This window comes from Megalobrama amblycephala, linkage group LG22 (genome assembly GCF_018812025.1).
Source record: "Megalobrama amblycephala isolate DHTTF-2021 linkage group LG22, ASM1881202v1, whole genome shotgun sequence".
Classification (NCBI taxonomy): domain Eukaryota; kingdom Metazoa; phylum Chordata; class Actinopteri; order Cypriniformes; family Xenocyprididae; genus Megalobrama; species Megalobrama amblycephala.
In genome coordinates, this window is record NC_063065.1 from 1,916,289 (window position 1) to 1,980,384 (window position 64,096).

General features: G+C 37.9%; 2 protein-coding genes across 8 annotated transcripts in view; both read right to left on the reverse strand.

The window, feature by feature from the left end:
• The window catches only part of LOC125258081, a 16,456-nt gene extending 10,413 nt beyond the window's left edge, over positions 1 to 6,043 (reverse strand). For 2 of the 3 annotated variants that reach the window (XM_048174916.1, XM_048174914.1), the window contains exons 1-6: positions 5,792 to 6,043; positions 5,113 to 5,175; positions 4,500 to 4,660; positions 3,857 to 4,011; positions 2,030 to 2,277; positions 1,709 to 1,917 (exon numbers count right to left, since the gene is read on the reverse strand). In XM_048174916.1, the coding sequence (XP_048030873.1) occupies positions 1,709 to 1,917; positions 2,030 to 2,277; positions 3,857 to 4,011; positions 4,500 to 4,660; positions 5,113 to 5,128 (789 nt within the window). In that variant the 5' untranslated portion in view covers positions 5,129 to 5,175; positions 5,792 to 6,043. Of the gene's footprint in view, positions 1 to 1,708; positions 1,918 to 2,029; positions 2,278 to 3,856; positions 4,012 to 4,499; positions 4,661 to 5,112; positions 5,176 to 5,661; positions 5,754 to 5,791 lie in introns of those variants that run through there. The other variant, XM_048174915.1, reaches the window with a different exon arrangement.
• Positions 6,044 to 12,807: 6,764 nt separating this feature from the next.
• LOC125258078 lies at positions 12,808 to 60,550 on the reverse strand. 5 transcript variants are annotated; one of them, XM_048174904.1, is made up of 7 exons: positions 60,483 to 60,550; positions 43,846 to 43,917; positions 39,885 to 40,078; positions 35,506 to 35,660; positions 30,302 to 30,708; positions 29,943 to 30,151; positions 12,808 to 12,924 (listed from the first exon to the last, which is right to left on the reverse strand). In XM_048174904.1, exons 2-7 carry the CDS (start codon positions 43,859 to 43,861, stop codon positions 12,823 to 12,825), a joined length of 1,083 nt encoding a protein of 360 aa, XP_048030861.1. In that variant the 5' UTR covers positions 43,862 to 43,917; positions 60,483 to 60,550; the 3' UTR covers positions 12,808 to 12,822. The 5 variants fall into 5 exon arrangements, with proteins under 5 accessions (XP_048030861.1, XP_048030857.1, XP_048030858.1 ...); XM_048174900.1 differs by lacking the exon at positions 12,808 to 12,924 and adding an exon at positions 16,186 to 16,693; XM_048174901.1 differs by lacking the exons at positions 12,808 to 12,924; positions 60,483 to 60,550 and adding exons at positions 16,186 to 16,693; positions 54,672 to 54,786.
• Between the last annotated feature and the right edge of the window lie 3,546 nt (positions 60,551 to 64,096).

Sequence of the window (64,096 nt, forward strand, 5' to 3'; positions counted from 1 at the left end):
ACCAGGTGGACAGAGAGGATAAGGCCTGCGACCCCCTGGAACCTCGTGAGTTGCAACTGCAGCAGGAGGCAGACCCTGCCTTAAAGAGACTACGTGAGTGGTTGGCAGCAGGGCAGCAGCCTGAGCGGCAGGAAATAATGGCTTTTGGACCGGAAGTGAAAACCTATTACTCGCAGTGGGCCACCCTTACTCTCCGTGATGGTCTGCTTTACCGTCAGTGGCAGACACCCGATGGTGAGGCTACCTTACTGCAGTTGCTAGTTCCCTGCTCCTTGCGACGCCAAGTCCTACAGCTCGTGCATGGTTCAGTGGGGACGGGGCATTTTGGAGTTGCGAAGACCCTACGGAGATTGAGAAGCCGGTTCTATTGGGCAGGATGCTGGCTGGACGTCGAACTCTACGTCCACTGCTGTGACGCATGCACGGCCAAGAAGGGACCCACACGGCGACCCCATGCCCCGCTGCAACAATACTTGGTCGGGGCTCCCATGGAGCGCGTGGGGGTTGACATCCTGGGCCCCTTCCCGGTCTCAGAGGCTGGGAACCGTTACATCCTAATCGCCATGGACTACTTCACCAAGTGGCCAGAGGCATATGCAATACCTGACCAGAGTACGGCCACCACGGCAGAGAAGCTGGTGGAGGACATGTTCTGCCGATTCGGAGCCCCAGACGAGATGCACAGTGATCAGGGACGTAATTTTGAAGCTGAAGTATTCCAAGAGGTGTGCCGACTTTTGGGGATACGCAAGACGCGCACAACTCCCCTTCATCCACAAAGCGATGGATTGGTGGAACACTTCAACCGTACCCTGACCACCCAGCTAGCTATCCTAACCAGTGAGCATCAACGCGACTGGGACCGGCACATACCCCTGGTTCTTTGGGCCTACCGAACAGCAGTTCAAGAATCTACGGGTTGCACACCAGCTACGCTCATGTTTGGCCGGGAACTACGAACACCGGTGGAACTGGTTTTGCCCCCCCCCCGAACCAGAAATCCCTGGGGGGCCGGGGTTGGAGTATTTGCAGAAGCTTCGGAACAGACTCCATGTAGTGCACGAGGGAGCCCGGGACCGGCAGGGAGCTGCATCAGCCAGGCAGAAGCGGGCTTACGATGTCCACAGTAATGACAGAGACTTCGCTTCTGGTGACAGAGTTTGGGTTTACTCCCCAAAAAGGAAAAAGGGCTACTCCGAAACTATACAGTCACTGGCATGGCCCATGTGAAGTGCTGGCCAAGATTTCTGATGTTGTGTACCGGGTCAAGATGGGAGGGCGACGACGGCGAATGGTAGTGCTCCATCGCGATCGACTTGCCCCGTATCAGCCCATGGTCAGGGAGCGTTCGGAAGGGAATCCAGAAGAGGAAACAACACAGGCTAGCGCAATGCCATACACAGCGTATTCCACAGCTAGCCCACCTGCTACGATGGGGGAAGGACGACCACAGCGACAACGGAGGAAGCCAAGATCCTTACAAGACTACATCTGTGACGCTGCTCATTTATAAGAACAGATGAAGGACTAAAGTTGTTGCAAATAGAAGTTGCTGTGCGCTACTGAGCTCTTTTATGGACACTGGGACAGTTGTCTCTTAAGGGGAGGGTAGTGTAGCACACAGAATCTTTGTAATTGTTTTTGAAATTGCGGTTTATTATTTTGCACCCGGAAGAGAGGCGGAGAGAGAGTTAGTTAGTCTGTTAACCTGTTTTGCTTCTTCAATGGACTCCAGAAACTCCTCCTTCAGGTCTTCCAGCTCTTCAATCAGTACCTCCCCAGCAAAGGTCTTCTCTTTCAGTGTGTACAGGAAAAGAGACACTTTCTCCCAGAACTCTTTAAGATCAACCAGAATTTGTTGGATTTGATAAAGACACTGTTGGACTTCCTTCAGGTGGTCAGGACTGGGAATCTCACCTGAACAAACAACATACAACAGATTCTGATTCATGAGAGATCATTGGGAGCCTTCAGGCTGTGATGAACATGTAAACAGCATGATAATTTAAAAGCACAGAGAGACTCTCACCCTGTTGTATTTTGCAATTGGCCAACTTCATCTGAAGATCAATCAGTCTGATTTTGATGTCCCACTCTTGGTTTCGAGGACCATTATTTTCAGAGACAATTTTCCTCAGCTCCAGTTCAAGCTTGACCAGAGCATCCTCCAGAGCCTTCATCTCATAAGTGTGTTTCTTTAGATTTTCTTCAGTCTCTTTCAGTTCTATAAACACATCACTCCGGCACTTCCCCACACTTTTGGCTTGTTGATCATACCTGAATAATATGAGGCATATTCAGTGATATAGTCTGGATTTCACAAACACAAGAACACACAGACTCTGTCAAACTGTTTTCATAATTTTTAAAGCCATTTTTACATGAATTCGCAGGATATGAATTCTTGATATAAACAACTCAATTTTCACTAGTTAAAATGCTAATTCTGTATATCTGTATTTCAACAAGTTACATTTGCATTTCTGATATCTAAAAATGTATTTCTAATATCAATATAATTTCAGAAATCAAAAATGGCATTCTTACAAACAATGACATTCATATTATCAGAATTAACACTGTCACTAGTGACACTCAAATTATTGATATCAAAAATGAACATTTCTACTAGTAGCAATTCAGTTGTTGATATTAAGAATAAATGTTTCAGAAACAGTGAAAAAGTTAAATATTTTTTTTCAAAAAAGCACGATAAAACTTTGTAAAAATTTGTTCAAGCATAAAACTTGCTACACATTTTGGCTTGTTTAAAGCACAAACTCCGATCATTTTAAAACATTTAAAAAAAAAAAAAAAAAAAAAAAAAACATTTAAGTCTTGATTATATTTCATTGTTCATTGTGTCTGTTTTCTCCAGCACTCTGTCTGAGTTTGCTCATTAATTTGTCCCCATAGTTGCCTAATTATTTCTCTTTGTTTCCTCCCAGTATATATCTGCCTGAGTTTCAGTCTTCTGTTGACAGTTCTTGTTAAAGGGGATGTCGGATGCAAAATTCCCTTTTACATGGTGTTTGGACATCAGTGTCTGTACACAACCTCCCTATAATGGTAAAATCCATTTTTTTTTAAAATCCCCATAAATCATAAGCACTTTGTCAGATCAAGCCATTCACAGATTCTTAGCAAAGTGACATCATTCTGCACAGGCCCCTCCCACGACTCTTGACAGACACTGTCATTTTGACACACCCTGAGTGAGCTGTAAACAGTCCTCTATTGTTTCGACCCGGAGCAGGCGTAGACAATAAAACCAACAATTCAGAAACTTTCTGTTCAAGCCTTAATTGCCGAAGTTGTTCCGGGTCTGACTCCGGCTCAAATAGGTTGTACTGATGTGTCTTTAGATCCTCCCGCTGCCATACTTTCCCCAAGGGATACGCTCAATGGTTGTCAAGGCAGCGCTCCACCTGTCTTGTGTCCACACCCCACAGAAAAGAGGGGCGGGGTGAACAGTAGCTCATTATCATTTAAAGTGCCACGCACCGAAACGGTTCGCTGTGAACAGAGCTGTTTTTTACAAGGTAAAAAGGGTGTTGTTTTACACAACCATTGAGAATATTTACCAAGGTATGTTACAGACATTTCAGGAATACCCTAAAGAATCATAAAAACATGTGGAAAATGTGCATCTGATGTCCCCTTTAATGCTAACACTAAGTTTGAGTCTTCTGGAAATAAAGTCATTTTATGCTAATCTTCTTCATTGTGCTTTTTCACACACCACGCTTAGCAAAGTGTGACAACAAGACAGTAAAAAATAAGAAAATCATTTGTTTGCCGTGATAATGAAAATGATTGTTTGTTGTGAAATGCTGAACTTCATCAGTGTTTTCACCTTTTCAAGATGTCATCCACAGCTCTGATGATGTCATTGATCCATGTTCTGGCATTCTCCAGGTATTTCACAGCCAGAACGGGTTTGTTATTCTCAGCAGCTTCTGTTACTAATGGGAACAGCGAAGTGACCAGGTTGGAACTCGTGTCGACACACTGCGAGAAAACAATTTACTAAGGGTTAAGTTTCATAGAACAACCATAAAAAACATTTTGGCACACTAGTATCTATGGAAGCTTAAAAAAAAATGTAGGTACAAAATTCTGACATTTTTTCCCCTCACAATTGTGTTTACATCTCACGTTTGTTTTTCTCTAAAATAGTTAAACCTGATTGTGTATGCGGATACACATGCAGAATCCTGAGGGGGAATAAAGTCAGATTTTTTTTAGAAAAAGATACAATTACCTTTTTTTAAATGTCTTATATCATGGTGGAATTAAGTTCTGTAAGTATTCGAAAGTCACAATTTCCGAAGATTCTAAACTGGATTTTGAGGGTTTTGTGTTGTTTATTCTTTTTTTCTTTCACTAATTGCATGTCAAAATTAACAGCACGGCTTTGAAACGACATGAGGGTGAGTAAATACTGACAGCATTTAGATTTTACGACGTAAAACAGAAAATGATAAATTAAGTCTCACCTTCATCAGAACAGCCTCAGAGGATCTAAACAGCAGATGTGTTTCACTAGCTTGTTTTCTGATCAGATACTCCAGCTTTGGGAATTTACCCAGACATACGAATGACAGATGATAGAGGAGAGCCGTTCGCTCCGAAGATAGAAGAAGCTCCTGGATGAAGTCTGGACATGACACCAAACCGAATATTAGTGATGTTCAACAACCTCTGGGGTTCAATCAAAATCTGTCAACATTTATTTACAGATGACATAACCTGATATTGCTGAGTTCAACATGTTCCTGGGTCAACATTTTTGTTGATCCTGGAACAACATTCAAATCAACCAATCGGATTTGAGGGACAAGTTTACAGATTATGTCAAGTTTAGGCTTAAAATCATGAATGGGTGCTTCTACATCAGTGTTATTCATCTATCATTTCCCTCTGATTTTTGGGATAACGGGTTAGGTTTAGGGGTAGGAATAGGGTTAAGACTAAATTTTCAGACTAGAATGTTGTTCCAGGATCAACAAAATATGTTGACCCAGGAACACATCTAACTCAGCAAAATCAGGACGTGTGACACAGACGTGCCTCTCAGAGTTTCTTGATCTGAAATGGAAAGTGTCTCACCTCTGCTATCGGCCATGTTTTTTAATTGAGCGTAAACTGGTAATGCGTCCAACTGTACGGCCTCTAAAAAAATATGACAGAAGATGTGATGAAAGTAGAATCAACAATTAAAAATGTTTACAATTTAAGGGTTCTTGAATATCAGGTGAATTTGCAGTTTTCAGCTGAGATTCAGTTTTGACTTTTTAACTTTAGTTAGTGTGTAATGTTGCTGTTTGATCATAAACAACATCTGCAAAGTTACGACGCTCAAAGTTCAATGCAAAGAGAGATATATTCTTTTACAGAAATCTACAACAAGCGGCTGGTAGGGACTACAACGAGCTTCTTCCTGGGTTAGTGACATCACAAACCCTAAAATTTACATAAACCCCGCCCCCACAAGATAATCATGACAGAATATGCTATATCAGATATCAGATAATGATATACAGAGATGTGATTTGTAAAATACACAGGCGCCCATAATGACTGATACGTCACTTTACAATTTACTTTTTAATTTACAAAAAATATATCAATAATAGTTATATATTCAATCATGCTTACATATTTTACAATGTCAGGTGTAGAATGCAGAGCAAGCTAGAGCAGGACTCAGATGCAGAAAAGTAGAAAAGAAAAAATGTGAATATTGAGAGTAAATTGTAAAAAAAAAAAAAAAAAAAGGTACACTTACAGAGTATTCGGTGTTCTCCTGAAAGCAGTCTTCAACTGAGTGTCACACTTCCAGACAGCAGTACTTATATCAGATCCATGGGTGGAGTATAAGCTCCAGCTCCGCCTCTCTCCACCTACTGTGGGCATGATGGGTGGAGCCACACCTTAACCCCTCCCATAACCCTTCTCTCATTTTGCTCTGCAGCGAGCACTACTTGGCTCAAATGATAAATCACGAGATTACAAAACATCAGAGGTGGAAAGTCCAGGGGTCAGAAAGTAAAAGTCCTGCCATATTTTTATTCCACCCACTGAAGCATTAATGAGATAAATAAGTGATTAATTGAGTGATGATTGAGCATTATTGAAGACACCTGATGATAACAAGCAGAATCACCAAAGGAGAAAATCACAATTTTTAAGTTACCATCATCGAGGTCAGGGTTTGTTTTAGTTGAGCTCTTGACCCTTGATATTTTAATATTGGATTTTGTTGGGGCAGTCTTAGCTGCATTAAAACCAACCAAACAAGCAAAGTTAAAAGATGATCAGGTGGTATTGGTTATGTTTTCACATAATCATTATTTGATCTGAATCACTCATTTAGAGCCCAATCTCTGAGTTAGATTTACATTATTGATTACAGCAGCACTGTGATTCTACAGCAGAAGATCAGCTTTATCAATACAATCTGAAAGATTTCTTAAAAGTTGTTCTGATCAAAAGAGAAAACTCACACACAGACATCAAGAATCAGCGTGTGAATCTCAACAATGGTGACAAGCAACATATTCTGATCAACAGATCAACTCTGAACATTAGAAAACAAGCTACTAAAAAGTCACAGAAAAACAGCAAAAAATAAAATAGTGAGAATAAAGAAAATTACTAAGACAATTCAGCTCATAATTTATTCATGCAGCAATGCATGATGGGAGCCGTGGATGAATTTTGATTGGTGGCTCCCAGAATGCATTGCAACATTCTTTTTGACGGTCACCACTGTTGAGATTCACAGACTGATTCTTGATGTCTGTGTGTCTAAGTGAAAGTCATTTTTACAACTTTTGATAAATCCTTTGAATTGTATTGATAAAGTTGATCTTCTGCTGTAGAATCACAGTGCTGCTGTAATCAATAATGTAAATCTAACTCAGAGATTGGGCTCTAAATGAGTTCAGTGATTCAGATCAAATAATGATTATGTGAAAACACAACCAACAACACCTGATCAGCTTTTCTCTTTGCTTGACTAACTGTTACAACAGCCCAAATAAAATCTAATATTAAAATATCAAGGGTCAAGAGCTCAACTAAAACAAACCCTGACCTCGATGATGGTAACTTAAAAATTGTGATTTTCTCCTTTGGTGATTCTGCTTGTTATCATCAGGTGTCTTCAATAATGCTCAATCATCACTCAATTAATCACTTATTTATCTCATTAATGCTTCAGTGGGTGGAATAAAAATATGGCAGGACTTTTACTTTCTGACCCCTGGACTTTCCACCTCTGCAAAACATTTACAAAAGGACAGGGAATAATTAGCCTACATAGGCTATAACTATACAAATCTGCATAAATCTATGACCACCCAAAATAAAAATAATGTACAAGAATACTTAAATACAAACAAGTACATTTGTAGTACATTCTTATATTTTTGTGGTAGTGCACTAAGATTCAATTTAAGCATTAGTGGTATTTAGTTTACATGTTCATATTAGAGTACAGTGTGCAAAGCTGAGACACTTTCCATTTCAAACTCACTAATTTACCCTGAAATAACAGCTCAACACATGTTTAATGACAGTATCAACTAGTCTAGATGGCTTCAGCAATGAACACTCAGTAAAAACAGACTGATGGCAAAGGTGAGAGAGTTTAAACTCCTTATAAAATGTTTTAATTCCGGATTTTGCTTGAAATAATTCTTATATAAAGTTTTAATTGCAAGAACAGTTCTAAGGGTCGTGTAACCCTATTTTAGTAAATGCTACACGATGTAAGCCCACATTTACATATTGTTGGTCTAAATGTCATACTAGTTTAGTGTTGCTAACCTAAAAAAAATTAACCAAAGCACAAACTATGCTTGTTTTGTATCTCAGTGCTGTTTCTCGCCATATTTCATTTCATATATTACTATTTTTAAATGTTAATTTTTTCTGCAGCTTTATTACTTTTGTGGTGTAGTGGACTAAACCACTCAACTGGTAAGCTCAAGGTTGCTGGTTCGATCTCCGCAGCCGTCACTAGTGTGTCCTTGAGCAAGACACTTCACTCCAGGACAGGTTACTCCACGGGGATCATCCCTGTAATAAGAACACTGTAAATCTCTTTGGATAAAAGCGTCTGCCAAACGCATAAATGCAAATCAATGCAAATGTGATTTTTGTAAATCCATTTGTGTCTCGGGCACAAATGCTCAATAAAGCTGCTTATTTCTTAAAGTTTACTTTTTCAAGGTACTACTATAATATAAATCCATACATACATTTCACACAATTTCTATTTGGGGGCATAAAGGGCTGATCTTGTTGAGTATGAATGCGATCTGCTGACTGAAATCATGTGACTTTGGTGTTCTGAATCTTTGATTCGATTCGTAAAGCTCCGAAGCTACATTGTTGAAAAGTTGTTATTTTGGGTTTTTTTGGCACACAAAAGTATTCTCATCACTTTATAATATTAAGGTAGAACCACTGAACTCATGTGAACTGTTGTAAATATGTTTTTAGAACATTAATGGATCTTGAGAGAGGAAATGTCATTGCTCAGGCCTCACTGAGCCAACGAATTTCATCAAAAATATCTTAATTTGTGTTCTGAAGATGAACGAAGGTCATACGGGTGTGGAACGGCATGAGGGTGAGTAATACATGACAGAATTTTCATTTTTGGGTGAACTAACCCTTTAACTGTTTTGAGAACGAGTTTGGAGAAATCGAATGATAAAAACTGTAAGTGTCTATTAGCTGATCTCTGATGAGTTTTATACATTTGTAGACGTTTAATGAGGTATTGTAAAATTAAAAGGAATATAGTTATTAATCTCTGTTTAACTGACCCATACAAACAAAACAAGCCCTGAAAACTGATAAAAGAATATATATTATACAGACTCTTAATATTTAGTGATATTAGATGATTAGATAATTGCATCTGATAGATTATAATTTCAATAAAACGTTTAAAATATGTTTGTAAAAGCTGTTTTTATGCATGTTTGGCAAGAGTTTTTGTTGCATTTACACTGTTTTGACCAGCAGGTGTCACCAGCATGTTGTGTTTCGAACGCTTCAAAACAGTGAATCATTTTGAGAATCAATTTGGTTCAATTGATTCGAAGCTTTAAAAAGCCTAATTTCTTCCATCACTAGTTTTTGCAGAAAACAAAGTTGTCTTTCCTTGCCATCTCCAAATAATTTTCACAACTAGAACATGTTTTTTTTTTTTTTTCAATGCTTTTAACTTTATGATTAATAGCCTATACTACATTTGCACATCTTAGCACTAGCCCGGTTTAGTTAAACAGTCAGAGACATATATTTTCTGCTGTGTAGAAGATATCAAACTGTTAAAATAACCACATGATCTGCAGCTTTTTTTTTTTTTTTTTTTTTTTTTTAAATTGTGGTGCTCTACGAGTTTAGCGGAAATGGCTTGAAAGAAGAACATTTGGTGCTTGATAAAATATTAAGAGCCCAGCCAACATAGCATGGTGGGGTCCAGATGGGTGTCACCTGGGCAGCCTAACTGGGGCCCAGACATTTTTGTCCACGGTTTCCATGTAGGCCCCACATGGGTTAGCCCAGATGAACTGAACACTGCTCAGTGTGCACACTACAGGCTGTTAAATGTAACACAGAAACATGCTGGAGTTAATGAGATAATTAGGTGATAACGAGCAGAATCGCTGAAGGACAGAGAAACAACAAGAACTACAACTTCAGCCACAACCCACTGAGCAAATTACGTCCAGAAGACGTCTTTTTCAGGTCTTGTCTCAGGTTGAAAAGACGTCCACTGAGGGGCCAGAATGAAAGTTTTTATGACGTCTTTTTTTGACGTCTTCTGGACATCCGATATAGACGAACACGCACAATCACCAAAGGAGAAAAATCACAATTTTTAAGCCACCATCGTGGAGATGAGTGTTTGCTTTAGTTGGGCTCTTGACCCTTGCCTTATTAATATTAGAGTTTGTTTAACTGAGTCATAACAGCTAGACAAGTAAAGAGCAATGATCAGGTGTTGGTTATGTTTCACATAATCGTTATAAGACTTGAATCACTGAACTCATTTAGAGCCCAATCTCTGAGTTAGATTTACATTATTGATTATAGCATCACTGTGATTCTACAGCAGAAGATCAGCTTTATCAATATAATCTGAAGGATTTCACAAACAGCTGTTCATAATTTATTCATGCAGCAATGCATGATGGGAGCCATGGATGAATTTTGATTGGTTGCTCCCAGAATGCACTGCAACATGCTTTTTGATGGTCACCACTGTTGAGATTCACGGGCTGATTCTTGATGTCTGTGTGTGCCTAAATTAGAAGCTTTCTTTTTTTGTTCAACACACCTTTTCTGAAATCATGTGAATCGCATTGATAAAGCTGATCTTCTGCTGTAGAATCTCAGTGCTGCTGTAATCAATAATGTAAATCTAACTCAGAGATTGGGCTCTTCATGAGTTCAGTGATTCAGCTCAAACAATGATTATGTGAAAACAAAGCTGATCGTTTCTTTTTGCTTGTCTGGCTGTTATGACTGAGTTAACAGCCAACACAAATTATAATATTAATAAGGCAAGGGTCAAGAGCCCAACTAAAGCAAACACTCATCTCCACGATGGTGGCTTAAAAATTGTGATTTTTCTCCTTTGGTGATTGTGCGTGTTCGTCTATATCGGATGTTCAGAAGACGTCCAAAAAAGACGTCATAAAAACTTTCATTCTGGCCCCTCAGTGGACGTCTTTTCAACCTGAGACAAGACCTGAAAAAGACGTCTTCTGGACGTAATTTGCTCAGTGGGAACCTTCGATGAAATCAACTGAAGATAAAAGACCAGAGGTGGAGATTCCAGGGGTCAGAAAGTAAAAGTCCTGCCATATTTTTATTCCACCCACTGAAGCATTAATGAGATAAATAAGTGATTAATTGAGTGATGATTGAGCATTATTGAAGACACCTGATGATAACAAGCAGAATCACCAAAGGAGAAAATCAGAATTTTTAAGTTACCATCATCGAGGTCAGGGTTTGTTTTAGTTGAGCTCTTGATCCTTGATTTTTTTAATATTAGATTTTGTTTGGGCAGTTTTAACTGCATTAAAACCAAACAGACAAGCAAAGTTAAAATAAGATCAGGTGGTGTTGGTTATGTTTTCACATAATCATTATTTGATCTGAACTTGTTTAGAGCCCAATCTCTGAGTTAGATTTACATTATTGATTACAGCAGAACTGTGATCCTACAGCACAAGATCAGCTTTTACAATACTTTTTTTTTTTTTTTAAGAGTTCTGATTTAAAAAAAAAAGCAGAGCTCATTTAAACACACAGACATCAAGAATCATCCTGTGAATCTCAACAGTGGTGGCCATCATAAAGCATGTTGCAGTGCATTCTGGGAGCCACCAATCAAAATTCATCCATGGCTCCCATCATGCATTGCTGCATGAATAAATTATGAGCTTAATTGTCTTAGTAATTTCATTTATTCTCACTATTAAAATTTTGCTGTTTTTCTGTGACTTTTTAGTAGCTTGTTTTCTAATGTTCAGAGTTGATCTGTTGATCAGAATATGTTGCTTGTCACCATTGTTGAGATTCACACGCTGATTCTTGATGTCTGTGTGTGCCTAAGAGAAAGAGTTTTCTCTTTTGATCAGAACAACTTTTAAGAAATCTTTCAGATTGTATTGATAAAGCTGATCTTCTGCTGTAGAATCACAGTGCTGCTGTAATCAATAATGTAAATCTATCTCAGAGATGGGGCTCTAAATGAGTGATTCAGATCAAATAATGATTATGTGAAAACATAACCAATACCACCTGATCATCTTTGAACTTTGCTTGTTTGGTTGGTTTTAATGCAGCTAAGACTGCCCCAACAAAATCCAATATTAAAATATCAAGGGTCAAGAGCTCAACTAAAACAAACCCTGACCTCGATGATGGTAACTTAAAAATTGTGATTTTCTCCTTTGGTGATTCTGCTTGTTATCATCAGGTGTCTTCAATAATGCTCAATCATCACTCAATTAATCACTTATTTATCTCATTAAAGCTTCAGTGGGTGGAATAAAAATATGGCAGGACTTTTACTTTCTGACCCCTGGAATCTCCACCTCTGTAAAAGACATTAAATCTCTGAAGATCTGATTAAACATCTCCACAAACAGCATTACCAGCTTCACTTATTACTAACCAGACTGACTTTATTTCTGACATATATCTACAAAAGTTGTTATTGAGAATTAATATGTTGAAAATAAGTTGATGTCACCGTGATCGAGGTCAGCGCTTACTTCAGTTAGGCAGTTTGAATCCACCATGCTATGTTGGCTAGGAGGAAGATCATTATCATAAATGTTCCTGAATTCTTGTAGTGTGTAGAGTACTACAATCCTAATGTACACTGAAACGTTAGAAAAAGACTTTTTGAATGATTAAGATACAATGAAATGTTTAATGTCTTTAGTCTTTATTGTGTGATGGACGTCAGTCATGTGAACAGACCCACCACAAGATCTATAAACCATAATGAAATGCAAAGCAATTTTAAGAGAGATATTCATAAATCTAGACATAAAAGTAGGTTAATAATATTCCTAACATACACTCACTAAAGTATATGTATGCTGAACAGCAATTGAAAGAATGATTACAAAGCATTACAAATATGACAATATAAGCTGTATGCATTAATATGTGTTAATATGTGTATAAAGAGCGTTTAAAGTGTGAAGCATCAGATCTCTGTCTGTCACTCAGTGATGGCAACTCTGGTCGAGCCATCAGGATTGATCTTCCTCAGCTTCTCCATGATAGACTCATACTGCTGATTTCTTTATATACAGTCCTAGACTGAACGCTGAAGATGCCCTGAAGATTCACCAAATCTCTGTCAAGATTCTGAAAGATTAAAGACAGCATTAATCACAACACATTCACTAAAAATACATCAACATAAACTCATGATGTGTCTGAAATCACTTACTATTCCCTACATAGTAAAGGTCATGGCAACATAATTATTTTTCCATTACTTTACCTCAAAATAATTTAACCAATTTCAACTTCAAATAATGATCTGCACGGATAAATCATTTATAATAAACATTTCAATATTGCATATGAAAAACAAGATTAGTCAATTTCATGGATTTCATTTCTGTCATTAATTATTCACCCTCATGTCGTTTCATGTAAGACCTTCCTTCATCTTTGGTACACAAATTAAGATATTTTTGAAGAAATCCAAGAGATTTCTGACTCCTCTCTTTAATGATGTCTTTAGACCCTTTCTGGGATTTGAAATTTGGAATAACATTGCTGTGTTTAATGGGAGATCAGAAATCTCTCAGATTTCATCAAAAATATCTTAATTTATATTCTGAAGATGAACGAAGGTTTTATGGGTGTGGAACGACATGAGGGTGAGTAATAAATGACAGAAATTTCATTTTTCCTTTATTCTACATGACCATATTCTACATCCCTTAATCCTACTCAATACCTAAACTCAACAACCTTACTAACTATTAATAAGCAATAAGCAGGAGTTTGAATCAATATCTAATAGTGAGAATTGGACCCTAATCTAGTGTGACCCAATTTTCACCAGAAGCATTTACTCAATGTCTAACTAACCAGTTTTGCATCTTCAATGGAGTTCAGAAACTCCTCCTTCATGTCTTCCAGCTCTTCAATCAGTTCCTCCCCAACAAAGGTCTTGTCTTTCAGTGTGTCCAGCATAACACCCACTTTCTTCCAGAACTTTTTAAAATCAACCAGAATTTGTCGGATTTGATGAAAACACCTCTTCCACCACCACTGAGCAAATTATGTCCAGAAGACGTCTTTTTGAGGTCTTGTCTCAGGTTGAAAAGACGTCCACTGAGGGGCCAGAATGAAAGTTTTTATGACGTCTTCTGGACATCCGATATAGACGAACAAGCAGAATCACCAAAGGAGAAAAATCACAATTTTTAAGCGGCCATCGTGGAGATGAGTGTTTGCTTTAGTTGGGCTCTTGTCCCTTGACTTAGTATGTTAGAATTTGTTTGGATTGTTGTAACTGAGTCATAACAGCCAGACAAGTAAAGAGAAATGATCAGCTGTTGGTTGTGTTTTCATGTAATCATTATTTGACCTGAATCACTGAACTCATTATAAGCCCGATCTCTGAGTTAGATTTACATTACTGATTACAGCAGCACTGTGATTCTACAGCAGAAGATCAGCTTTTCAATACAATTCACAGGATTTTGGAAAAGGTATGCTGAACAAAAAAAAAGCAGCTATTATTTTAGGCACACACAGACATCAAGAATCAGTCTGTGAATCTCAACAATGGTGAGAATAATAAACCATGTTGCAGTGCATTCTGGGTGCCACCAATCAAAATTCACCCATGGCTCCCATCATGCATTGCTTCATGAATAAATTATGAGCTGAATTGTCTTAGTAATTTCCTTTTATTCTCACTATTTAAATTTTTCTGCGACTTTTTAGTAGCTTGTTTTCTAATGTTCAGAGTTGATCTGTTGATCAGAATATGTTGCTTGTCACCGTCGTTGAGATTCACAGGCTGATTCTTGATGTCCGTGTGTGCCTAAGAGAAAGTTTTTTTTTTTTTATCATGTGAAATCCTTCATATTATGTTGATAAAGCTGATCTTGTGCTGTAGAGTCACAGTTCTGCTGTAATCAATAATGACAATCTAACTCAGAGATTGGGCTCTTCATGAGTTCAGTGATTCAGGTCAAAAAATGATTATGTGAAACCATAACCAACATCACCTGATCATTTCTCTTTACTTGTTTGGCTGTTTTGATTCAGTTACAATAGCCCAAACAAAACCTAATATAAAGAAGTCAAGGGTCAAGAGCCCAACTAAAAACACAATTTTTAAGCGACCATCGTGGAGATGAGTGTTTGCTTTAGTTGGGCTCTTGACCCTTGACTTTTTATATTAGATTTTGTTTGGGCTGTTGTAACTAAGTCATATCAGCCAGACAAGTAAAGAGAAAAGACGATCAGGTGGTGTTGGTTATGTTTTCACATAATCATTATTTGATCTGAAACACTGAACTCATTTGGAGCCCAATCTCTGAGTTAGATTTACATTATTGATTACAGCAGCACTGTGAATCTACAGCAGAAGATCAGCTTTTACAACATGATTCAAAGAATTTCAGAAAAGGTGTGCTGAACAAATAATTAAAAAAAAAAAAAAATATATATATATATATTTTTTTTTTTATTTTTTTTTATTTTAGGCACACACAGACATCAAGGACCAGCCTGTGAATCTCAACAGTGGTGGCCATCGTAAAGCATGTTGCAGTGCATTCTGGGAGCCACCAATCAAAATTCATCCATATCTCCCATCATGCATTGCTGCATGAATAAATTATGAGCTTGATTGTCTTAGTAATTTCCTTTATTCTCACTATTTTTATTTTTTTCTGTTTTTATGTGACTTTTTAGTAGCTTGTTTTCTAATGTTCAGAGTTGATCTGTTGATCAGAATATGTTGCTTGTCACCGTCATTGATTATATGAAAACGATGATTATGTGAAAACATAACCAAAACCACCTGATCATCTTTTCTCTTTACTTGTCTGGCTGATATGACTCAGTTACAACAGCACAAACAAAATCTAATATAAAAAGTCAAGGGTCAAGAGCCCAACTAAAGCAAACACTCATCTCCATGATGGTCGCTTAAAAATTGTGATTTTCTCCTTTGGTGATTCTGCTTGTGTTCATCTATATCGGATGTTCAGAAAACGTCAAAAATAGACGTCATAAAAACTTTCATTCTGGCCCCTCAGTGGACGTCTTTTCAACCTGAGCCAAGACCTCAAAAAGACATCTTCTGGACATAACTTTGCTCAGATTATATTTTCTGCTGTGTAGAAGATATCAAACTGTTAAAATAACCACGTGATCTGCAGATTTTTTTATTTTATTGCAGAGTTCTATGTGTTTAGCAGAAATGGCTTGAATGAAGAAAGTTTTGTGCTTGATAAAATATTAAGAGGATGATTATCATAAATGCTTGTGGTGTGTAGACTACTACAACCCTGATGCTCATTTGAATCTGTCCAGATGGAAGCGGTGACCCCTGATGCACAATGAAACATTAGAAAAAGACTTTTTGAATGATTAAGTTACAATGAAATGTTTAATGTCTTTATTGTGTGATATTGACATCAGTCATGTGACCAGACCCACCACAAGATCATTAAACCATAATGAAATGCAAAGCAATTTTAAGAGAGATAGTCATAAATTGAGATAATTGATAGAAATGGGCAAATAATATTCCCTAAAGTATATATATGAACTGTAATTGAACAGTTGTAAAGATTACAAAGTGTTACAGAAATGACAGTATAAGCTGCATGCATTAATATGTGTTAATATGTGTATAAAGAATGTTTAAAGTGTGAAAGAAGCATCAGATCTCTGTCTGTCACTCAGCGATGGCGGCTCTGGCCGAGCCCTGAGGATTGATCTTCTTCAGCTTCTCCATGATAGACTTGTACTGCTTATTCCTTTCAGCCTCTGAGAGTGAAGACGGATTGACCTCCAGGAATTTATATGCGTCCTTAGACTGAATGCTGAAGATGCCCTGTGCTCTCTGACAGCACACACCAAACCTGTTCCAGCACTGAAAGATTAAAGACACACCAGCATTAGTCACAACACATTCACTAAAAATACATCAACATAAACTCATGATGTGTCTGAAATCACTCATGATTCCCTACATAGTAAAGGTCATGGCAACATTATTTTTGCCATTACCATACCTCAAAATAATTTAACCTATTTCAACTTCAATAGTGATCTCCACAGATAAATAATTTATAATAAACATTTCAATATGCCATAATTGATTTCTTGATGAGTTTCAATGGTTAATTAACCCAAAAATGAATTTTCTGTCATTAATTACTCTCCCTCATGTCGTTCCACACCCGTAAGATCTTCGTTCATCTTCAAAAAATAAATTAAGATATTTTTGTGAAATCCGAGAGGTTTATGACTCAACAATAATATAATCAACACTTTCAAGGTCCAGAAAGGTACTAAACACATCGTTGAATCAGTCATGTGACTGCTGTGGTACAACCTTGATGTTATGAAGAGACGAGAATACTTTGTGTGCAAAAACAAAACAAAAATAACAACTTTATTCAACAATTTCTTCCAATTTCTTGTTTCTTAGAAGACTGACAGGAAAATTGTTGAATAAAGTGGTTATTTTTGTTTTGTTTTTGCACACAAAGTATTCTCGTCTCTTCATAACATTAAGATTGAACCACTGCAGTCACATGACTGTTTTAATAGTTTACAGAACAAAAATATATGGGAATATACTGCAAAATATAATGCGATATATTACATAATACACATATATGGGAAACTAGTGTATATATTTTTTAATATACTGCAATATATGCATTGACCATGTGTGGCTATATATTGATACATATAAAATACTTGAAGACAAGACAAAAATAGCATTACATTCATAAAGTTTTATGCTTTATTGTGTACATATATTGCATATAGATGTTCCCTTATAAATGTGAATGTATTGCACATACACACATTCATGGAATGAGTTAGAATCAGTGGTTACTTCTGACTGTTAAAGGAGAGTAAATGTTAAAATTAAGTGCTATTTCATGTGTTTTGCTCAATATTGATATAGGGGGAGATCTGTTAGTGTTTAAAGTTGTATTATTTTGGAATTTAAAAGGTTTTCACAATTAAGACTATAATAACTTTATTTAAAGAAATAACAGCTGTGCATGTGATAACACAGTGACAGTTTCTTTGGTAAGAGCTTTAATACATGCAGGTGTGCTTTTTAAACTAACCTGAAAATATGAAATGTTTATAATATAAAAAACTTTAAATTTAAGAAATGTTACACAATATATTTTACCATATGTTTATACTGCGCGAGTAAATATATCTGCAATATATTATTCATGCCGTTCCATATCTGATCACATATAAATCTATATATTAAGTATTTAAATAGAAAATTACATACACTGTTAGACCTTGCCAGGTATTTTTACAGAAAATACTGGCAACACTATTGCCAGTAATTTACTGTTGATTGTACAGTTATTCACTATAATCTGCAGTAAGTTACTGTAAAGATACCATGAACTAAATTAAAACTCGTGTTACCTCATTTCACTGTAGCATATGCACACGTATCAGGATACTCAATAAACTTTGGAATGTTCAGAATGCTTTTAGCATGCTGGACTGGGTTGTAAAATCTCATCTCGGCTCCGACCGGTCTGCAAAAGATGAGCCCACTTGACAACTTTGCGGCCTGGCCGAAACTAAACAGAGATGTCCACTTCCAGCTCTTGGGACATCAAAGGGTCACTCATGTGGACTACGGACCAGATCACATTCCAACACACACCACACACACACAGACACATACAGAAACACACAAACATCCATTTTTGACTGTATATGTAAAATACAACTATGCCAAAATATAGCCATCATATATTTCGAGCTTATGCATGTTTCCTAGTGTTTAAATGACTGTATTTGTGCTAGTGTTAGTTTTAATGATGGAATTTTGTCTGTAAACCATAACTGCTTCTACATGTTTTATTTATATATCAAGTTTAGATTCATTTTAACGCTATTTCCATGTCTCATTCATCTATGTAAATTACATGGCTGTCAAATGCATCGTTCGATTTGTTTAATGATCTTGTGAAGAAAGTACTCCATCTCGAAATCCGATCTGATAGTCATAAAGTATGCAAATTCAACTAGGAGACCAAACAAAGGAACTTTGCCCACCAAATAGGGCTGCGCATCTATTGGCCGCTACAATTCAGGAGGTGTGTTGGACCCACTTTATATTAAGTGGCCTTAACGACTATGTACTTACATATAAATTAATCATTTAATACAATGCACTTATTGTGTACATACATGTTTTTACATTGTACTTATATTTTTAAAACACCTGCATGTAATTACATCTGTAATTAATTTCTGTGATTACATTTATAATTACACTGTTGACCCATCCCTTAAGCCTTACCCCTACCCTTAAACCTACCCATACCACCAAACTTGTCCCTAACTTTACCCGTATCCCACCTCAATAGCTGCAAATGTGTTTTGCAATTCAATATGAATCCAATAAGTACATTGTACTTATTTTTTGATGTAAGTACATAGTAGTTAAGGCCACTTAATATAAAGTGGGACCGGTGTGTTAGCTTGGGTTTCCATAAAAACAACGACACACACCTTTTCCGTTGTCTCCCGATTGTCTCTCGACTGCCCCTGAACTGCCTCAAGCGACAGCGCTGCCATCACACGCTCTTCTTCCGGGACGACCATTTCCTTGGACTCTCTCTCTCTTCTTTCTTCTCTGTCATCTTACGCGTCAGTGAAACCTCGTTTGAAAACCCCGCCGGAGAAACCCTCTCGGAAAGGACCAACCAAGCCAGGCACATTGAAACTCTGCGGCACACCGACTTGAACCATATGCAAGTATTATTTTGTCTAAACTGATTTCTGTGCTAGCTCTCTCAAAGGGTTAACTGCCGTAATTTGCCATTCTTTGACCATCCTTCCTTTCCTGTCTCTACGTTCCCTTTTGTATATATTTGTATATTATGTATTTAGACGTATAACCTATGTATTAGTAGTTTTCATATATTAAATACATTATATCCATGCTCTTTGTTCTCTTGCTCATTCCACAAAGACCAGGTCACTTTAACGTTTCGATCCTATATCCTTGCTTTACGTTTGGATGCTAGAATAGGAAGTCTTTCTCATGGCCAGAGAACAGACCTTCCTTTTAATAACATTCTGAGGAGCTATAGTTTGCCGGACAAACGAACAGTTTCTCTAAATAATTATTAAACCAGAACTAATCATATATATAATTGATTACAATTCGTTGTAATTAATTCACCATATATGGTTGATTCCCCCTTGGGTCGGTATGTGCATAATAATTCATAAAGCTTTATGAATTATTATATTCATATTCCACCATAAATTGATTAATAACTGTACAAATCGCTACACACTAGCAGAAACCAACTGCCTTAAATTGTCTGACTTCCATTTAAATTTACAAACTAATATTTATTATATGCTAATAATGTGAGGATATTACTAAGAACTTTTTTTAGAGCAACTACACAGTCACCATCTGTTAAATAAAACATGCAACATATTATCAATGTCTCTTGATCTTCTCCTGAACCTAAGCACAGGCTCTACTCTTCAGCTCAATGGTGTTTTTTAACTTACAGTTTGTTACTGTTAAAACACATTTTGTGGGTGTATATTTTTATCTTACACATTTAACCCTTTCAACCCCACAGGAACATCCTCTAGTGTCCACACTACAGAGAAAAAGTAACATTGATGCTGTGTTGCAGTGAGATAATTAAGTTAATATTTAAGTGATGATTGAGCATTAATGATGAACACCTGCTGTTAACAAGCAGAGCCACTGAAAAGAGGAACAAGAATGGAAAAAAATATGAGCAGAACTGACTTCCAGCCATTACACATTATTATACTTATTACTGACTGTTATTTCTAACTTTATAACTAACTTTATTTCTACAGAAGATCTTATTAACAGATCTAATTAACAGAAGTTGACAGACAACAGATTTGGACTGTTAATAAAGAAACTATGGATAAAACACAGTATGAATGAAATAAATAAAACAGCACTCAACAAGTTTTTTCTCCGCATTTGTTTCTGCCATAATAAATGTTGCAATAACAGTTTAAGCAGCCAGAGACAAAAACTAATGTACAAAAAGTCATGAGTCAAGATCTCAACTAAAGCAAACACTGATCCCCTCAATGGTGACATCAAACCAAACATGTTCAACAAACATCAACACCTAAAGTTCTGTTTCTCTTTAATGCAGTTAAAACTGCCCAAACAAAATTTAATATTAAAAAGTCAAGGGTCAAGAGCTCAACTAAATCAAACCCTGACCTCAATGATGGTAACTTAAAAATTGTGATTTTCTCCTTTGGTGATTCTGCTTGTTATCATCATGTGTCTTCAATAATGGTCAATCATCACTCAATTAATCACTTAATTATCTCATTATCTCATTAACTTAAACTGCTTCAGTTGGTGGAATGAAAAATATGGCAGGACTTCTTCTTTCTGACCCCTGGACTATACACCTCTGGTTAGGAGCTACTTTTAGCCTTAAGATGTTTTGTGAATACGGCCCTGATCATCTTCATGTTGCTTTTTCCTGCCATATCAAATGTGTTTTATGAATAATTACAGCCGCCAGAGAAAGTTAATGTGAAAGAGTCAAGAGCCCAACAAAAGCAGACACTGGTCTCCATGATGGTGACTGTAAACTTCAATAATTTTTTATTTTCAATAAAACATCAACTTACATATCTATTAATTCTTGACCTTGCTGTAGAAAAACGGCCAAATTCTGACAGTAACAAACCATTTTCCATTAAAACAGTAATATAATGTAGAAACAATGCATTCTGGGTAATATTTGTCATTTTCAAGAAAACAGCCTACAGGAATATACTGTGAATTAACATCGCTCAAGGTCGACACTCAGAGGCTGTGTTCCAAATCACACCCTATACCCTCATTCACTATTCCCTACATTAGTTCACTATTATAGTACACTTGACAGAGTGAATGAAAAGAAGAGAGTGAATTCAGACACTGATGAACACCTGATAAGCAAAATCACTGAAGGACAGAGAAACAAGACCAGAAAAATGAGACAAGCAGAAACACAAGAACTACAACTGACTTCAGCCACACTGAGTGTCAAACCAGTTCACAAACCAGTTTGACATTATTTCCTTCATACATGTACAGAAGTTCTTGTTGAGAATTAGCAGATTTGGATGTTGATGTTTTATTGAAAATAAAAATGTATTGAAGTTTGGAGACCAGTAATAATATGCTCACATTATTAGTAGAGATGTTCCGATACCCCTTTTCCATTCCCGATACCGATTCCGATACCTGAGCTCAGGGTATCGGCCAATACCGAGTACTAATCCGATACCTGGGTGCAGAGCTCTGAACCGGTTCAAGGAATGAAAACGAAAACCGGAAACAAATGAAGTTTTGACCGGAATGGAAACGGAAACTGAATCAAATTTAATCGTTTTGAACAGAAACACTCATTTGAAATGGCCATTAACCGGTTAATAACGTTATATTTTCGTTCTTTTTAATATTTTGATTTGGCAGTCAACCAATCACAAAATTCAAATAGTACAGCCTACGCAAATGTGACGCTGATGCATCCAACGAGTGAAATGCCCGTGCTCAGAGCTCACACGCTGACGCGCTCAGCCCAGCTGTCAAGTCATCATAGGTTAGTCACAATGGCAATGCCCTGGCATTAGTTTTTCTGATGATATATGTCACCAACAGTCAAGCATTAGGCCTACATTTAAGTGAAAATGAATGTCAAGTACGCTAACATGCAGCTTGTTGTGCGTTTTGAAACCACCGAAAATTACAGGATATGTAGAACATGAATTCACACAACGCCACATCACGCACATGCAGCGGTTCAGAATAAAACTATAGGCTAACATAAAACATATACAATAAAAGGGAATATTTAGGCCTATAGGCTACGAGAAATATTTCACCATATAATTAGGTCTACAGATTAACAAAACGAAAGTGGTTCATTGTGGCCCACTCCAATGATCTAGGAAAGGAAACAGACATTCTGCTTGTTTTCGTTATTTAAATGTCTTTTGTAAATGTATGAATTATGTTTGGCTTTTAAATTCCGACCATAAAACATAAATTACAGAGTACAGTTTAGGAAAAAACGTTCCAGTGGTCGCGCCGGCACCTCATGCACGCGAACACAAATTCTTGCATTGCTTACTTGATATCGCAGCTGTTAAATATTAAAATAAAATACAGTCAACCAAACATATAAAACTTTACACTGCTCAATTCAATTCTGTAAAACAATCTGCTGTCCCGTGACCACCACCTGACTGTGCTGTTATGTGAAGAATGATGTCGATAATGCGACTGAAGTACAAAGCTTACATAATAAATAGTCTAATAGTTTAGCATTCCTCTCGAAAATGGAAACTGCCGAATGAGAAAGGTAGGCTTCAGATTCACTTTAAATGAATTAGTTTAGCATCTTATTTAGTTTTATTTCTAATAAATAACCCTGTTTTTCACTTCTTCGCTGCTCTAAAACAGTGGTTGCTTATGGCAACACAGCACAACTTCCTGTGTTTGCATTCTGAGCCGCGAAGAATTGATTTCCGATTTGCTGCGTTAAGCAAAGATAGCGGGCACAACTAGATATTGTTTAAGAAAATGGTATTGGATCGGTACATGAGTTTAATTACTCACCGATATCGATGCTAGAATTTTTTTCTGGTATCGGTGGTATTTCCGATACTAGTATCGGAATCGGAACAACCCTAATTATTAGCATATAATAAATATTAGTTTGTATTTTGAGGCAGTTGGATTCTGCAAATGAAATGAGGTATAGCACGTTTTAATTTAGTGCATGGTATCTTTACAGTAACATACTGTAGATACTGTGTAAAAAAGCCTTGCAGGGTGTTGTGTTCTATGAATAATTGTGATACTAAGTATGGTTGCTAGAGGGCAGTAAAACCTAATAAGGGACATAGAAAGGTGATGAAGAAATTGAGTTGTTGATTTGCTATGGCAATGTTACTGATGCTTCCTACATTAAAGACGACTGTTTGGAGTTAGCTTTTGTTTTCATTCTTTTTATACAACTTACAACATCACAAATTGGCGACGAGGATACCCCGCACTGCAGTTTTGTTTTACTGTTGCTCTCAGAATGTCTGTTAATGTTCCTCCAACAGCAATGTTTTTGCCCTGTCCGGGGGAACCAGCAATGCCTTTTGACATGTGGCTGCGTATTTTTAACAACTACTTGCTAGTGATCAATGCGACAGGGGATGCTTGGCCGGATGTCCGCAAAAGAGCCACATTACTCCATTGTTTGGGAACGGAGGGACAGCGGATATTTTACGCTCTGCCAGAAACAGGTGACACTTATGCTTCTGCTGTCAGTGCACTAGAGAAACATTTTACTCCAAAAGTCAACGTTGTTGTTGAACGTTATGCATTCAGAAAGCGAGCTCAATTTCCACATGAGACTATTGCACAATATGTAGCTGCCTTGCGTGCTCTTGCAGCTACCTGTGGTTTTGAGGACAAATCTGATGAAATGATTCGTGATCAACTACTGGAACGCTTGTTGAGTGACAGTATTAGAGAAAGGCTGTTACTGGAGTCAGACCTAACACTGGACACAGCCATAACTCTTGCAACACAGATGGAAGCTGCTGCTGATCAAGCAAAAAAAATGATTTCAGACAGAGGTGTTTCGGACAAGGGACTTCCAGTACAGACTGTGCTCTCTAGATCACACAAAACTGCAAACAAACAGTACCACCGCTCATCTAAGCCACATGCTGCAGCCACTTCTTCTCCACGTAGATCTTGCTTTAGGTGTGGCTCTGACAAGCATTTAGCCAACTCCATTCAGTGCCCTGCTGCAAATGCCCAATGCAAGTCCTGTAATAAAAGGGGTCATTTTGCTTGTGTATGTCGTTCTGTTCAGACCAGTAAAGTACATGAGGTGCAGTTACCTGACGTGACTGTATTGTATACGGGCAACACTGTTTTGCAATGCCACCATTCATACACCTGCCTCTGCTGCCCAGGAGATACGACTTACTGTAGATACAGGCTCTGCTGTCTCTATACTACCACACCATGTCTACACAGCAAAAACTGCAGTGTTAAATTAACTCTCCTGGGAGTACATGTGAGACCATACTCAAGAGTGTTAAAGTGTTAAAATAAGAGTGTTAAATGAACACTGAAGCGGTGTTAAAGTTAATGAGTTAATTAAGTGATTAAGAGTGATGATTGACCATTATTGAAGATACCTGATGATAACAAGCAGAATCACCAAAGGAGAAAATCACAATTTTTAAGCCACCATCGTGGAGATGAGGGTTTGCTTTAGTTGGGCTCTTGACCCTTGACTATTTAATGTTAGATTTTTTTGGGCTGTTGTAACAGCTAGTCAAGCAAACAGAAAAGATGATCTGGTGGTGTTGGTTATGTTTTCACACAGTCATTATTAGACCTGAATCACTGAACTCATTTAGAGCCCAATCTCTGAGTTAGATTTACATTATTGATTACAGCAGCACTGTGATTCTACAGCAGAAGATCAGATTTATCAATATAATCTAAAGGATTTCACAAAAGTTGTTCTGATTTAAAAAAAAAAAAAAAAAAAGCTCTTTTATTTAGAGACACAGACATCAAGAATCATCCTGTGAATCTCAACAGTGGTGAGAATAATAAAGCATGTTGCAGTGCATTCTGGGAGCCACCAATCAAAATTCATCCATGGCTCCCATCATGCATTGCTGCATGAATAAATTATGAACCGAATTGTCTTAGTAATTTCCTTTATTGTCACTATTTTTTTCTGTTTTTATTTGACTTTTTAGTAGCTTGTTTTCTAATGTTCAGAGTTGATCTGTTTATCAGAATACATTGCTTGTCACCGTTGTTGAGATTCACAGGCTGATTCTTGATGTCTGTGTGTGACTAAAAGAAAGTTTTTTTTTTTTTTTTTTTTAAATCAGAACAACTTTTGTGAAATCCTTCAGATTATATCAATAAAGCTGATCTTCTGCTATAGAATCACAGTGCTGGTGTAATCAATAATGTAAATCTAACTCAGAGATTGGGCTCTGAATGAGTTCAGTGATTCAGGTAAAATAATGATTATGTGAAAACATAACCAAAACCACCTGATTATCTTTTCCATTTGTTTATCTGGACATTAGAAGTCAGTTAGAACAGCCCAAACAAAATTTTATTTTTAAAAGTCAAGGGTCAAGAGCTCCACTAAAGCAAACGGTGATCTCCACGATGGCAACTTAAAAATTGTGATTTTTCTCCTTTGATGATTCTGCTTGTTATCATCAGGTGTCTTCAATAATTGTCAATCATCACTGTTAATCACTTAATTAACTCATTAACTTTAACACCGCTTCAGTGTTAATTTAACACTCTTATTTTAACACTTTAACACTCTTGAGTATGGTCTCACATGTACTCCCAGGAGAGTTAATTTAACACTGCAGTTTTTGCTGTGTATAAACAATACTTCAGCTCCACCCCCTTGTCTCCACCTTCTGCTAGACTGGTGACCTACACACGGACACACATTCCAGTACTTGGATGTCTCCATGCCCAAGTGTGTGTAGCGGATTCGAGCACTCCAGGCACATTCTTCGTGGTAGAGGAAGGTACTGCATTGTTAGGTATGGACTTAATTAGCAGCTTGCATCTCTAGATAAATGCTGATATGATTACAACCTCAGATGTGACGCCAGCTACTCCTGTTCTGTCCACAACCACTACTGAACCTCTCATTACTCCTCCACCTGAGATTGGGTGTGTGAAACAGTTCGTACACAAGGTCAAAGTTGATCCTACAGTCCAACCTGTGCGCCAGAAACTGCGGCGTTTACCATTCGCAGTTAGGGATGCTGTCTCGACTGAACTCGATCGTCTACTGCAGGCTGGCATTATAGAAGAAATTGATGCCTCTGCTTGGGTTTCTCCCATTGCAGTTACAAGAAAAAAGAATGGAGGCATAAGAATGTGCACAGACCTTCGTGAACCAAACAAGGCTGTGGTCATGGACTGTTATCCTCTGCCACATGTCGATGAGCTTCTCTCCAGCCTGCGAGGTGCTACTCTTTTCTCTACTATCGACCTGGCCAACACGTACTACCAGGTGCCACTTCACAAGGACAGTAGAGACATTACGGCCTTCATTACACACAAGGGCCTATTTAGATTTTGCTGGGTTTCATATGGCCTGGCATCAGCTCCTTCAGCTTTTCAAAAGATGATGGCAACCATTCTGGAAGGAGTACCTGGTGTCCAGAACTATCTGGACGATCTAATTTACGGTGGCACAGCTGATGAACACGATCATACTCTCCATACTGTTCTGTTAAAACTCAAAGAGGCTGGACTGGTTCTGAATGATGAAAAGTGCCATTTCAGAAAGACCACACTCCACTTCCTTGGCCATGTCATTACCGCAGATGGTATTTTGCCTGACCAAGAGCACGTTAATGCAATACTTCAAGCTCCCGCACCATCTGATGCCGCTGCCTTACGATCCTTCTTGGGCCTTGCTTCATGGTACTCTAAGTTTATTCCGAATTTTGCAACGGTGGTGGCTCCCATGCATGAATGTGTCAAAGATAAAGAGACTTTCACATGGTCTGCAGCTGCCCAGACCAGTTTTGATGAGGTCAAGCAGCTCTTAGTGTCCAGCTCTGCCCTAGCTCTGTTCGACCCCTCCCTACGCTCAGTGATTTCGACCGATGCCTGTGATTATGGACTGGGTGCTGTGTTCGCCCAAATTCAGCCTGATGGTACAGAGAAACCAGTAGCTTTTGCTTCACGTACACTTACAATGGCAGAGCGTAAATACTCAATTGTGGAAAAAGAGGCACTTGCATGCGTGTGGGCTACAGAAAAGTGGCGCACGTATTTGTGGGGCAGGCGTTTTACTTTGCGCACGGACCACCAGGCACTCACAACCTTACTCTCTACCAAAGGAATGAACAGGGCTGGATTGCACATTGCCCGCTGGTCGGCGGGTCTGCTTTGTTTTGCCTATGATGTCATTTACAAACCAGGTTCACAAAACCATACTGCAGACTGCCTTTCACGTCTCCCTCTGCATGTGCCAGCGGATCCTTCTACAGATGTGGAACCTGAACTTGTGGCTCTGATTTCTTCCACACTCAGTTCCCTTCCGGTCTCTGACTTTGACAGTGCTTGTTCCTCATGCTTAGAAATGGTGGCTCTTCGTGAACAGATTAGCCGTGGCTGGCCTCCATCTATATGGGCTGTTGCCCAGAATCTAATGCCCTACTACAAAATTAGGGATGAACTCTCAGTGCGGGGTCATTACATCTTCCGTGGTTCCAGATTAGTGGTGCCTGTCTCATTGCGTCATACACTGATCACCCTGGCCCATGAAAGCCACCAGGGGATTGTACGCACTAAACAGCGGCTGCGTGACCTTTACTGGTGGCCTTGTATGGACTCTCAGGTTCAGACCTGTATATCTGCCTGTGCCCCTTGTCAGTCTAATGACAAAACAGCTCTCACTCATCCAGCGCCTCTACAACCTATTTCAGTCACTGACGGTCCCTGGAAGAAATTAGGCCTCGATATTGCTGGGCCATTCGAGACTGCAATTCCTTCTTGTCGGTATGCTGTGACGTTGACCGACTACTATTCAAAGTGGCCTGAACTTGCCTTTTGCCCATCTGCCACAACTGATGGTGTCATAGATTTTCTGACCACCGTTTTCAGTCGTCATGGAAATCCGGAAAGCATTGTCACTGACGCAGTTCACATCAGCTGCCTTTGCTGAATTTCTTAAGACCAGGGGTATACACCATAACAAGACATCTGTGTACTACCCTGCAGCCAATGGAGCTATTGAGAGGTTCCACCGTTCTCTGAAGGGCTGCATACAGACAGCCATCCTGCAGTCACAGCCTTGGAAGGAAGCTGTGACCAACTGGCTTCAAGTGAATCGTGCGACACCTCATGCCACTACCTCAACCTCACCTTATGAACTGCTCTATGGATGTAAAATGCAAACCAGACTGGACATTTTGCCCATTGCTCCTATGTCGAATTCATCTGACATCCATGACACTGTGGAAAGGAAACAAGCCAAGATGAAACAGTACACTGACATTAAGCGGCATGCACGTACCCCGTCTTTTGCTCAAGGGGAGAGAGTGAGGGTCAGAATTCCTCGCTTAGTCCCTAAAGCACACTCCAGATTCTCTGCTCCGTTAACAGTGGAAAAGCGAGTGAGTCCAAACACCTTTCTGCTAAGTGATGGGAAGAGATGGAATGTCACACACTTGGCTCGTTCCCACTCTGCAACCATAAGTGGAGGTCAAGTTGATCTCCACACAGCCCATTCAGGGTACTTCTCCGAAACAGCCACGTATTAGATTCAAACCTAAGTGGCACAAAGACTACGTAATGTAACTGATTGAGATTTGAAGGGTTAAGAACAGTTTTTTAGTTGAACCAAGCTATAAAAGAAATGTACTTTAAAAAGTGTTCTGAGTTTCATGAATGTGAAGACTTTTGACTGCCATATGTTAGTTATGTAAATTCAGATGTCACCTTCTTTATTGCAATAATTTCATAATACGAAAATTGTTCAGTTACTGAAGTAGTGTTCTTAACAGAGAGGGAAGATGTTGTGTTCTATGAATAATTGTGATACTAAGTATGGTCGCTAGAGGGCAGTAAAACCTAATAAGGGACATAGAAAGGTGATGAAGAAATTGAGTTGTTGATTTGCTATGGCAATGTTACTGATGCTTCCTACATTAAAGACGACCGTTTGGAGTTAGCTTTTGTTTTCATTCTTTTTATACAACTTACATCATCACACAGGGTCAAACAGTGAAATTTATATTCTGAAGATGAATGAGGTCTTACAGGTGTGGAACGACATGAGGGTGAGTAATTAATGACAGAATTATCATTTTTTTGGGTGAACTAACCCTTTATTCTTCATGACCATATTCTACATCCCTTAATCCTACTCAATACCTAAACTCAACTACCTTACTTACTATTAATGAGCAGTAATTAGGAGTTTAAAGCTATATTTAATAGTGAGAATTGGACCCTAATCTAAAATGTGACCCAACTTTCACCAAAAGCATTTACTCAACATCTAACTAACCTTTTCTGTGTCTTCAATGGACTTCAGAAACTCCTCCTTCAGGTCTTCCAGCTCTTTAATCAGTTCCTCCCCAACAAAGGTCTTCTCTTTCAGTGTCTCCAGTGTAACAGACACTTTCTCCCAGAACTTTTTAAGATTAACCAGAATTTGTCGGATTTGATCAAGACACTTTTGGACTTCCTTCAGGTGGACAGGATCTGGAATCACACCTGAACAGACAACATACAACAGATTCTGATTTATGAGAGGTCATTGGGAGCCTTCAGGCTGTGATGAATATTTAAACAGCTTGATGTGCACACTGATGCATTTACTGTATGTTTATAACGATAATTTTAAAAGCACAGAGAGACTCTTACCCAGCTGTATTTTGAAATTGGCCATCTGCAGCTGAAGATCAATCTGTTGGATTTTGATGTCCCACCCTTGGTTTCGCAGACTGTCCTTTTCAGAGACGAGAGAGGTCAGTTCGGCTTGTTTAGCACGAATAGCATCATCATATGAGAACAAGCCCCTTAAAAAAGAAGAACGGCAACTTCTATTATTTATGATCAGGTAAAGCAGCTCTTGGGTGTTTTTTTCAATTTTTTTCTCAATTTCCTCCATGTCATCGACATTATTGCTCAGCTCCACTTCAAGCTTGACCAAAGAATCCTCCAGAGCCTTCATCTTGTCAGAGTGTTTGGTTAGTTTTTCTTCAGTCAACTTCTGTTCTTGATACACATCACTGGTGCACTTCCCAACACTTTGGGTTTGTTGATCATACCTGAAAAATAGGGTGCATGTACAGTGATATAGTCTGGATTTCACAAGCACAACAACACAGACACTGAACCATTTTCTCTAAGAAGACCTATTGTGCCCTTTTACACAGTCTTGATATTGTTTTTGGCCCTACTAGAACAGGTTTTCATGTTTGAATGCTCATTATTTTTCTCCATTGTTGCAGCTCCTCTCTTCCCAGTCTGTCGGTGAGTTTCAACCCAAAATGAAAATTCTGTCATTAATTCACCCTCATGTCATTCCGAACTTGTAAGATTTTTGTTAATCTTCGAAACACAAATGAAGATTTTTTGATAAAATCTGACAGCATTCTAATCTATATCAATTAAGTGGTTTAGTCCAAATTTTCTGAAGAGACTCGCTTTGCTTTTTATGATGAACAGATTTAATTTAGGCTTTTACTCACATAGAAGGCGACATTCTCAGGACCTTGCAAAACGTTCCCTAATAGTTCTCAAGAGGTGACGAAATTTGCGAACCTTTACAGAACATTAGGGACATTCCTAAATCGGGGTTGGGGAACATTCTTTGGTGGACCTTCAGGGAACATTCAGGACGTTCTGAGAATGTTTAGGGCACTATTACTATAGGACATTCTGTTAACTTCCCAAATCATCATTAATCACTTATTTATCTCATTAATGCTTCAGTGGGTGGAATAAAAATATGGCAGGACTTTTACTTTCTGACCCCTGGATTACCCACCTCTGCTTATGTGACCATAAAATTAACCAAATTGGAATGTCCCCCTAAAATCATATAAGGAACCTTGAACTGCAGCACTTTCATTACCAAAAGAGGACGTTTTATGTCTCAAATGTTCTGTAAAATTTCTGAATTTTCGTAACTTTTAAAGAACTTTTAGACAAAGTTGCGCATGGTCACGAGAACGTCGCCTTCTGTGTTTGTTTTATACAAAATAATAAAGTTTGAAGTCACCGTTATAGAGGTGAGCATTTGCTTTAGATGGGCTCTTGGTTCTTGACATTTTAACGATAGATTATCTTTGGCTGCTTTAACTGTGTTTTAAAAACAGAAATTTGTTATAGCAAAAATTGCAAGAGAAATTCTGAGTTTATGTTCTATACCATATCTACAATAACACAAAAGAAAAAAAATACATAGCAACATTAGATGATACATTCATCAACAACGAGCAACCAAAAGCTTTTGATCTGATTCTTTTTCTCAAAAAAGTTTTTTTTCAAATGTGCTTCAGAAACACACAGTTACGACAATGATAAATGAAGTCAAAATGTCAAGGGTCAGGAGCACAACTAAAGCAAGTGCTTACCTCCGTAACGGTGACATTTATAAATTTGGATAAAACATCACCACCTCATTAATAAGATTTGCAAATAAATCTTACAACAAAGTCAGAGTGGTTTGTAATAAGTGAAGATGCAGAGATCTAGAGAGATCTGTTAGTTTTTAATGTTCTGTTTCTGTTATCTGAGTTTTGTGAGGTTATTATTGTGCTGGAGAGTACACTCAAAAAAATGATTCTAGCTGCTTGTTCAGTTTATTTAAATAAAATAAGCTGAACCAACACAAATCTTTAGTTTTTTACTTAATTGGCATTTGCACTCAATTGTATTATGTTAAATGAAATTAAATTTGCAAAATGTTAGGTCAACCTAAACCATTTGTGTTGGGATGACATGAATCATTTATGTTGCATTGATTGAAACTGGGCAGTGGATTTCTAGTTCCCAGCATGCTTTGCGTAGGGAAAGATCAGGACAGTAAATGTTGAACTTAAGTGCTGTTTAATGTGTTTTTAGTAAAGGGAAATACCTTTTAAAGTTTGATGTTCAGTTATATTTGACATTTAAAAGAGTTTGTTATGTCGATTTTTTTGAGGTTACCATTATGCTGAAGTGTAGACCTTGTGGTTAGGCTCTGGGTGGCTGCATGAAATAAATCTATGTTGTTCTCAACAAGCTTTAACTGTGCTAAAGCCAGTGATGAGAAGTTCTTTACCTGATCATTACTTGCATGCTATAAATGTTACGTAGCATATGAAAAAGTGATATTTTAGTTTAGTTTTTATAGAAATATAAATAAATTAGTTTGAGGGCCAGCACATAATTTACACAGTCTACATATGGTCATCAGCTTTATCCCTCTCAATGGTCATGAAACATGTATGTCTGTGTACAACAGCTATTCACAACCTAAGCACAAGCGCACATCTTCACCATGATGGTAACAAAATTTTTTTTATATATATACGCTACAAACTCTTTTAAATGTTCAAAATAACTAAACATTAAACACTTAAACACTAACAGGTCTTTCCATTTCCTTAAAAGTGCAGAAAACTTGAGCAACACTGCACAAGGGCACCAGTCTGAATTGCAATAGCACTGGTTGGATCAACAAGAATGAATTATGTTCAGGAAACATTCACAGAATATGTCAAATGAAACTGGTGTGATCTCATTCAATTAGCATGAATTTTACTCATCAGTACAATTAACCTATCTTAAGTTCAAATAAATCAGTTCAACTGTGTGGAAATAGGTGTCATAATTGAATTAAGTTAGACCAACAAGTTATTTTTTTGAGTGTAGAGCCTGTGCTTCAGTCAGTGATGATCCAGAAACACTGATGTTCTGCTGCATGTTGCTTTATTTATTTATTTATTTTGAAGGCTGCAGTAACTGTGTAGTTGCTGATGCAGAGCTACAGCAGTTATGTTAGCTCATGCATGTGCTGTTGTCAGTTAATGACTTACTGCAAGAGTTTTTTTTTTTGTTTTTGTTTTTTGTGAGACATTCAAGAAAAAATAGTTTTTGTTTGAACAGCCACTTTTGTTAGTCGATTTAGCTCTAATTTTCAATTTAATTTTTTGATAATTGCAGCAGGGACGTTCTGAGAACATTTCCAAATAAAGTATGGTTCCCTAAACGTTCAGAGAACGTCTTGAATGTTCCCTGAAGGTCCACCAAATAACGTCCCCCAAACCTTAAAAGAACTCCATATCATGACCATCCCTGAACGTATTGGGAACGTTACTAGGCAATGTCCTTAATACCAGTGGGGGCGTTCTGAGAATGTTCTAGGAACGTGTAACGATTGAGACAAATCAGACACAATTATTTGTTAGTTAACCAATAGTTTTATGCTCACTCTGGGGCCTGGTTTCCATCCCCTGAGAAGTTCTCAGTTACAAATTTTATTGCACCAATAAATGCCGCATGGAGAGCAGAAAAGAGACACACAAAAATCTGCATCTTCCCTGCATTTTCCACACAGAACACAGACGTTACTGCATTAATTTATAGACAGACTATTCTTTACATACATATTCCCAGGAAATGGTATCCATTATTACTGTTGTTGTATTGTACTCATTGTATTTACATGTTTTATGATTTTTAAATGTTATGACCTTCAAGGTAACTTCAATTATGCCATGTTTGGTGTCTATGCGTCCGTATCGAGCAGATTTAAATGCTTGTGTATGCGGTATGTCCATACCTGCACAAGACATAAGTATTACAAGGAGCTTTAATAGTTCTTCTTCAAAGCTCAGCCAGTTTAATCTTACTTGGTCATAAAAGCCCTGACAAGGGGGTGTGTGTCACCCGGAAATACAACATCTTCATTGGCCCCCATCATTCCTAAGAGGTTGGACTTTGACCAGAGGTTAAAAACCAGTGAACAGTGCCACTCCCTCTCTTTCCCTTGCTTCTGGACGACCGAACAGATCTCCTTGCGGCCGGCCTAGGCCAGGCCCGCAAGTCCGGTAGGCCCCGGCCTACAACACCCAGCCATGTGCTCATCACCCAACAGACTGGCAACAACTTAAACTTGAGGATGAAAACCTCAAGATTTATCCTCAACCTACAGATCCGACGCTCCTCAGCCTAAGGGCATCTTGCAAGTATCGTACATTTTAATGCTAAACAGCGATTTAGTATTGATTTATAAGACTTATCTTTGCTATTGCTAAAAGAAACTGATGAGTCCTTTCCAGATTGTCTTTGACTTTTCCTATAGCTCTAGTAACAGTACCAGTAGAGTAACAGTAGAGTGTGTGTGTATGAATGTGTGAATGTGTGTGTGACCTTTGTTGTATGTTATGTGTTTGTTAGTTTAGTTATGTGTTTGTGAGTTAGTTAATAAAGATTGTGCACAATATATGTTTGGTTCTGACTCCATCTGCTAATTAATTGCCTCTGAAGTGATTTAGATCCCGAACCTATGCTCTAAGTAGCACTGTGCAATATGAATGTTATTTTTCCATAACCTGGAAATGAAACTTCTTATAATTATTAAACAATCAACAATAAGTGTTCCCTGGACAACAGGTTAATTGATTGTAATATTAAGATTAATGTAGCTATATCCAGTAAATCTGATTAACCGATATTCATATTCATAATTAATAAATCATATTGAGTTATGAATAATTATTAATATTTCCCCTTTGAGTTAATTTGCTACAAACGTAAATTTTCTAGCGGCGTTATTCACATGTAAACATTGATCAGCTCAACCTAACATGAATGACGGCACAAGATCAAACCTCTTCTGGAGGCTCAAAGTGCTGCATAACCAGTGATGTTTATTCTCGTGTTACGCAGCACTTTGAGCTTCAGGAAGAGGTTTGATTTTGTGTGTCATTCAGGTTAGGTTGAGCTGATCAGTGTTTACACGTGAATAACCCCGCTAGAAATGTTTACATGTGAGTAAAAGCCAAGAAAATCATTTGTTTGCTGTGTACTGATAAGGAATTTTTTTTGTTTGTTGTGAACTTCAGTGTTTTCACCTCGTCACCATGTCATCCACGGCTCTGATGATGTCACTGATCCATGTTTTGGCTTTCTCCAGGTAGATCACAGCCAGTTTGGGTTTGTTCTTCTCAACAGCTTTTATCAGTATTGGGAACAGCGAGGTGACCAGGTTGGAACTCGTACCGGCACACTACAAGAAAAAGAGGATAATTAATCCACAAGGATAAGTTTCATACAGGCGACTATCCTCTGTCCTATCTCTTGAAACCAACACGGAAGTGACAAACTGCAATTCATCGACTGGCCACTAGAGACAGACTCCAATAAGGAGTCAATCCCATAGACCATCCATGTAAAAAAAAAAAAAAAAAAACTTTACAGCAGAATAAAATGTTTACAGCCTGGTTCAAAAAAAATGGGTAACACTTTACAATAACAGTACATGAATAACCATGAACTAATACCCGAGTTAATAGTTACTTCAACATGAACTCAAGATTAGTTAAGATATGAACTAATGAAGAGTGATCCTTAACTACGACAGGAGTCATAGGGATTCATGCATGAAAACAGAAGCCTTAACTATGCGTTAATACATGTTTGATAATTAATGCATTAATTAACATTTAGGGTAAACTAAATCAAACAGTCTCTATAAGAAGGAATAATACATATTTGGACTTTGAAATAAATTTAAACAATTTATTATTGTCAGAATTTAAACTACTGACATCAGCAGCTTCATTATAAACATTACTGAAAGGCACATGATTAGTTTACCATTATTTTCACTTATCCTCCTTTGTCAAACATATAAAATACTAAATACACTATTTATCTTAAAAGCTCTTAATCTGTTTTGTGATATTCTTTCCTATCAAACTAAACTACTGTGACTTACATCAGTTCCTGAGGAATCGGTTCCCAAAAAAATAACCAAACAGGAAACATTAACTAAGGTCAGGGAGCGTTTGCTGGGATCAGATTCATAAGTTCACTCTCCATCCAGACGCAGGCCGTGATCATACTGTACCTCCATTCTCTGACTTTTTGAAAAGTCACACAACATCACTTAACTGGGCTGAATACTTATATAGTTGTGTTAGTACATGTGTATTTGATAGTAAGTTAATGATAATCATGAGCTGAATTTGGTAAGTAGTTAACAGTGAATTAATTATGATTGTGCCCCCTCAAGTAAAGTCATGACATAAGTATACATTAACAAACCATTAGTTGATGTTAGTATATGCTTAGTTAATAATGAGTTAATTATGATTGTGCAACTCAAGTAAAGTCATGACATGATGCACATATCACACATCATTAACTAATATATGAATAAACACTATAGAGTGCCATCCTTATTCCTTTACACCCCGGTACAAAAAACTAAAATAAAAAGTATTTGTATTTTATTTTTATTTATATAATTAAACATATATGGACTTGAAAGCAAGCCATAAACATACCTGTAAAGACACACATAAGGCACATTTACATGTAAAATCGCGCGCGTCCACAAGCTAATGCTAATCAAAGCATATACATTTAAACGACAAAAATACAAATACAGTTAATAACTGCACATAACCTCCTGAAAATCCCAATAAAACATACATGTAAATATGTCTTTAATTATTAATTCGGCTTACCAAAGCAGTCAACATTTATTAGTTTAAAATGCCAGCAACACAACAAACGCGCCAAGAGAACACCTAGTGTGCGCCACTAATGAGTGTCCCACCAGAAACAAACCCTACATACTTTAGTTCCGGGAATAAACTATGACTATTTAGCTATGACTAAATATAAATGAACTATAAAAATCAGAAAACAGTTTAGATCAAATTAAATGTATTAGTGGTAGTTAGTCTATTTTCCACATTTGATTAGACAGATCTATGTAATTAATGGCTAAATAATCATGTGCCATTGCAATTATTTGTCACAAAGCTGCAGATGGCAGATTATGATATTACAGTGTAAATTATGACAGTATTAAATCACGTTTAATTCAAATTCAGAGTACTTCTTGTTTACTCTTATGGAGGCTGATTTATTTAGTTTACCCCTAAATGTTAATTAATGCATTAATTATCAAACATGTATTAACGCGTAGTTAAGGCTGCTGTTTTCATGCATGAATCCTTATGACTCTTGTCGTAGTTAAGGATCACTCTTCATTAGTTCATGATTAGTTCATATCTTAACTAATCATGAGTTCATGTTGAAGTAACTATTAATTTAGGTATTAGTTCATGGTTATTCACGTACTGTTATTGTAAAGTGTTACCAAAAAATGTTTTTGGTCTATATAGCTAATTTTGCCTTCCATGATAACTGTTAAGGGGTGTTTTTTTTTTATTTTTTATAATTCATCTGTTTAAATTATATTAAGCCTTAAAGTTCTGCATAATTAAGGGTGTGGCCACTTTGTCACTGTATGTACATGTGCACACATGCATTTATAATCAGAACACATGCTGATGTATCTTCTTGGTATTGGCTAAAAGCAGAGGTGGAAAGTCCAGGGGTCAGAAAGTAAAAGTCCTGCCATATTTTTATTCCACCCACTGAAGCATTAATGAGATAAATAAGTGTTTAATTGAGTGATGATTGAGCATTATTGAAGACACCTGATGATAACAAGCAGAATCACCAAAGGAGAAAATCACAATTTTTAAGTTACCATCATCGAGGTCAGGGTTTGTTTTAGTTGAGCTCTTGACCCTTGATTATTTAATATTAGATTTTGTTTGCTGAAAAAAGCTGATCAGGTGTTGTTGGTTGTGTTTTCACATAATCGTTATTTGATCTGAATCACTGAACTCATTTAGAGCCCAATCTCTGAGTTAGATTTACATCATTGATTACAGCAGCACTGTGATTCTACAGCAGAAGATCAACTTTATCAATACAATTCAAAGGATTTATCAAAAGTTGTACAAATGGCTCTCATTTAGACACACAGACATCAAGAATCAGTCTGTGAATCTCAACAGTGGTGACCGTCAAAAAGAATGTTGCAATGCATTCTGGGAGCCACCAATCAAAATTCATCCACGGCTCCCATCATGCATCGCTGCATGAATAAATTATGAGCTGAATTGTCTTAGTAATTTTCTTTATTCTCACTATTTTATTTTTTGCTGTTTTTCTGTGACTTTTTAGTAGCTTGTTTTCTAATGTTCAGAGTTGATCAGAATATGTTGCTTGTCACCATTGTTGAGATTCACACGCTGATTCTTGATGTCTGTGTGTGCCTAAAAGAAAGAGTTTTTTCTTTTGATCAGAACAACTTTTAAGAAATCTTTCAGATTGTATTGATAAAGCTGATCTTCTGCTGTAGAATCACAGTGCTGCTGTAATCAATAATGTAAATCTAACTCAGAGATTGGGCTCTAAATGAGTTCAGTGATTCAGATCAAATAATGATTATGTGAAAACATAACCAACACCACCTGATCATCTTTGAACTTTGCTTGTCTGGTTGGTTTTAATGCAGCTAAGACTGCCCCAACAAAATCTAATATTAAAATAGCAAGGGTCAAGAGCTCAACTAAAACAAACCCTGACCTCGATGATGGTAACTTAAAAATTGTGATTTTCTCCTTTGGTGATTCTGCTTGTTATCATCAGGTGTCTTCAATAATGGTCAATCATCACTCAATTAAACACTTATTTATCTCATTAATGCTTCAGTGGGTGGAATAAAAATATGGCAGGACTTTTACTTTCTGACCCCTGGACTTTCCACCTCTGGCTAAAAGTTTTGTCCGTCAGATTTACTACAATGACAATGGCTGGAGAAACCACAAGACACCACAAAATCCACAACACTGCTTGGATATTATAACTAAAACTGCTGCACTATTCTGGAAAAGATACTTTGGACACAGGCTCCTTTTTCTGTGAGAGTTTATGTATATGATTGTATATAGTTTTACAACATAAACTTTCTTCAGGTGGACAGGACTGGGAATCACACCTGAACAAACAACAGATTCTGGTTTATGAGAGATCAATGTGAGTCTTCACACTGTTTACACATGAAGAACATGTAAACAGCATACCCTGACAGCAACATAGTGTCTGCCCAGATCTGGCCCAAATTTGGTCTGTGGGTAATCCACATGTACCAGACGTGGATTACACACAGACCAGATGTGGGCCAGATCTGATGGCTGTTGGATGTTTTTCAATGGACGCTTATCATGGACATTTTTTACCCAAGTGCAACGGATTGGATTCATCTCATGATCACTATTTCATTACAAATAATTCCTTGAACTGACTTGATATAAAAGCTTATTTTCACATGCAGAATCCTGAGGAAAAAAGTCTGATTTTTAGAAAAATTATGAATTAGTATGATGAAATGATGATAATTAACATGATGAATTAGTCTCACCTTCAGCAGAACAGCCTCAGAGGATCCGAACAGCATTTGTGTTTCAATAGCTTGGTCTCTGATCATACGCTCCAGCTTTGGGAAGCCTCCCAGACACAAGAATGACAGATGATAGAGGAGAGCCGTTCGCTCCACAGATGGAAGAAGCTCCTGAATGAACTCTGGACTCCATGTGGATTCACTGATGTCAAGCTCTGAGACACCAAACCAAACGTTATTGATGTTCAACAACTTCTAGGGTTCAATCATGGGTGAAATGTGTCATAACGTTTATTTATACATGTGCCAGTCTTGGTTGTATTCAACACAGAACGTCTCAGGTTATGTATGTAACCATAGTTCCCTGAGAACAGGGACGTCTACTCTGCGTTTCAGTATGCTTTGGGGAACGTCACTCGTGTCTGAAAGCCAAGAATCAAACCACTCCAATATCCTTGGCTGGCGACAGCCTATGACGTCTTCATAGAGCGACCCAGAAGTATATAAGGAGCGCCTAAAGAACCAGTCAGTACCTTATCGTCTTGAGGGACTGTTCAGCAGGCAGCCCCGAAGCATGGCAGGGCAATGCAGAGTCTATGGTTACATACGTAACCTGAGACGGTCCCTTTCGAATGGGAACTCTACTCTGTGTTTCAGTACGCTTAGGAGAGCGATATACCCATGCTTAAGGAGAGTGCATGCCAAAAGATGGCCAGACAAGCGTCAAGCAGTTTCTAATGAAACGCCAGATAGCAACTCGCCCTCAGGTCACACAAAGGCTGTCAGTGACAGCCTTCCCCACGGCCAACAACCCAAGCTGAGCCTCAAAGAGGCCTTCCATAGAAAGCCTACCAAGGCTGCTCCAGGCTTCTGGGACCAAATCTTCCAAGGAAGAAGGTCCCTTTAAGGGAATGTGGCCAGGGAACTGAAAGGAACCCCAGCCAGTCACTAGAAGGAGGAAAGTAATCACCCTAATGCCACCAGGGGAAACTTAGTTTTGCCCAACCTTGTCTGAATACAGAGTCTCAACAACACATTCTTCAGAGAAGACAGCAAGTAAGAGCGACTGCAGAAGGGGCAGTAAGCAACTCAAACCCACACGTGGAGATGGGCATCCTGGAGAGCTTAAATGGGAGGTCTCATGGAAGCCTTCAACCAATGATCAGCTTAGGGAGCTAAGCACTATTACAAAAAACCCTAAAGGGGAGTACAAAGCTCAACCTAACAGATAGACCATACTGTAGGCACATAATCATGGAGGCCAGAAAGGGGCCTACAACATGACAAAAGTTCTACATATCACACTAGTATACTTAGTCACAAAGTGGGAAGTCCAAGACCAGCCTGATAAGGCCGCACACTTGAACATCTAACTTTCTGGAAGCAAGAACAAACCACATGGCTAAAGTACAGGAGATAAGACTGTGAGTGTCCACATAACAGTCCATTCAACACCATCCAGTGAGCAGTGCACTTGGTAAAAGAACATTTTACTCTTAAAGCAAGAGGAGTACAACATATGCCATCATGAACTAAGGAAGGCCCAAAAACAGGCCTATAACCTCAGTCAGACACATTGCGTCAGGCCGTGGCAGTGTTTCAAGCTCCAGGAGGGACAAATAACTGAACTACAAGGAGGATAATAAGTTACTGGCTAACCAGTAGCATACTCAGTAAAACACCTGTAACTATGTGTTATTTATGAGCTACTTAACTACTTAGCTCAACTAGAGCTAAAGGAAAAAACATGCTCAAGTAAGCAAATGCAGAAAAACCTAACAACAGTAGGGTTTAACACAAAAATACTCAGAAACATACTCAGTAAAAGCACCTTTTACTCTCAAAGTGAGAGGAGTACACAACCAAACTCAAACATGCTACCCAGAAGGCCTACAAGGCCTACAACTTGTAAACACGTGGCGTCAGCTGGTGGCAATCAAGACCCACCCATGATGATGAGTCACAAAAAAAAAAAAACACAAAACTGTGCCAACACATAGCCTGAAAGGAGGCTTAGAATAGGGCCTACAATTCCAACCACACGTGGTGCCAGCTAGTGGTGTAAAAGGGGACCAAGCTCAAAGTGGAACCAGCTCTGGACCCAACAAACAGTTGTGGGTAGCTAGCTTAACACAACCTGAGCTAAGTCTACACATTCCAACAGGCAATGTACCAACTTATAAATACAGGATACCATAAAATGCTAACATGGTCTAAGGGAGGCCTACAACCTCAAACAGACATGAGCATACACAGTAAAATCCCCAGTGTTAAATTAACACCCAAAGTGAACATATGAGTCCATCTTGCCGGGTGTTAAAAAGTAACACTGAACCAACTTTGTGTTTGTAAAGCACGTTTGTTATGTTCAGAGAAACTATGATCTGAGCTGTGTTTCCAAAAAGTGCTGTGAGCCAAAGTTGATCAATTTAGATTTACAATGCTTTGGGAATCACAGTCATAATGATTGTGTTTTATCATTGTGTAATGGCCAGATTCATTGGTGACATCCAGTATTAACTGGTGATATAGATGTTATATTATTTCTTTATAGTAAATCTCTGTTACCGCTTGAGATCCAGCACAGCTTTTATAATCTGAAGGGGTTTTTTTGAAACACACACAGACATCAAGAATCAGCATATGACCCTCAACAATGGTGACAATCAAACAAAGTGCTTCATGTTGCAGTGCATGATGGGAGCCACCAATCAAAACTCATCCATGGCTCCCATCATGCATTGCTGCATGAATAAATTATGCAGCTGAATTGTCCTGTAATTTTCGTAAATTGTTCATGTTTGCTTTTATTTCTCTGTTGTTTTGTTGTGACAGTAGCTTGTTTTGTGATGTTCAGAGTTCATCTGTTTGTCAGTATTTTGTATTTATTTATCGTCACCGTTCTTGAGAATCATATGCTGATTCTTGATGTCTGTGTGTGTTTCAACACTGAAGCTTCAGTGCATAATGTATTATTCTTAAAAAGAAAAAAAAGTCAGACTGTTGTTGGATCTCAAGCTGTAAAATCACAGGACTGCAATCATTAATACTAAAGCTACACATGAAGCACACAGTCAGAGATTTAGACTCTAAACGACATCAGGCCATCACATGATGATTATGTCATCATCAAATCCTATCAGATCCTGTTTTCTCTAACCATAACAAATGTGCTTTACAAACACAAAGCTGGAGCAGCCAGAGAAAAAATAATAACAAAAGGTAAAGAGTCAAGAGCCCAACTAAAGCAAACGCTGACCTCTTTCATGGTGACTTGAAATGAAACATTCCATAAAACATTAATTAACACCTTTTTTCTCTCTTTCCTTCAGTGATTCTGCTTATTATCATCAGGTGTCTCCACTAATTGTCAATCATCACTCAATCATCAATCAATTATCTCATTAACTTTAACACTGCTTCAGTGTTACTTTTTAACACCCGGCAAGATGGACTCATATGTACACTTTGGGTGTTAATTTAACACTGGGGATTTTACTGTGTAAACCTGTGGCAGTGTCAATGTACGTGAGCAAACTCATGACCATACACCAACAGTGCCTAATGCTGAAACCAGAAGGAGGTTAAGACAATGGAGCCAACAACTTCTACAGTTATATGCAATATAGCTGCTGTGGCAATGATCTCATAGCGGGAGCTAACAGAGACCAAACCAAAAGTAAGACTCTCTACACTCAACCTGAGTGTGCAATCCAACAGGTGATGCACTCAGTGAAACACAAACCCTAACCGGGGAGTGCAAAAGTCACCACCTCCTTAAATAGAGGCCAAAACAGCCTACTATTATGAGAACAGGCATTAACCTGTGGCAGCACTAGTTATAGTAAAGCTCACATACATGTAGGGCAAAAGCTTAGAGCCCAATGCTTTGTAAATACATGCCATCCAAAGAGGATGAAGGTTCTCACCAAACAGAACAGGACAGGTTAAATGAATGAGTTTTAAATGAAAAGTGTCTCACCTTTGCTATCGGCCATGTTTTGTTTTGTTTTTTTAATTGAGCGTAGACTGGTAAATCGTCCAACTGTACGGCCTGTAAAAATATGACAGAAGATGTGATGCAAGTAGAATCAACAGATTGCATTTAATTCCCCTTGTGAAAAATAAGTGTGCTTAATTGTACTGAAAGTGTACTTTTTGTGTACTTTTTAAAAAGTGCACTTGCAGATAATATAATATACTTAAAATTAAAGGCAACTTAAGTTTACTTAAAGGTGCCCTAGAATCTCAACTTCACAAGATGAAATAGATGTCTCTGGTGTCTCCAGAATGTGTCTGTGAAGTTTCAGCTCAAAATGCCCCATACATTTTTTATTATAGCATGTTTTAACTGCCTATTGGTGGGATTAAAAATGCTCTGATTTGTATGTGTACACCAGTGTTTCCCAACCACATTCCTGGAGGCACACCAACATTTTGCATGTCTCCTTTGTCTGACACACCCATTTTAGATCTTTGAGTCACTACTAATGAGCTGATAACCCTAATCAGGTGTGTTTAATTGAGGAGACATGCAAAATGTGCATTGTTGTTGTGCCTCCAGGAACGTGGTCGGGAAACACTGGTGTACACCTTAAATGCTCGTGCTCCCCGCCCTCAAGCTTGCGACTCTTTAATCCAGTGGTCTCAAACTCAATTCCTGGAGGGGCACAGCTCTGCACAATTTAGCTCCAACCAGCTCCAACTCACACCTGCTTGGAAGTTTCTAGTAATCCTTAAGACCTTGATTAGCTGGATCAGGTGTGCTTGATTAGGGTTGGAGCAAAACTTTGCAGAGCTGTGGCCCTCCAGGAATTGAGTTTGAGACCACTGCTTTAATACATTTACATTACATTTACATTTATGCATTTGGCAGACGCTTTTATCCAAAGCGACTTACATTGCATTATACTATAAATTTGTATCTGAGTATGTGCAATCCCTGGGATCGAACCCATGACCTTGGCATTCCTAGTGCCACGCTCTAACCACTGAGCTACAGGAAAGCATAATACATTGCATAGATCAGGGGTCCTCAACTCCGGACCTCGAAATCCCTAACAGTTAACGATATAATTAAGTGATTAATTAAGCGACACTTAAATGAGAATACTAGTGCACTGTTTATGAAGGCTATATCTTTAACACCAAGCATATCTGCAGACTCTGTTGATTTTCTCCTTGATTCTTTTAACTCAAATGTACAGAATGTTATTGATAACATTGCTCCTGTGAAAGTCAGGAAGAAAAGTAGCAGACAAAAAGCACCATGGAGAACCTCAACAGCAGTGCAAAATATGAAAAGACAATGCAGAAAAGCTGAGCGCATGTGGCGAAAGACAAAACTTGAAATCCATTATAACATCTATAAAGATACTCTTCATGCTTTCAAAAAAGGCAAAGCTAGACAGACCTTCTTCTCAAATATTATAAACAGAAACTTAAACAACACCCGCACTCTTTTTGCTACAGTAAAGAGACTAACAAACCCCCCCAAGTCAGATTCCCAGTGAAATGCTCTCAGACAGCAAATGTTGTGAGTTTGCTTCCTTCTTCTCTGAGAAAATTAATAATTAATTAATAATTCAGTTGTCAAGCCCCTCCTGAAAAAAAGCAATCTGGATAACACCATATTGAGCAACTACAGGCCAATCTCAAATCTTTCTTTCATAGGCAAGATCATTGAAAAAGTTGTTTTCAATCAGCTGAACAAGTTCTTAAGCTTGAATGGATATTTTGACAACTTTCAATCTGGTTTCCGACCGCATCACAGCACAGAGACAGCGCTCATAAAGATAATAAATGATATTCGCCTAAACACAGATTCAGGTAAATTATCAGTGCTGGTTCTACTCGACCTCAGTGCTGCATTTGACACTGTCGATTACAACATACTTCTTGACAGGCTCGAATACTGGATTGGGCTTTCTGGGATGGTCCTTAAATGGTTCAGGTCATACTTAGAAGGGAGAGGTTATTATGTGAGTATCGGTGACCATAAGTCAGAGTGGACATCCATGACATGCGGAGTCCCTCAAGGTTCAATACTTGCACCCCTCCTGTTCAACCTATATATGCTGCCACTGAGCCAAATAATGAGAAAGAACCAAATTGCATATCACAGCTATGCAGATGACACCCAGATTTACCTAGCCCTCTCACCTAATGACTACAGCCCCATTGACTCCCTGTGCCAATGCATTGATGAAATTAAAAATTGGATGTGCCTAAACTTCCTTCAGTTAAACAAAGACAAAACTGAAATCATTGCGTTTGGAAACAAAGATGAAGTTCTCATCATGTACCTTCACTCTAGGGGTCAAACAACTAAAAATCAAGTCAGGAATCTTGGTGTGATTTTGGAGCCAGACCTGAGTTTCAGTAGCCATGTAAAGACAATAACTAAATCAGCATATTATCATCTCAAAAATATTGCAAGAATTAGATGCTTTGTCTCCAGTCAAGACTTAGAGAAACTTGTTCATGCTTTCATCACCAGCCGGGTGGATTTTTGTAATGGGCTCCTCACTGGCCTTCCCAAAAAGACCATAAGACAGCTGCAGCTCGAACAGAATGCTGCTGCCAGGATTCTGAGCAGAACCCGAAAACATGAACATATCACACCAGTCCTCAGGTCCTTGCACTGGCTTCCAGTTACATTTAGAATTGATTTTAAAATACTGTTACTTGTTTATAAATCACTCAGTGGCCTAGGACCTCAATACATTGCAGATATGCTCATAGAATATAAACCTAACAGATCACTCAGATCATCAGGATCAAGTCATTTAGAAATACCAAGGGTTCCCTCAACCCAGCCAGCAGAGCCATGTGGGGCCCAAATGGGTTTGACCTGGGCTATCTAACTGGGACCCAGCCAGTTTTGCACCCAGTTTCCATGTAGGCCCCACATGGATTTGCCCAGATGAAATGAACACTGCTTAGTGTGCACACTACAGGCTGTTTAATGTAACACTTAATCAGTGTTGGAGGTAATGAGATAATTAAGTGATTGAATAATGATTTTGTATTAGTGAAGAACACCTGCTGTTAACAAGCAGAATCACTGAAGGAAAGAGAAACACAAGAACTACTTCCAGCCACAGCCTTGGATGAAATCAACTGAAGATAAAATACATTACATCTCTCAAGATCTGATTAAACAACTCCACAAACAACATTAGCTTCACTTATTACTAACCAGACTGACTTTATTTCTGTCAGACATCTACAGAAGTTCGTATTAAGAATTAAGAAGAGGCTTAGATGTTGATTACTTATTTGAAAGTAATAGTTTGATTTGATGTTACCATTGTGGCGATCAGTGTGTGCTTTAGTCAGGCTCTTGACTTTTTAACATTAGTTTTTCTCTTGACAGCTGTGTCTGTTTGTTATGGCGAGAACAGCAAGAGAAAATATAATCAGCTGCTGTAAGCTGATTGATGATAAGAATATAATCATCATATATTGGCTTAACTCATTGATATTATGTGGGAGGTTTATACGGGTAGTATGATATTAATTCTGTTTTATTGTTATGATTCTACAGCAAGAGAATAATAGAATTTAATCAGAACATCAAACGATTTATAACACACCATTTACATATTTTGGGCTCCTGTGAGTTTTACTCGCACACAGACATCAAGAATCAGCATATGATTCTCAACAATGGTGACATGCTTCATGGTGCAATGCATTCTGAGTGCCTCATACGAAACTTATCCATGGCTCCCAGAATGCATTGCACCATTGAAGCATGTCACCATTGCTGAGATTCATATGCTGATTCTTGATGTCTGTGTGCGAGTAAAACTCACAGGAGCCCAAAATATGTAAATGGTGTGTTATAAATGCTGTTTTTTTTTTTGCTGTTCTGATTAAATTCTATTATTCTCTTGCTGTAGAATCATAACAATAAAACAGAATTAATAACATACTACCCATATAAACCTCCCACATAATATCAATGAGTTAAGCCAATATATGATGATTATATTCTTATCATCAATCAGCTTACAGCAGCTGATTATATTTTCTCTTGCTGTTCTCGCCATAACAAACAGACACAGCTGTCAAGAGAAAAACTAATGTTAAAAAGTCAAGAGCCTGACTAAAGCACACACTGATCGCCACAATGGTAACATCAAATCAAACTATTACTTTCAAATAAGTAATCAACATCTAAGCCTCTTCTTAATTCTTAATACGAACTTCTGTAGATGTCTGACAGAAATAAAGTCAGTCTGGTTAGTAATAAGTGAAGCTAATGTTGTTTGTGGAGTTGTTTAATCAGATCTTGAGAGATGTAATGTATTTTATCTTCAGTTGATTTCATCCAAGGCTGTGGCTGGAAGTAGTTCTTGTGTTTCTCTTTCCTTCAGTGATTCTGCTTGTTAACAGCAGGTGTTCTTCACTAATACAAAATCATTATTCAATCACTTAATTATCTCATTACCTCCAACACTGATTAAGTGTTACATTAAACAGCCTGTAGTGTGCACACTAAGCAGTGTTCATTTCATCTGGGCAAATCCATGTGGGGCCTACATGGAAACTGGGTGCAAAACTGGCTGGGTCCCAGTTAGATAGCCCAGGTCAAACCCATTTGGGCCCCACATGGCTCTGCTGGCTGGGAAAGCAAGGAGAGTCTGCTTTTAGCTGTTACGCCAGCCGCAGCTGGAACCAGCTTCCAGAAGAGATCAGGTGTGCTCCAACAGTAGCCACATTCAAATCCAGACTCAAAACACATCTTTTTATCTATGCATTTGCTGATTGAGCACTGTCCCAGCCAACATAGCATGGTGGGGCCCAGATGGGTGTCACCTGGGCAGCCTAACTGGGGCCCAGACATTTTTGTCCACGGTTTCCATGGAGGCCCCACATGGGTTAGCCCAGATGAACTGAACACTGCTCAGTGTGCACACTACAGGCTGTTAAATGTAACACAGAAACATGCTGGAGTTAATGAGATAATTAGGTGATAACGAGCAGAATTACAGAAGGACACTGAGGAACAACAACTACGACTTCAGCCACAGCCTTCGATGAAATCAACTGAAGATAAAAGACATTAAATCACTGAAGATCTGATTAAACATCTCCACAAACAGCATTTCCAGTTTCACTTATTACTAACCAGACTGACTTTATTTCTGACATATATCTACAAAAGTTGTTATCGAGAATCACCAGAGGTTTAGATGTTGATGATTTGTTGAAAATAAGTTTTGTTTGATGTCACCGTGATCGAGGTCAGCGCTTACTTCAGTTAGGCAGTTTGACTCTTGATTCTTTTAGTAATAATGTTTATTTGGCTGCTTTTGCTGTTTGTTATGGCAAGAAAAGCAAGAGACAATATGTTTAGCCGTTGTCAGCTGTTTGATGATATGAATCTAATTGTCATCATGTTATGGCTTTGTTCACTGATCTAATGACTGAGCTTAACATTAAAAAAAAAAGTTATTAATTTTGTGCTGGTTCTTCTCCGGAACATCTGAAAAAAACGATTAAAAAATCAGGGCAGACCTATTCGCACACAAACATCAAGAATCAGCGTATGAATCTCAACAATGATGACATGCTTCATGCTGCAATGCATTCTGGGTGCCTCATACAAAACTCATCCATGACTCCCAGAATGCATTGCAGCATGAAGCATGTCACCATTGTGGAGATTCATATGCTGATTCTTGATGTCTGTGTGTGAATAAGGCTTGCAGGTGTTTTAAAGGATTTATTGTACATTGTATTTTTCAGATTTATTCTTCTGCTCTGATTTTTTTATCTTTTTTTTCAGATGTTCCGGTTATTTACCAATTTGTTGGATTATTTACCAATTTGGGGTAATTTTTAACATCGTTGGGTTATTTTTATCAATAACCCATCTGTTGGGTTAAATACTGATCCCGTGACGACGGTTCAAATTTGAACGGTCCAGTGATAGTCAAGAAAGAAGCTGCTGCAGCCTGATTATGAAGGTAAGTCATGTCGTTTTCGTGTATGTAACTTTTATAACATTAGGTATTGTGTATTGAAACATTACATATATGTGACCAGTCACGGAAAGTAGGGAGACAAGTCGGTTCTGGGGCATTTTGAGTTATTCACAGATTCTGAAAGTGTAGTCTCCAAGCTTTCCAACGATGTGTACACATGGAAATCTGATAATATTTGGAGAAGTTGTGGCCATTTGAAGGTAGGCACTCAAAAATGCTCAAAGGGCAGAAAATGACCTCTAATTTTGCAGTTCTCGCCTGTTCTTACCTACTGGGAGTGACAAAAGGGCTCATTTACATCTCATTTAGATAAGCCATACCCCCTGTAAAGCTGCATGGTTGCAAAGCAACGACAGACGCAACGGGAAAAATCGGACCGCATACTATTAATAATAAAGGATAATGTGCATTGTAAATGTCAGTAATTTATCTTTTTTGACATTAGGACTTTTTTAACAGGATTCTGTGATAACCGTATAGTCCTGGTTTAGACCTCAGTTAGTGGTTAGACCTGAGTTGAGTCATTAAACTCTTCAATAAATACTTTTACTTTTGACTTATTACGCACATTTTACGGCTACGGATACTTTATACTTTTACTTACGTAGGAATTTAATCTGATACATTTACTATTACATTAGTAAATCCTTGTTAAGAAATAGTAACTGGCTAAAATTATTAGCGTCACATTCAATTCAAGAACAGTAAGGTTTACATGAGCTAAGTCATTCGCACCAGTCAATTCAAGCAGTTGAAGCGTTATTCAAATTAATAGCAGATGCTAACATTACCATCTAAAAGCCCATTATAGTAATGGGGGTTTTTGGCAAGTGATACAATGCTAACGATTACAATTAAAACGAAACTCCTGAGCTAGCTAATAGCAAAAGACACATGAGATAACGTGTAGCCTACGTGTTCTTAGAATGAACACAAAACGACAAACTTTGATGTTTATGGAAACTCACCCCATAAGAAACAGAAAAGATCTCGTTGCCTCCAATGAAATAAGTTGTTCGGGCACACTTTCTCTTTGTCGGGGTCTTCTTTGTGGATGTAACCATCTCCGAAGTTTGCACTACTATGCGTCTGTTTGCCTCTAAATGTCCAATAATTCGCATGTCCTGCCACTCTTTTTTCCGCAGCTAAAGAATCCAGCCGTATGTTGTACTTCAAAACATTTTCGGTGTAACGGCCACAGTTCAGCTCGTCTGCGATATTCTTTGCGGCGTCCATCTTCATTAAATTTTGATATCAGCTAGAGCCGGCCAGAGCGCTGCATAAATAAGTAGCCACGCTTCCCTTGGAGGGCGGCCGCAATAACAAAAGAAACAAAAGCCGGCGTATCCGATTCCAGTATGGAAATACAAACAGACAATGACACACCCCTACTGCGAGATAGAATCCCAGAAAAACAAGCCGATTTCAACCTCAAAATGTACGCTTTTAAATAAACCAATACTGCTACCTAAAACACGGAGATGCTTCTTCGTGATCTCAACTAACAGATTCTGCAAAAAAACGAAAATCACCAATTTTGAAAAAAAAACGCTTCTTTCTCAGTTTGCTCAATAGTTGTGCTGCTGACTTGTGTCCCTGGTTTCCGTGACGGGTCACATCCCAGCCAGCAGAGCCATGTGGGGCCCAAATGGGTTTGACCTGGGCTATCTAACTGGGACCCAGCCAGTTTTGCACCCAGTTTCCATGTAGGCCCCACATGGATTTGCCCAGATGAAATGAACACTGCTTAGTGTGCACACTACAGGCTGTTTAATGTAACACTTAATCAGTGTTGGAGGTAATGAGATAATTAAGTGATTGAATAATGATTTTGTATTAGTGAAGAACACCTGCTGTTAACAAGCAGAATCACTGAAGGAAAGAGAAACACAAGAACTACTTCCAGCCACAGCCTTGGATGAAATCAACTGAAGATAAAATACATTACATCTCTCAAGATCTGATTAAACAACTCCACAAACAACATTAGCTTCACTTATTACTAACCAGACTGACTTTATTTCTGTCAGACATCTACAGAAGTTCGTATTAAGAATTAAGAAGAGGCTTAGATGTTGATTACTTATTTGAAAGTAATAGTTTGATTTGATGTTACCATTGTGGCGATCAGTGTGTGCTTTAGTCAGGCTCTTGACTTTTTAACATTAGTTTTTCTCTTGACAGCTGTGTCTGTTTGTTATGGCGAGAACAGCAAGAGAAAATATAATCAGATGCCGTAAGCTGATTGATGATAAGAATATAATCATCATATATTGGCTTAACTCATTGATATTATGTGGGAGGTTTATACGGGTAGTATGATATTAATTCTGTTTTATTGTTATGATTCTACAGCAAGAGAATAATATAATTTAATCAGAACATCAAACGATTTATAACACACCATTTACATATTTTGGGCTCCTGTGAGTTTTACTCGCACACAGACATCAAGAATCAGCGTATGATTCTCAACAATGGTGACATGCTTCATGGTGCAATGCATTCTGGGTGCATCACACGAAACTTATCCATGGCTCCCAGAATGCATTGCAGCATGAAGCATGTCACCATTGTTGAGATTCATACGCTGATTCTTGATGTCTGTGTAAGTGAATCTTGCAGGAGGTTTAAGGTGTTTAGTGAACAATGTGTTTTTCAAATTTTATGATTAAAACATTTTTAGTGTTGTAATTCAAGAAGAGATCCAGCACAAAGTTAAACACATTTTGCTCATAAAAAGCTCAGTCATTAGATCAGTGAATTAAGCCACTAAATGATGACTATATTTTTATCATTTAGCAGACCACATTCTCTCTTGTTTTTCTTGCCATAACAAACAGCCAGAGAAAAAATTAAAAGTTATAGTCAAGAGTCAAACTGCCTAACTGAAGCAAGCGCTGACCTCGATCACGGTGACATCAAACCAAACGTATTTTCAACAAATCATCAACATCTAAACCTCTGGCAATTCTCAATAAGAGCGTGTGACAGAGATAAAGTCAGTCTGGTTAGTAATAAGTGAAGCTGGTAAAGCTGTTTGTGGAGATGTTTAATCAGATCTTCAGAGATTGAATGTCTTTTATCTTCAGTTGATTTCATCGAAGGCTGTGGCTGAAGTCGTAGTTCTTATTGTTTCTCTGTCCTTCAGTGATTCTGCTCGTTATCACCTAATTATCTCATTAACTCCAGCATGTTTCTGTGTTTCATTTAACAGCCTGTAGTGTGCACACTGAGCAGTGTTCAGTTCATCTGGGCAAATCCATGTGGGGCCTCCATGGAAACTGGGTGCAAAACTGGCTGGGTCCCAGTTAGATAGCCCAGGTCAAACCCATTTGGGCCCCACATGGCTCTGCTGGCTGGGATATTCTAAAACTGAATTTTAAATTTTTAAGTCGTAATTTTCTAGTCCTCGAGTCCGGTAAGTGAGATCGATTGGAAAGGAATCCTAGCTATCCCAGTCAGCTCGGCATCAGTAATAAAGTATTTAAAACATACTAGCGAAACTGCTTAGAGATGTATTACCTTACTATGGTAACTAATAATATTGTCTTGTGAAATGTAACGTTATATCGATAAACTAAGGAAGACTAGGTCTCAACAATCACTATCCAATATTACGCATGTTTTAAGGTCTTTGTGATAATCTTTCATAATATGACAGCAATTTTTTTTTTTGTACAGGTGCCTTCAGAAATGTGAAACGAAAGAGCGCTTCTCGTTTGAGCCGAGCTGCGCCACACGGACCGTTTATCAGCTCGGCCTACGCAGCGCGAGCTCTGTCCTCAATCCTCGATCATACGGCACCACAACAGGGCTGTTTGAATTTGCTGAAATCTAAGATATTGTAAGATGAAAGAGCGCAATATTCCCAACAGCTTCTATGCAAAAAAACTGGAAAAATGTTGTGCAACCAATAAACAATTAGTTCAAGAGTAGTTCTCGATAAATAACCTACTGTTTATTAGATTTACTGTACTAACACTAACTGCAAATCTGGTATTTGCAAAAATGTGGTATATTAATAATGCATGTTCTATATAGTAATGCATGTAAATGTATTACAGGAGTATCTGAAGCATCTTTGTACTATTATTTCTTATGAAGCTATGTTAGGTCTTGCATTTGTGTTGTACTAAATGTGTTTATACTTGTGTTTTAGACAAATGGAATAATTTGTGAAGCAAAGACTACAACCTGCTATTTAATGGAAACATTTGAAGGTAAGCTATTTTAATAAGTGACAACTTTTTTTAAAAATACTTAACTGACTTTATTTCATTTTTCTGCTTTATTGTAACACAGAGCAAGGAGTGGATGAAAGTTTTATGCTGATGGATGGCAGTGGTTCTCAACTGTGGTCTTAGAGTATCCCCAGCCATACACATTTTGGATGTCTTCTTTATCTGACACCCTTTTCCGGCCTTAGAGTCTCTTTGCTAACAAGCTGGTCAGTTGAATCAGGATTAGAGAGACAAAATGTGCAGTGCTAGGGCTACGACAGAACCAGGTTGTTTGGGAAACACTGTCGTACAGTTTATTACTCTTTTTTTTTTTCTCAGTTGTCTTCCTTTATTTTAATACATTGTTTTAATTTAAACAGAATCCAAGTTGTTTAATGACTGACAACGATTTAGTATCAAAAGAACGCAAGAAGTCCTCACAGCCATGCATGGATTTGATTCTTTGGAACATAAACTATTGAAGAAATTGAATGCTGAGTTTAATGGTGTTCAGAATAGTGTAGGGTTGTTTTATTTCAGGAAAAAACGTATTGCCAATGTCATGCATGTGAAATTTGTCCACATACCTGTGGTATAAATAACATTTTTTAAACTTGTCTTTCAAAGATGGTCATGGAGAAACTGCCTTCAAAACCCTTCCTGCTGTCCTGCCATCATCGCCATGCCTCACAAATGGGAAAATGCTGCTGAAATGAAGCACAGCTTAACTGACATTCAGCCTGTAAGTAAAAGCAACACTGCAAAACTAGCTTTGATAAATTACACTGCTCTGTACATATTGATTCTGATTGTTAATAGGTTAGTTCACCCAAAAATGAAAATTCTGTCATTAATTTTTCACCCTCATGTTGTTCCACATCTATAAGAAGTTCACTCATCTTTGGAACGCAAATCAAAATCTTTTTAAACATATCAGAGAAATTTCTGTCCCTCCATTGACAGTCCCAGGAAACTAAATTTTTTAAGGTGCAGAAGGGTAGTAAAGACATGACTAAAGTACTCAATGTGACTCCAGTGGTTTAACCTCTCACCGTGTCTACACCAGATGTGACTTTTGTCGCGTTGCATCGTAACAGCTAAAAGCTGTCTACACTGTACTCGACAAACTGACCGTTGCAGAGCACTCGGACTACATCAGAAATAGAACAGGGAATCCGTTTACTCGGTAATTGGTTGTCGCGCCGCATCCAGTGTAGACAATATGTCTGATTGTAATGGGTTCTACTGTCTTTTGATGTGTCGCTTTGCTCGCCTCCGGTGTAGGCACAGATTCAGTTTTATGAAGCGACACGAGTACATAATTTTTGCATTTACACAACGTCTGCTCTTGAGTGCCGTGGAGGCGTGTCTGCCGTCAGTGCCGTGGGCGGAGCTAAAGAGTCACGAGCGCGCACAGCTTTTGTGTAGAGATCGTCTGCTAGCTGCGACATCATTATAAATAAAATTTATTTTATTTATTAATTAACGCTGGGTTCTTTGGGAAGCTGAAAAAATGCAATCTTTCCCTCACAACCAAAAACACACTCATTTGGTGAGACTGTTGAAAAATCTCTCAGCTTCTGTAATCCAAACAAAGCACGTTGATGGACGTTCTCCAATATAAAAACTTAACTAGACAAGAGACATTTACTTTAAAGCAAGCAAAATACATCAGCTGTGAAAAAAAAAAGAAATGCCAGGAAATCTGTTCATAAAAAATTATTTTTAAATAAATGAATTCTATATACAATAACAATAATATGATTATTAATGATTTTGTTTTGTCATTTACATAACCACAAACTAAATGAAACTATTTACACATGTGATAAATGGTGTTGGCAGTCTAGAAATTTTACTGGTTTGATCCAAAGCAACATTATAGTGGTTTCTTCATAATATTAAAAAACTAAACCTCGTTAGCAGGTCCTCAACCCAAGCACAAGCTCTACACTTCACCACAACGGTAATCTCCAAAAAAACACTAACGTAACAAAAACATTTACATAATAGAGCATTAAACAGTAAGAAGTCTCTCCATATTCTAATCTTTCTAAAAAAATGTATAAAATAACACTTTTTCAACATTTACTCTGTCACTTCAGCCTGGTGCAAAGCATGATGGGAAGTGAAAGTCCTGTTTGATTGGGTTACTTGACTGAAACATATTTCAAAATGAAAACATCAGGTGAGCTCTAGCATTCATGCATCTTCTTTGAAACACAACATTAATGGAAATTATCTTATTAAACTCTGGACTAGACTAAGTCTAGGACTATTTTAAACCATGACAGAGAAAGCAGATTTCTGTTAATCTGGTTTAAAGGGCCATTTTATTCCTGGACTAGGCTTAATCTCTGTCTGGGAAACTGCCCCAATGTGTTCATTTTATAGGTGAAGATCAGACCTCCAAAACCAAGACCATTCAAGACCAGGGGCCTGTACCATGATGGTAGTTGAACAAACTAAGGGTTATAGACCTTATTTACCAGAGAAACAAGCGCACCGCCATCTTTAGAAAATTGTCTTTGAACTTCTGTTTTTGCAGTAGCCCTGTACATTTCTATGGCATCGGTGTCAAAGAATAATTAGCTGGTGAAGTGGATTTACCTGTTGTAGAGTTAATGAAAGTTATCATGACTATTGTTATGTTTAAAGCAGATGTCTTAACAAATGTCAGTCACATGCTTCACAACATGATAAACTGCGATTCACTTCTCGCGAGAGAGCTGGCGTGATTCAAAACTCTTTTGCTGAAAATGAAGAATTTAAACGCATTTACACTAATGGAAAATGCTTGTCTGTGAAAGAGGACAAATAAAAGAAATTATCTTTCTCTATCAGTGCAAGTGAAATTTGTGAAGTTAGTTTATATAGTTGATATATAGCGAAAGAGACTCATACTTGTAAGGTCACAAGGGCTTGATATTAACACCCGCCAACCCACCAAATGCGGGTAGATTTCGGCTGTGGCGGGTAAGACAGCCCCCCCCACAAGCCACTTTGGTGGGTTGAATATAATTTAAGCCTACAGCCAAATGAAAGGTAGCCAAGCTCGTCGTATCACAAAATTACAATTCAGTCACAGTTCTTTATCGATTAACTTGCAGTTAGTGAAGGCGGGATAGGCGGAATCGCGCTGAATGACACACAACAGAAGCGCTCGCGTGCGCGCTCTCTCGGTCACACGCGCAATCAGTTCTCCTTGCGCCTAAATACACGCACACACAGATGTCAAAATGCATCGTGTGGAGTATCTCGCGTGAATACAGTTGGCTATGGCTTAAGTGGACGTAAACAGGTGGGTAAAAACTGGATATGTGTATGTCCATGCATTCAGCAGCCCCCAAATAAATAGCTGTAGGCTATGTCATTAATGTTAATCAAACATCAAAAAATGTTACATAAATGTATACATGCTAAATAAACATCTATCTAATTTTTTTTTTTATTACTATTTGTAATTTTGCTTCTTTGTTCTTTTTATATATCCTAACAAAAATAACTGTACATGCCAGCTGATATCTACATTGTTTTGATTTGGGTGGTCAATCTGCATTTGTAAGTTTGAAAGGGTTTTAAATCTTGTAAATCAAGTAATTTAAGCATGCCAAAGTCAACTTTAATCATATAAAATGTAATTTCCCAACAGCAAAATTGTGGCCAGTGAAAATGCTGAGTGGCTAGTAATTTGGAAAACCACTAGCCACTGAGGCTGGTGAGCAAAAAAGTTAGTCAAGCCCTGGTCACATCATATTTAAAGTTTATTTACAGCTTATTTATATTACATATGATCTGTATATATTAATAATAACTGTTAAACTAAAATTGCTTGTGTGTAATGGATTAATAATATAGATCATATAATATATATATATATATATATATATATATATATATATATATATATATATATATATATATATTTTTTTTTTTTTTTTTTTGCTGCTATATAGTGTCTTTAACTTGGAGAAGAGAAACTGGAGGAGTGACTTTATTGCGTTGGATGTGTCAGTGTCAGTTTGCTCACATCTGATTGGTCCAATTTCAGTTTGAGATCTCTAATCCAGAACATAACCTGCCCTGGAGATGAACACCGCTAAAAGCCAAGTCACTTTCATGGTACCTAAAACCCAGGACTGGCGCAAACTAATCTGAAATTTACCTGGCTAGCCAGCTAATCCGGCTTCATGGTACAGGCCCCAGAGCCCCACCATTTAATCAAGATAATTCATTAATCGTGTGACTATTGAACATTAATGATGAGCACCTGCTGTCAATAAGCAGAATCACCAAAGGAGAAAACCTGGTGTTGGTTATGTTTTCACATAATCATTATTTGATCTGAATCACTGAACTAATTTAGAGCCCAATCTCTGAGTTAGTTTTACATTATTGATTACAACAGCACTATGACTCTACAGCACAAGATAAGCTTTTCAAATAATCTAAAAGATTTCTCAAAGAAAAAAAAAAAACCACACACAGACATCAAGAATCAGCCTGTGAATCTCAACAACGGTGACAAGCAACATATTCTGATCAACAAATCAACTCTGAACATTAGAAAACAAGCTACTAAAAAGTCACATAAAAACAGAAAAAAATAGTGAGAATAAAGGAAATTACTAAGACAATTCAGCTCATAATTTATTCATGCAGCAATGCATGATGGGAGCCATGGATGAATTTTGATTGGTGGCACCCAGAATGCATTGCAACATGCTTTATGAAGGTCACCACTGTTGAGATTCACAGGATGATTCTTGATGTCTGTGTGTGCCTAAAAAAAACATTTACACACATGCACGCATTTTTAAATCAGAACAAATTGAGAAATCCATTGGATTATGTTGATAAAGCTGATCTTCTGTAGAGTCACAGTGCTGCTGTAATCAATAATGTAAATCTAACTCAGAGATTGGGCTCTAAATGAGTTCAGTGATTCAAATCAAATAATTATTATGTGAAAACACAACCAACAACACCTGATCAGCTTTTAACTTTGCTTGTCTGGCTGTTAACTCAATTAAATCTGCCCAAACAAAATCTAATGTTAAAGAGTCAAGAGCTCAACTAAAACAAACCCTAACCTCGATGATGGTAACTTAAAAATTGTGATTTTCTCCTTTGGTGATTCTGCTTGTTATCATCAGATCACCTTCCTGACACATTTACTGTGTTAAAATCATCACACAATGAATGTGTCAGAATTAACACAATGAGTGTTGTCCCTCAATCTGATGTATAGGATTTGAGCCAGTTTGAGTTTTTTGTTTTTAACAAATGCTTTTTGTTACATTCTTAATGTCTGTGTTTGACGCAGTGAATGTGTAAAAATTAACACAAGTGTTGTCCCGAAACACAAGCACTGATGTGTAAGACTTTTTTTCTTCTTTTTTTTTTTTGACTGGACTTGACAAAGAGATCATTGCAAATTTGATCTTTTATTTTGTTTTTCTCTTTCCTTCAATGATTCTGCCTGATGACAGCAGGTGTTCATCACTAGTGCTTGATTAATGACTTAATTATCTCATTAACTTCTCTCTTGAATGGTCTTGACTACACCTCTGGTTAACTCTTCTGACCCATTCACTGTGTTAAAATCATTGACTCAATGAATGTGTCAGAATTAACACAACAAGTGTTGTCCCTAAACTCACCCATTGATGTGTAAGAATGAATTAAGAGTGTAAGAACTTTTTCTCGCAACATTATGAGAACATCAGTCAAGTACAAATAACATAATAAAGACGTTACAAGAACGTTGTTATGAGAAAGTTTTCACTCAACATTAAGAGAACATCAGTCAAGTACATATAACATAAGAATGTTGTTCTAAGAATGTTTCCTCTCAACGTTATGAGAATGTATTTTAACTATGAAAACATTATAAGAATGTTCCTGAAACATTATTTTAGGAATGTTTTTTTCTAACATTTACATAACTTTTACATAACGTTAGTGAAAGTTATGGAAACGTTCCCTGTTAGCTGGGCAGAGCTCAGTTTAACTGCTCAGAACAAACAAGAGACTCATGAACAACCATCACAAAACACAAAAACAGTCGTGGATCATCAGGTAACCACACACAGTACTGAGAGATTCACTGGAAACTGGACTCGATTTCAAGTACCCCAACTCTAATCATATCAGATAATGATATACAGAGATGTGATTTGTAAAATATACAGGCGCCCATAATGACTGAAATGTCACTACTTTTTTCTTTTTAATTTACATATCAATAATAGTTATATATTCAATCATGCTAAGATATTTTACAATGTCAGGTGTATAATGCAGAGCAAGCTAGAGCAGGAGTCAGATGCAGAAAAGTAGAAAATAAAAAGTATGCATATTGTGAGTAAATTGTAAAAAAATAAAAATATACTTACAGTGTAATCGGTGTTCTCCTGAAAGCAGTCTTCAACTGAGTGTCACACTTCCAGACAGCAGTACTTATATCAGATCCATGGGTGGAGTATAAGCTCCAGCTCCGCCTCTCTCCACCTACTGTGGGCATGATGGGTGGAGCCACACCTTAACCCCACCCATAACCCGCCTCTCATTTTACTCTGCAGCGAGCACTACTTGGCTCAAATTATAAATCACACGATTACAAAGAAGGAATTATCCTTTTCTTTCTCGACAGTGAATAATTAGCCTACACAGGCTATACGTGGACTATACAAATCTGCATAAATCTATGACCGCCCCAGATAAAAATAAAGTACAAGAATACTTAAATGCAAACAAGTACATTTGTAGTACATTCTTATTTTTGTGCTATATAAAACTGTAAAAATTAACACTAAATACCCTTATTAAAAGTATATTTCTACTTCAGTAGTATTTCAGTGAAAATGTATACTAAATACCACTAATACTTAAATTGATTTTTGGAGCTTCAGGGAACATTCAGGACATTCTGGGAATGTTTAGGGGACTATTAGGCTGCTCCTGCTCGATCGCTCCTGTCTGCCCCACTGCTCAGAGTGGTTTGCTTCTGTAACTCCGTATAGTTTTGTTTTGAATCTCTTACTTTCATTCATTGTTTCTTATATTATCATTACCTTATATCAAACACTGCCGACCACACAGGGGGGTAGTCCAGGGGTCAGAAAGTAAAAGTCCTGCCATATTTTTAAGGTGCGTTCACGCGGCCTCTTAATTCCTGTAGTTACGAGATTCTAGATTGTAAAAAGCGTTCACGTCCTCGTAGAGCTTGTAATTACAGCTTGTAAGCTGGGAGTTTTCTGATAGCTCCCACATGTACCACGTGGCCGCTGTACCACCTGACCGCTGTAGATTCATTTAGGCGTTGATAGTGGTGCCATGGAAACGCATAATTCCCAGTCCAAAGACCAAACAGCTCCGAATATAACGTCACGTGTTGTCATTTCAAGATAACGGTAAATACGAGGTGACGTGAACGCAGCTTTATTCCACCCACTGAAGCATTAATGAGATAAATAAGTGATTAATTGAGTGATCATTGAGCATTATTGAAGACACCTGATGATAACAAGCAGAATCACCAAAGGAGAAAATCACAATTTTTAAGTTACCATCATCGAGGTCAGGGTTTGTTTTAGTTGAGCTCTTGACCCTTGACATTTTAATAGTAAATTTTGTTTGGGCAGTTTTAACTGGATTAAAACCAACCAGACAAACAAAGCTATAAGATGATCAGGTGTTGTTGGTGTGTTTTCACATAATCATTATTTGATCTGAATCACTGAACTCATTTAAAGCCCAATCTCTGAGTTAGATTTATGTTATTGATTGCAGCAGCACTTGCTTTAATCACTCCTTGCGCATTGTGATCCAGGACTGTGGGAGAGAATTCATGTGGGCTATGTGGAGATCAACAAGCAGCATTTTCTGGGGGTGTTAGACATCCATTCAAAATGGATTGAAATCCTACCCACAAAGCTGACAACCGTGGAAAAGACTCCTAACCTTCTCAGAAATCTGTTTGCATCATACGGCCTGCCGAAAGTTCTGGTTTCTGAAAATGGCCCTCAATTTACAGTGCCTGAGTTTGAGCAATTCCTTAAGGGGAATGATGTATGGCATGTTCTATCAACGCCATACCATCTGGCTTCAAATTGTGCAGCTGAAATAAATGTAAATGTATATGTAGACCAAATTTGGTTTATGTTAGGTTTCAGTCTTAGGAGGGAGGAGTGTGGTATATTGGTGCAACTGTGTTACATGTATTATGGTATTTTCATAGCGTGCATGCGCTGTGTTGTATCAGTAGTAGACTGGAAGTTAGGAAAACAGTAAAGACTGCATACATTATACCTCTGTGTCTATCTCTTTCTTTTCCCATAAAAACACTACAATGGTCACAATGTTTGCTGGGAGCCAGAGCACCTGACATCAAAGCAAATTTAAAAGTGCTGGCTAATTCTAATCATAAATATTCTAAAATTATTCTTGATTTTTGACTTCGCCAGTCGGAGATCACTAAAGTTAAAATTAAAGAGGTCTGTGAACTCGCAAGTACAATGTCAGAAACAATCATTTGAGTCAGATCAAATTTGTGTGTCTGATGAGTAAGAATTTAGCCAATTTGAGTCGTTTTTAGTAAATGCTTTTTGACACATTCTTAATGTCTGTGTTTGACACAAGTGTTGTCCCAAAACACAAGCACTGATGTGTAAGTGATATTTTTTTGACTGGACTTGACAAAGTGATCATTGCAAATTTGATCTTCATGTTCAGAAGTAGCACAAGTGTTTTATTTTGTTGTTGTTTTTCTATTTCCTTCAATGATTCTGCCTGATAACAAGGAGGACTTTTACTTTCTGAACCAGACTTTACACCTCTGATATTAAAGGTCCCGTTTTTCGTGTTTTTTTGAAGCTTTGATTGTGTTTATAGTGTGCAATATAACATGTGTTCATGTTTTGCGTGTAAAAAAACCCAGTATTTTTCACATAATTTACTTATCTGTATACCGCTGTTTCCACTGTCATAAAAACGGGCTGATGACTTCCTTGTTCTATGAAGTCCCTCCTTCAGAAATACGTAACGAGTTCTGATTGTGCCAGCGGTTCCTGTGTTGTGATTCGACAGCAGTTTAGCGAACCTTGCCCGGAAAGGTCACGCCTCTTGCCATAACGTGGAGATGCACGCGCTCAGTGTTATTGTAAACATGTCTTTAATTTTACCCTATCAATTTGAGCCGGAATCAGACCCGGTGATTGGACTGCGGGATGAAAATAACAGCGTTTCGACGACATGGCGACAAACACACTCTACAAACGCAACTCTTGTGTATTCCTGTGGGCGGAGGTTAGTCAAAAAACTGTTTTAGTGACGTCATTAAAGAAGGAAGTAGAGGGATGTAGTCCAAACTGGCCGTTCGATGAAGGCGAATTCTGTTAAATAAAATATCTCGCTTGGCATTGAACTTTGAGCTTTAAAATTTTACAGATTTTATTTATACTCTAACAACAACATTACACACTAACTAAAGTTTGAAACATGGGATCACGAAGAACGGGACCTTTAATACCTTTTTGGAGTACAAAAGGTACAAAAATGTCCCTTTAAAGGTACTCCCCCAGCGACAAGCTGTTGTACCCCTAAAGGTACAATTTTAAATCCTTTTTTATGTGTGTGGGAATGCTTTATAATGCAAGCTCATGTGTTCCTAAAAGTCAAAGCATCAAACAGTACATACAGAAACAACTACAGTAATCTGTACGACCCCAATGGATGAATCAATGTCTTCTGAAGTGAAACGATAACTGTTTGTAAGAAAAATACCAAATATTTTTAAACTGTAAACTAATGCTTCTGACCAACTGTTTCTTGCACGTGCATGAGAGGGTTGAGAGTAAAACCTGTTTTTTTTTTGTTTTTTTTTTATTTAATGCTCACAACAGAATACACAAAATAACAGATCATAATAATGAGAAACAAACAAGACAGAAGAACAGAGATGGCAGTTCTCATGAGAGTTTCACATGAAACATATGCGAGAACGTCATGA

Coding starts and splice junctions, on each gene's coding strand:
- LOC125258078 (XM_048174900.1), bottom strand. Junction 35,661..39,884: donor CTGAGGCTGTTCTGCTGAAG/GTGAGACTAATT, acceptor TTTTTCTTGTAG/TGTGCCGGTACGAGTTCCAA. Junction 16,694..29,942: donor CCATTGAAGACACAGAAAAG/GTTAGTTAGATG, acceptor TTAATCTTTCAG/TGCTGGAACAGGTTTGGTGT.